The 68,782-nt window shown below is 39.1% G+C and overlaps 1 protein-coding gene and 1 pseudogene across 5 annotated transcripts; one reads left to right on the top strand and one right to left on the bottom strand.

Annotated features, from left to right (window-relative positions):
- Positions 1-8,106: 8,106 nt before the first annotated feature.
- LOC131397806 (zinc finger protein OZF-like) lies at positions 8,107-10,432 on the bottom strand (annotated as a pseudogene).
- Positions 10,433-14,415: 3,983 nt separating this feature from the next.
- LOC131397797 (zinc finger protein 850-like) lies at positions 14,416-56,611 on the top strand. 5 transcript variants are annotated; one of them, XM_058530880.1, is made up of 7 exons: positions 14,416-14,519; positions 15,923-15,982; positions 19,790-19,875; positions 28,524-28,603; positions 28,769-28,895; positions 29,155-29,250; positions 55,087-56,611. In XM_058530880.1, the coding sequence occupies exons 4-7, from the start codon at positions 28,598-28,600 to the stop codon at positions 56,277-56,279; spliced, it is 1,422 nt and encodes a 473-aa protein (XP_058386863.1). In that variant the 5' UTR covers positions 14,416-14,519; positions 15,923-15,982; positions 19,790-19,875; positions 28,524-28,597; the 3' UTR covers positions 56,280-56,611. The 5 variants fall into 5 exon arrangements, with proteins under 5 accessions (XP_058386863.1, XP_058386865.1, XP_058386862.1 ...); XM_058530879.1 differs by lacking the exon at positions 14,416-14,519 and adding an exon at positions 14,532-15,100; XM_058530881.1 differs by lacking the exons at positions 14,416-14,519; positions 19,790-19,875 and adding an exon at positions 14,532-15,100.
- Positions 56,612-68,782: the final 12,171 nt, after the last annotated feature.

Below are 68,782 nucleotides of genomic sequence, written 5' to 3'. Positions count from 1 at the left end.
TATATGTGGACTCTAGCAACAACAAAAACCCGTGAGCTCATAGACACAGAGAAGAGATTGGTGGTTGCCAGAGGCAGGGGGGAGGGAGTGGGTGAAATTGGTGAAGGGGGTCAAAAGCTATAAATTTCCAGTTATAAAATAAATGTCGTGGGATTTAATGTACAGCATGGTGACTATAGTTAATAATACTGTATTGAATATTTGACAGTTGCTAAGAGAGTAGTCCTTAAAAGTTCTCATCACAAGAAAAAAATTCTGTAACTGTTTATGGTGTTAGATGTTAACCAGACTTATTGTGGTGATTAGTTTTCAGTATGTACAAATATTGAATCATTACGTTGTACATCTGATACTAAAATGTTATATGTCAATTATACCTCAATGAAAAAGAAGCAACACAGGGGCCAGCCCCATGGCATGGTGGTTAAGTTTGGTGTGCTTCACTTTGAGTGCTTGGGTTCATGGATTTGGATACTGGGCGCGGACCTACACCACTCATCACCCATGCTGTGGCAGCGACCCACATACAAAATGGAGGAAGACTGGCACAGATGTTAGCTCAGGGCCAATCTTCCTCACCAAAAAAAAAAAAAAAGAGAGACCCCCAGCAAGCTAGCTCGCCCCTTTTGCCATGTTGGCAGTCTCCAACCCAGAAGAGGGCCTTTATCAGAACCTGACCGTGCTGGAACTCTGATCTTGGGCTTCCAGCCTCTGGAACTGTAAGCACTAAATTTCTGCTGTTTATAGGCCACCCAGTCTATGGTATTTTGTTATAGCAGCCTGAATGGACTAAGACAGATGTTAATAAGTGTTTTCAGTCTGTTATCATGATTAAAATCTCTTAAAGTTGAAATGATACTTCATTAAGTTTCAAAAAAAAGTCCAAGCCATATAGTATATGTTGTTTTTGTGTTTGCTAATCTCTCAGGCCTCACATATTATTCTTCATTATCAACACAAAATTGTCTGAAAAGGTGATCATATTTGCTATGTGACATTATTTTATTGATGGTTTTAATTACTAAGAGACTGATAAAGAATGGAACTAACATTTTTTCAACCAGTGGATGTCAGTGCACAACGCAGTGTATTGAAGGAACTAAAGGACATGGTGCACAACTTTCATATCTTGTGACCGTGGAGGTAGCACCGTCAGTTGTAAAGAACAGCAGATTCTCAAATGGCACGTGTTTCTCATCAAGCCAAGTTTTTACAGCAGCAAGAATAAATATTCCAGTACAGCCAGTTTCTAAAGACTTGACAAACAATATCTCTTCCTGCAATTTGCAGTCATCATTGAAATAACAAACATATGCCGTTAGAAGGCCTTATTGTCAGTAACTGGTTCATCTACCTGAATAGAGAATTTACTCACTTTAACTGGCCCATTCATTTAAATGGCTCTTCAGTATTAACTGACATCTCATTGATGCATCGTTGAATTGAATCATTGCTCAATAGCAGTGCTTTTAAAATACTGAAAAGATTATGATGTGTCACTATTGAAATTACAGTCTCTAATGTGGGTCGCATGGCAATCTCAGCAACTGTAGGAGTACTACCAATGTTTGCAATAATTTCTGCAATTTTATAAGATACAATAATTTCATCATAATTTGCATGTTCTTCTGAAATAAGAAAGTAACAGTGTTACATTGCTCAAAATTGTCTTAAACATTTTTTTTTTTTTTTTGGCGAGGAAGATCAGCCCTGAGCTAACATCCGTGCTAATCCTCCTCTTTTTCTGCTGAGGAAGACCGGCTCTGTGCTAACATCCATTGCCTAATCCTCCTCCTTTTTTTGCCCCAAAGCCCCCCAGTATATAGTTGTATGTTGTAGCTGCACATCCTTCTAGTTGCTGTATGTGGGACGCGGCCTCAGCATGGCCGGAGAAGCAGTGCGTCGGTGCGCGCCGGAGATCCGAACCCGGGCCGCCAGCAGCGGAGCGCGCGCACTTAACCGCTAAGCCACAGGGCAGGCCCCTGTCTTAAACTTTTAAAACATTCTGTGTTTTCCTACTTTATCAAGATGTTTCCTTTGTCAGTGATCCAGAAATCTTGATGGTTTCATAGCCTCGTTTGTAAAAGAACTATTACATATAAGAAACAGGCTGTCTTGAGTCAAATGGGCTTTCAATAAATCCATAAGCTAGATATTCAGATATGGTCTACATTATTCATTTTCATAATTTTCATAAACTTAATTAATAATGGGTTGAATTACTTTTGTAATGTCAACTATTTTCTATAATTCTCAAAGCACTGCAGGTCAGTCATAAAGAACATCCACATGGCAGCCAATGAGCACACACAGACCACCTCTCACGAGGTGACTTGAGATAGAGCCATCAAGCCAGAGAAGCTCTTCCAGTCACCGCCGTTCATCTGCTATGGTGTTGTAGCACTGATCTTGCAGACATTTTGTGTATCTTGCATGAAATGAACCTTAATGCTGTTCATGTGATACCCAAGAAAACCTGAAATTAAATACCAAGGAGTAAAACTTTGTCTAGTAGCGTTGAGCTTTGGAGGGCCACTAACCATTGTAACATCTATGATTTTTCCAACTCTTCCCCCAAACCAACATTCACCCTCTTGGGAGCAATGTCACCCTCGTTAAGTATGCCTGCACTAAAGCTAAAGACAAAAATAACTATTAAAAAACTATACTCTAGCTTAGTAATTTTTCCTCACAGGGGTATGTATGGGCCAGCAATTCTGAAAATACTTTGTATGTATACTAGGATTGAACAAATAAGTGAATATATCGTGGATAATGAGAACCAGATTTCTTGTCAGACAAAGAAGTTACAAATAAGGAAAGAGGTAAAGCTAGAATAAACCCTGTGACGTTAGTTTGGAAGCACCTCATGGTGATAGGTAGGTAGGTAGGTGGGTGAACATATTAGGTATGTGTGTTGGGGTGTGTTAGTATAATATATACATATATTTCCTAGTTCTGTCCACCAAGAGGGCCTAGAAGCAATGACACGCCATGTCTTAGTCTGTTTGGGCTGCTTAGACTGGGTAACTTATAAACAGAAATTTATTTCTCACAGAAATTTATTTCTGGAGGCTGGAAATCCAAGAGCAGGGGGCCAGCGTGGTCAGGTTCTGGTGAAGGCCCTCTTCTGAGTTGCAGGCTGCCAACTTCTCCCTGTGTCCTCACATGGTAGAAGGGATGAGCTGGCTCTCTGGGGTCTCTTTTATAAGGGCACTAATCCCAATCATGAGGGCTCTGCCCTCATGACCTAATCACCTCCTAATGTCATCACCTTGGGGGTTAGGATTTCAACATATGAATTTTGGGGGGACACAAACATTCAGACCATACCAACATCCATCACTGTAAAACTGGAAATATTTAAAAGCAATTTAATGAGAAAATTTCATGGTATGTGAGAGTTACCTAAGTCAATAAATTGCTCATTGAGAATGATTTTAAAAATTGATCAGATCATTTGTGTTCTTTAAAAGGTAAAATGAAAACTTGATTTTCAGATTTATTTTCTTTTGAAGTGAAAACATGGATGTTGGCTCCAATTAGATGCAGTGCTGAGTCTGCTAGCAACGAAATTCAAGATCTAATGAATTTAATGTAAGAAAGAATGCAAATGTGAATTTGAAAGCGTGGAATGGCTGAGTTGTGGGAGTCAAAAACAACTAAACTTCTTTAATCCAACAATGTGGTCTGAAATGGCAAAAATGTCTATCTTTTGAATCATATATAATTAACCTGTCTGCTTTACACCTCCACTTCCTATTAAGGAGACATCTCAAATTTAATGTGTCCAAAACAGAATTCTTGATTCCATACGTCTCCCCGTGCTCCTAAATGGCACAACCAACTTCTCAGTGGCTCAAGCAAAAAACCTAGGGGTCATCTTTGATAACTTTTTTTCTCTTCACCTACATCAGCAAGTCCTATTTTTATCCCCCAAATATCTCTCAAGCTGTCCATTTCTCTTCATTCCCCCTCTAACATTTCTAGTGTAGCCACTGTCGTCCCTATCTTGGATTACTGTAATAGCTTAATCGGTTTCTGATGTCACTCAGGCTCCACCCAATCCATTTTCTACAAATTGAAATCTTTTCAAAATGTAATTCATGCTTAAGACCCTTTAGTGGACCAATTTCCCCCCTATTCACTAAGCTCCAGCCACACCAGGCTCCTTTCCGTTCCTGGAACACCTCAAACTCTATCATTTTCAAAGTCTTTAGAGTCACTGTCCCTCCACTTGGAATTCTCTTCTGCATTGCTGGTTTCCTTACCATCCAGCCTCTAATGTTATCATCTTTCAGACACCTGCCCTAACAATTCCACTGAAAATATCTCCTAAGTTACTCTTTATCACCCATTTATTTCTTTCACAGTATTTATCACAACGTGAAGTTACCTCATTCCCTCCCTTTACTTTTTTCAATTATTTTTCTCTTCCCCACCAGAATGTAAACCTAATGTAGGCAGGGGCCATGTTTGCCTACCTTTAAACAGGAGCAGAGAGAGGCAGAATGCTTCAGACAACTTCCAGCTGTTTGCACCTGCATCTCTGTGCCTGAGGGACTTTTCATAGCTGTGACATCCTGCTCTGCCCATGAGAGGGCAGCAGGTCACAAATGAAGGAGAATTAACATCCCCTGGAGGTTGGTATATAAATATCTCAGCTCCCTCACTGCTGGGAGGGATGGGAAGAATTCTGTGGCAAGTGTTCTTTCAGAAAATCTTATCAGTCAGAATTGTTTGAGGAAAAAAATAGTCTGCAAGATAAGATTAAAGCCAAGATGAATAGGTTAGCATTTTACTCTATGGCTTAATGGAAGACCTAGAAAGTAGGATGATTTTCCTCATTTAAAACATTATAATAAAACACTAAATTTCTAAACTTTTACTTTTCAAATTTAAGAAAACAAATCAGGAAATGAATACCCAAAGTCAGTTTCTCTGAGAAATTGAATTCTTTCCACAAAGACAATGCATGTATCACTATTTAATGATAGGATAGTTACAAATGTGAGTCCACCCAATCTGTTGTAAAAAATGCTAGAAATGTTGAGAAAATAGACTATGCATAATATACCACGACATAGTAAAACAGCAAATTAAAATCGTTTCATTTATTACACTGCCACTCTGATTTCATTTTTAATAAATTAGTTAAGTAATTTAATTTTATACAATAAGCAGTTAGTTTTCAGAAATACTTTTTATTAGGAAAAAAATTTTTCCCCCATTAAAAAACAAAACTGCATATAATTGAATTTAACAGTTTTGAGTAACTTCTGAAAACTTCACCACTGTAAGAAGTGTTGATATTAGCTGCTAAGAGCTAAAACTTAAAAAAAAAATTGACACTGCAAAGAGTCGTATCAGTGAGAGGAAAGGGACAAAAGAAAAAAGAATAAATATGACAGATACAGAGAATAGGGATCAGAGATACAAACTAAAGAATTATAGATATTCCTCAGGAAGGATCCAGAGAAATTGCAACAGAAATAGTTGAGGAAAACTTTCATGAGCTGAAAAAAAATAACCCATGGATACAAATTTAAAAACATCAACACAGGCATGATAAATGCAAATATAATCAAAGGTAAATCCTAGAATTTTTCAGAAAAAAAAAACAACAAAGAAATGGTTTGGCGTAAAAATTGTGAATCTATACATGATACCTTAATTAGTTTCTGAGCATTTAAGTCATCAAATAAAAATCATATTATAATTTAAAATCTTTGGGGTCACTAAACAGATACATCTCACCACCCGAACTACCACCACCACATCCACTGCCGTGTAAGACCAGGTATGGAAAATCAGAATTGTGGCAGCCACAGCTCGTGTGTGAACACCAGTCCATCCATGTGTCCCTCTGCTGCCCTTTGATGTATGACTAGTTAGATAACGAACGTGTGGCCGCAGGCTCGCTGGTTTCCTGACGGTGGCCCTCTGTGGCCGTCATCGCCTGTCCCCAGTGCTGGGCTCAGTTCCTCCTGTGGCCACACCAGGGCAGGGCGGCGAGCGTCAGTGCACAGTGGTAAAATCCTCCTGAAACAGTCCAGTGAGGAGCGAGGAGGGAGGTGGTGCCTGACTAAAGAAGTTCCTGGAGGCCAGGAAACCGTCGCGTGGAGGCGGTGTCCTAGGAGGTCTGCTTTCTGTGACAGAACAGGAAGCTGCGTGTGTATCAGGACAAGCGCGCCGGTGGAGGCCAGGATTGCCTAATAAGGACGGTATTTACTTTTCCTTGACCCCATTCTGGGCCCTGCCACAGTCTGCTAAAATGCTTCCAACATTCATCACCTGTGTGGGGCCACAGTGTAGTAATTTCCTGCTGAGATGACAGGGGAAAGGGAACGAGGACACGGGGGGACTGGCTCCTGCAGGTGGGAAAATTCTAGCACAAGGAATCACTCTTACTGTTAATCACTCCACGTGTGCTTATCTGAGTGCCTTTGAAATACATATTCATCTATCTACTCCAGAAAGAAAGCCCAAACTGAGACCTCAAAATCAGAAAGCTCAATTTTTCTGCAGTGATCATTCATTCACTCATTCGTACCTACTGCATGCAAGGTATTGTCAACCACACAGAGGTGAACAAGATTCAGTCCATCCTTCACGGGCCTTATGATAGACTCTAGTAAATAAAACCAGACAAGTACAGAATGCTGTGGAGTTTATAACCAAGGAGAATCCCCTCCTGGTGTGTCTTCAAGGAAGGCACACCCCTCTGGCTACCTAGTAGGACTAACAGTGGAGAATCACAACACAGGCAAGTCCCTCCTCAAACAATAAATATTCCCAGCCCTGTTGACCTAGGTAGATCACCTCGTGAAAGGCCAGCGAGTTCAGCCTTTTTCCCCAACAGATTTAGCTTTCTAAAGATTTACTTTTATCCTCCATCTTTACTTATAGGTCAAATTTTTCTACTATTTAATTATTTCATCACGTTCTATTTAGTTAATGCTTTAATTGGCATTAATCACCACCATAAAATAATAATAAATACCATTAACTGGTGTAGACACTTCACTAGTACATTTCACTTTCTCATGCTATCTTTACAGAAGCACCCAGTGCAGGGATTATTCAGCTTTTGGACATCTAAGACCTTTGCTACCTTTCTTACGTGCACTGGCAGCGTTTCTCATATTGCTGCAAGGTAGCTAACTTTTCCTTCCTAAAATAACTGTTTTCATTCCTAGTAAGCTTCTTATGTATTCTCGCCTCTCTCTAATGGCACTATAGTTATGTCTTCTTTCCAGCATATCGAAAGCTACAAAGCTGTACAAGACTCTTGACCAGCACATCACCACTTAGTACATCTCATTGTAAGAAACAGCTCAGCAAATACTGGTCTTTGATGTAGGGAGAAAAGAGCAAATTATTTTTAAGATTTTCCAACCCTATATTCTACAGATACCCAGTTATGTTATGTTTCCAAAATTCTTTCAAAGCTTAGGGTTTATAGTGTTCAATAAACCTAATAGCTTATAAAAACTTCTAAAAATATATATATACCTTTAGTCTATATATTGGAAAAGGAGACCACTGTTACATTATTTCTATAGGTAATGTAAATCCACCTTTCTTTAACTATGAAAAATTTTAAAAACACAAAAAATAGTATGAAAAATGTGTATTATCACTATATAGAAGTAACTGATATTTTATATTTCTTTGTAGTTTTTAAATAACATACAGATATTTAGATGTGAAGCCAAAATCTCCTTCAACCATCATCCTGATCCCATTCTTCTCCCTCCTTCCTTGTCCCCAAGAGCAATCACCATCATGAATTTCATGTACAAACCTCCAATCCCTTTTTATACCTTCACATACATATCTATACTCATAACCAATATACAATATGTTGTTTTTATTCCAATTAAAGATATCATTATATTATGTGCATCATCTGCCCTCTGATTTTTTTTTTCACTCAACATCATGGTTTTGCGATCTCTCCCTATTAACACATATACAGTTTGTTGCAGTCAACTTCATTATTCCATCATATAAATATAACATATTTTATACAACCATTTCCCTAATGATAGGCATTTCCAGTTTTCCCCACCCCAGCATCTGGCTGCTAGAAATCACGCTAACAGTTTTTGGCTACCAGAAATCACACTGAAAAGAACATGATGGTACACATCTCCCTGTGTATATGTGTCAGAGTTTCTCTAAGGCATAATACTAAAAAAATAAATTTGGGGGTGCAACTTTAGGAAAATCTATCCATGTTTATTAAGTAATTTTCCTAAAGTTTTAGATATTTTTGATTTTTTCACATTGGATTTTTCTTTTTTTTAACGTAAGATCTAAGGCAGGAATCTCTTCCTCTCTTTCTCTACAGAGAAAGCCAATTGTCACCTAAAACACTGTCTAATTAGTCATCATTTCTTCACAGAATTGGACTGTATCTAGGCTTCATATTCCATTCCATTCATCTAATATCTATTAATGCCTAATATCACAAAGTTTTAATAATCACAACTCTATATCAAAACATTGTATCATCTGACACTATTTATTCCTTTTCAATCCTTAGACCTCTTCCTCATCTTATGGCGTTGGCTCTGGCCTTTAGGATTACCCTGACTTGTCATGGTGATATCAGGCATCCAGGTCCTGTCTCTGACATTATTTAATGGGAATGTTTCCAAAGATTTGGCATTAACTATGATGTTTACTGAAAATTTTGTTGGACACAGGCTTTTCATTACATTAATGTTTCTCCTTATAAGAATATTCTGATATCTCAGATATTGTGAGCTCCTGCTAAAGGTTTTCCTACATTCATATTGTTTTACCCCAGAATGAATTCTCTGATGTGTGGGTGTAAATTCCTACTGAAGGCTTTGCTATATTCAAGGCATTCACATGATCTTTAGAGAATATGAATTTTCTGATGCCTAGTGTGGTGTGATTTCTGACTGAATGCTTTCCCACATTTGCTACATTGATAAGGCCTCTCACCTGTATGTGTTCTCACATGTAGAGCAAGAGTTGAGAACTGAGAGAAAGCTTTCCCACACTGATTACATCCATAGGACTTCTCCCCTGTGTGACTTCTCATATGTACAGTAAGAGATGAGCTTTGAGAGAAGGCTTTCCCACATACCTTACATTCATAAGGCTTATCACCTGTATGAATTCTCACATGTACAATAAGTGATGTGATTTGAGAGAAGGCTTTTCCACATTTATTACATTCAAATGGTTTCTCTCCTGTATGAATGTTGTGATGTTTAATAAGATACTGCTTCTGGCTAAACGCTGTTCCACATTCATTACATTTAAAAGGCTTCTCTCCAATATGAATTTTCTCATGCTTTGTGAGATTTGATTTGCTGCTAAAGGTTTTCCCACATTCTTTACACATATAGGATTTTTCTCCGGTATGCATTTTCTCATGTTTAATGAGGCTTGACTTCTGAATAAAAGCTTTCTCACAGTCATTACATCCAAACAGTTTCTCTCTAGTATGACTTTTCTGATGGGTAATGAGATTTTCTTTCTGAATGAAGGATGTTCCACATTCCTTACATTTGTAGGATTTCTCTCCAAAGAGCAATGTGATGCTTAGTGAGGTATTGCTTCTGCCTGAAGTCTTTTCCACATTCATTACATTCAAAGGGTTTCTATCCCATATGAGTTTCCTCACGGTCAGTGATATTAGATTCGTGGCTGAAGGCTTTCCCACATTTCTTACATGAATAAGATTTCTTTCCAATATGAATTCTCTGGTGACTTATGAGGTTTGACATCTGAACGGAAGCTTTCTCACATTCATAAAGTTTAAATTTTCTCACATTCTCTGAGGTTTAGTTTCTGGCACAACAGTTCTCCAAATTTGTTACATTCATCAAATTTCTCCACAGTTTGAATTTTCATATTCAATTAGTATGAATAACTGACTGAAGGTTTTCCAACATTCCTTACAAGTAAAGGTTTCCTCTGCTGCATTATTTCTCTAGTAACTAATAAGATGGGGCTCGTGAATATAAGATTCCACATAGACAAAGTTCGTAGGGTTTCTCTCCACTGTGTAGTCTCAGGTATTTGATGAGGTTTACTTCTGAATCTCTTGTTTATACAGATTTCACTTAATGGGGGTTACTACAAGATAGGATGAGTTATAATATACTTATTATATTCATAGCATTTCTTTCTTACATAGATTCCTTCATCATATGTTATGTCTAAATTAAGTTTTCAACTCTTTCCCAGTGAGTCACACTGACACATGCCTCATCTTGAAGAAATAATGTCTGAACTCAGAGAATATGTGTTTCCAATTTACTCACATTCACTGCCTTTCTCCTCTGTCTGTTTTTTCTTGGGGACATATACAATTTGACTCTCAAGTATTTTAGTTGCCTCTACATCTGCTTATTAACTTCCAAGATTTCTTCTAAAATGAAGTACAAAGAATAATCATTACAAATTAATATGTGAAAATTGCTTAAAAGACTGTTTAGTATGTAGTAAGTATGCAAAAAACTATTATTGTAATCATCATCATCACTTAAAAATCTGTCTAGTATTATATTATTAATAAAATTTCAGATATTTGCTATTATGGGGTAGACTCTTCAGTTTCAGGCCTAAAGAATCCCCCAGTATGACAGAAATCCCAAGTGCTAATATCTACTGGCCCCTAATTTTGAGAAGGAAACTCTTACAGAGGAACTTTGGGTAGAAAGCTGACCTTTGATTAGTATGTATAGCTTTGAATGCTTTTAAATTAACCTTCCATAACTAAGAAATCAAGAAAATGAAGAGAACACAAAATGAGTAAGTATCAAATAGGATGAAAGAGTGAGTTCATAAAAAGAGTCTATTTAGATGAGTAGACAGAGGTTAGAACAACCAAAGGGATAAACACAGAGGACACAGTGTATTAAACATAGCAGACTGACACATGCATTTATTTTTGCTTCCTCCAGAAACTTCATTAAAGTTATGTAAATAGGAAGGTGGGACAATACAAATTCACAAGAAAAAAGAGAATTGCTATAGTTGATGAGATATGTCAACAAATTTTTCAAACATGCCAAGCAGATGGAAGACTGTCAACTGAGAGCACAACCAAGAAGCGCAAATAAAGGTGCCTGCAGAAAAGAATGCCAATGAAAATAAGCTATAAACCAAAGAATCAAAACGAAAATAAGCTATAAACCAATCACTACAGCACCTCATGGACTAAAGGAATCAAATGCCTCCAATGGTGGTGATGAAGCATGGAACTGAAAAAAGGATTTATAAGTAGTTTGAAACTCATTACCCTCACCCCCACTCAAGCCAAGTGATTGCCACCTGTGGTAGTTCTGAACTATGTCCACAAATTTTTTGATACTCTCCTCGGCCTCCCACTTTGAATGTGGGCCGGACTTAGTGACTCACTTCTAATGAACAGATTCTGGTAGAAGTGATGGGATGTGACCTCTGAGCCTAGGTCATAAATGGTACCATGATTTCCTGACTATGTTCTCTCCCCTTCCTGTATCACTTGCTCTGGGGGGAAGCTATTAAGCCAGTTGTTATGACACTCAGGCAGTCCTGTGGAGAGGCCCATATGACAAGGAACTGAAGCTTTCTAACAACAGCCAGCAAGCAACTACCAAAAGCCTTATGAGTGAGCCATCTATCTTGGCAGCAGATGCTCCAGTCCCAGTCATGGCTGGCCAGCAGCTAGACTGCAACCTCATGAGAGACCCTGAGGCAGAATCACCCAGCTAAGCTGCTTCCAGATTTGTGACCCTCAGAAATGTTGAGACAATAAATGTTTGTTGTTCAAAGCTGCGAAGTTGTGGGTGATTTGTTATGCAGAAATAGATAACTAATACTCTACCACACCACCCTGACAAATAATAGAATATTTATTCTCTAGAGAAATTGAATGAGAGAAGCTTCAGACACAAGGATATGAAGAAAAGCAGACGGCAGGAGAGGCAGCAAACTGAAATCAGGGGGATTAAATAAATGGTGGGATCTCATCACTGTTGGACCCCCAAAATTCTGGTAGTCAAGAAACGAGAAGAAGCTTCTCTGGAGAAATGGAACAACCCAGAAGAAAACCTATAACACTAACATTTGGCGGCTGACAAAGAAATGGCTGAAATCTTGACCAATATTTCTATAGTGAAGCTTACAAGTCGACAAGCCCTCACTACATATATAGATATGACAGTTATCTTTTTAGTGCATTACTAATAGAGCATGAATGGACAGCTATCAATCAACTAGGGAAAACATACTAATATGTAATTGTAATGTAAATGTAAACTTAGTAATATGAAAGACAGATGAAAGCAATAAAAAAAAAAACTTCTAAGGAAATGGATATGGGAAAGGAACAGAAACAGACAAGAAACCCTGCCCAAACCTCCCTACAATAGTGCAGAGAGATAAGAGAAGATATTACATCAGGGAAACAAATACCAGGGAGTATAAAACCTGCTCTTGGAAATTAAAAATAAGATAGCTATTATTAAAATTTTCATAGCAGATATGGGAAACTAAGTTGTGGAAATCACCCAGTTGTGGAAAAAAAATAAAGAGTAAAAAAATAAGGTAACAAAAGATGAGAAAGATAACAGATAAAATCAGGAGTTTCAACATCCAGCTCAAAGGAGTGCCAGAAAAAGAAAGAGAAGAAAACTGAATGGAGGGAAATTTCAGAGAACAAATATAAGATTTCTGAAAATATAGGTCATGCTTCTTCAAAATAAAGAAATCCCACAGGGCCCGGCCCCGTGGCCGAGGGGTTAAAGTTCCGCGCACTCCACTTTGGCAGCCTGGGTTTGCAGGCTTGGATTCTGGGCGTGGACCTACTCCACTCACCAGCCATGCTGTGGCAGTGTCCCACATATAAGGTAGAGGAAGACTGGCACAGATTTGAGCTCATGGCTAATTTTCCTCAAGCCAAAAAAAGAGAAGACTGGCAATGGATGTTAGCATAGGGTGAATCTTCCTCAGCAAAAAAGAAAAAGAAAAAGAAATCCACTGTAAAATGAACAAAGACTCATACCAAAGTGCACATCAGTGAAATTTCAGAAAACTAGTTATGAAGACAAGATCTTAAATGCTTCCAAAAATAAAGAATAACAAAACACAAATCAAATTGTCATCATACTTTAAGATGAAAACTGTAAGCTAGAAGACAATCGTATAATTCTCTCAAATTCTAAGGGAAAACTATATCCAACCTAAAATTCCAAACCTAGTGAAGCTATCATCCAAAAGAGGTAGAATAAAGACATTTTTAGACTTGTAAGGGCCCCAAATTTTTACTCCAAATTAACCTCTCTCAAGATGCTAATGGAGGATTTTTTTCCCTTTTTTTTTAACAAAAAATGGACTAAACCAAGAAAAAAAGAAGACATAAGCTCCAGGAAACCAGCAATCCAACACAATAAAGAGGTGAAGGAAATTCCCAAGATGATCATGTGCTGGTTATCGTTTTTCAGTCCCACAATGAACCTTCTGTCTACTTCTCTGTAATACTAGGACTGGGAGTCTGCAAACTACATTTCCCAGGCTCCTTTGCCAGTTGGCTCCCTTTTATTTATTCATTGATAAATCCAACATACTCATTAATTAACTCTACAGTGAAGAAACCTCATGGGCACCATTTAAACTAAGTAATAAAAGTTAACATCACCAGTAATGGAATATGACATTGTGTGTCTCCTGATAGGATAAACTGAGAAGAACATAGCATCACTTATGGGGTATTCCTCCCCAAAATGTACAAATGATGAAGAAACATCAGGTAAACCCAAATTGAAGAACATTATGGAAAATAACTAACCTGTACTCTTTGAAAATGTTAAGATCGTGAACAGGTGGAATAAACAGAAAACGAAGAGTAAGGTGGTAGATTTAAACCCAAATATTTTAGTAGTTTCATTAAATGTACAGAGGACAGTATGAGTATACTTGGGGGTCTGGGACAGATAAAACCAAACATCTCCTAACAATAAATTACTTTGCAGTCTTCCTTCTTGCTTTAAAAGCTTGTTGAATTTGCATTCTAATCCATAATAAACATGCCCATTTTAACATAAAAACCCGTTTATGTTGTTTATCATATAATAGTTTTTTTCTCCTGTCAACCGTCAAATAAAATTGATGCTCCAGAAAGATGCTCTCTTATCATTTTAATAATGCCTAACATAAGGCTCAGAGGTTAATGTCTGATACACAGACACAACCCTGGTCTCCCAAATAGGTAACCCATGTTCACATACACCCAACACCCAGGCACACCTGCGGCCACAGCTCAGCATCTTCGGATTCTGCCTGGCCTCCTCCTCACTTGAGGGCGACACACACACACACACACACACACACACACACACACACACGCTCCATCCGAGATCGTGATTCCTTCCCTGTCGCCTCCTCGACCTGGTGCAGAACGAGACAACCAGGTTCCACCTTCTCTCGCACCCTCAGCGCTGCGCGGACCGAGGCCTGGACTCACCGCTGGACCCAGATAAAAATGTCAGGTCGGTGTTTCATCCCCTCTGCATTCCGAGGGCGAGCAAAAACCCCCAGGAATCTCCCGGGCGCGGCCGGTTGGGTCACGGAGGCCAGCACCAGGCCTGGAGCTCACAAGAGCCAGTTCGCTTGCATTCTGGCCGGACTGGCTGCTTTTCTAGCCTGGACTACATTACCCATAGGCTTTGCGGCTCGAAGCTACTTCCGCCGCGAACTGGTCGTCTCGTCTTGTGCGTACCGGCGATAACCGAGCTGCCGGGGATGAGTGGGCCTGGCGCCTCTAGCCAGCCGACCGGCGTCATCTGCGAGCCGCTCCGCGTCGGGGCTTTGCGGTTCTGTTTGGTGCGGAGAAGCTGTAGATGAATGCAAGCCCAGTTTCTGCGCTGCGAGGGGTCAGGAGGCTTGTTGTCCGCCTCTGGACTACATTTCCCAGAGGCCTCTGCAGGCGACCCTACGTGCCGCGGGATTTCCGCCGCGTCTGTACCAGGTGGCGGGACCGTTGGCTCCGTGAAGTTAGGTGCTGTGGGGCCTCTGGGGTCCGGTGCAACTTGGCCAGTTTGGACTGTACCGGAACTAGGGAAGGACTAGGGTGAGGAGTCTGGATCCGGTCCTTTCGTCTCTGGAGCGAGCTAAAGAGAGGAGATCGTGTGTGTGTGTGTGTGTGAGTGAGAGAGAGAGAGGTTGTGATTGTTACTGTGTGTCTTCGTGGTGTGTGATTGTGACTGTATGTACTGAACTCTGGGTGATGGAGTGGGCTGCTGGTGTCCGTGTGTGTTCCCAGAATGGGTGATGGTGACTGCACGACTGTGCGCCATTGTGCATGGGGATGCACAGGGCCGGTGATTGTGCAGTTGGGACCGTGTGCCCGGGTGGTGAGTGTGTGGTTGTGTGAATGTGTCAGCGTTGTGTGTGTGGGAGTTGGAGGTCTGTGACTGTGTGGTGTTAGGCGCCTGTGGCTGTGCAGGTGCGACTAGTGTGACCTTGGTGAGTGTGTGTGGGAGATTGTGACTGGTTGTGGGGCAATGGGTATGTGGGTGTAGGGAGGCCTGTGGCTGTGCGATTGGGACCTTGTATGCCCCCTAGGTGTGTATGTGGGATTATATGTAACCGGGTGACCTGGTACAGCACTGTGTGTGCACATGGGGAGGGGGTGGGCGTTGTGATTGTGCAAGTATGACTTCACCACTCTGTACCCAGGAGACATCTGTGAGCTCATAATTGATTCTGGCCCTTTCCTGTAACTACATTTGGCTGGACTCTTCAGTCTTCCCTGATCTTCCTTTGCGTGTGTGTGTGTGTGTGTGTGTGTGTGTGTGTGAGTGGCCAGGGGCTGGAGGAAGTGTGTGTTCCAACCTGGTCAGTTGGGATTTCAAGAAAAGCCAAGTGTCTCATCAATTTCTTCTTTCCACAGTTCTGTCACTAAGAGGAAAAGGGAACAATGGTTATTGAACATCCGAAAGCCAAGATCAAGGTGCTGTGGGGTTTTTTCTTTCTTCCCTGAAATCTTTCTTGTTTTCCAGGGCATAACTTTTTTCCCTCCTCTGACAATTCCTGACTACCAAAAGCCCGTTCAAGAGACCTTGTCCTTGGTATTCCCCATTTTGAGACATAGTAGGGGCCTTGGGGTTAGACCCAAAGACCCAGTTTCCTGTCTCTCCCTTCCATCTTAGTGTTAATTTGGCAGTTTTTCCAGAGTGCCAAATCTCCCCTGAGATCTCTGCTGGCCTAGTGAGGCAAATACAAGAGCCTATATCCTAACAACCAAATTGTTGAAAATACGATTAGTGCGTATGTAGCATCACACGCCACAGTCCTGGTATTGAAAGCCGTGCAACTTATGGGATGGTGTTGGTTAGTCTCAGTCTAAGTAGGTGATGAGATCTTTCACTTTGCCAGTGTTTTTGGAGTAGGAAAGAGTTTTATACCAATAGGCCCAGGGATTTGCCAGGTAGTCTGTGAGTAAACACTTGGACCAGTTTCCGCATCTATTTTGAATTAAATGCTCAAATGGTCCTCACTGGGGTTCTCAACGTGGAATCCATGGACTCCATGGGAAGGAAGACTGTAATGATACTAAGGGTTACAAAAAAGGTAGAACCGTGGATGGATCTACAAGCAGAGACTATAACACCTTGGGACAACTTTTGAGATAATAAATCCAAAGTTAGTTTTCATAAAAAGGGAAATTTTAATTAAATCCTACTAAAATGTAGCATTTTATGCAGATACTTAAAACTATGCTTGAGGTAGAGCATATGCGTTTTCATTTTTATGACTAACATTAAGCAACAGTAAAATAAATAGAAATACTTACAAAATTATTATATTTAAATCTCCCCCGTATTTTTTCGGAAGAGAAGTATTTGTAAAAGGGCCAAAGGAATGTGAAGTCCTCAGAATGATGAAGCTTCAGAGCTCTCAATTTGCAGCTCAGTAGATCTCAAACCAATTCTTAGCTAGAGTCACACTCTTCAGAAGTTCCCTGGAGAGTCACGTGAAGGACAAAAGATGTCCTAAAAGGCAGATTGTGAATAATAGGGGAAAGCATTCTCAATCAGCAGAGTGAGGCTCCTTGACTTAGTGTCACATCCTTGAAGAAATCCCTCTGAATAGGATCTAGCCATTTTGTCCTCCACCTGGCAAGCAGGTGATGCCCACATCCATGAATACTTCCTTCCTCTGAAATGGCCAAGGCTTTCTTCCTCTCCAGAGGCCTGTGCTGCCACATTGCCCTGGTGGGAGTGGTGATGGGGAAGGGGCGAAGAGAGGGGAGTTACAGTGATCAAAACATTGTAGGTGGACAGCGTGTACCCAGAATGGCTTAGGTGCTGGTCGACATGCTAGACTTCATACAGCAATTAATTAGATTATAAAACATCCACAGTTGGGAATTCTAGCTAGACTTAATTTATTATTGGGAGCAAGGGGGCAGTTCCAGATAGTGGAGAGAAAGTGATAAGCCTTTGCCCAGGTGAGGGAGAGGAACTCAGAAGTTGGAAGCCGTGCATGTGACAGTTCAGCTGGTCCACATCTAGGCCACAGTCATCTCTCATTTGGTCTACCGCAGTAGCCTGTTACTGGTCTCTCTCCTTCCTTCATTGCCTGCCTAAAATTCCTTCTTAATGCAGCAGCCAAGGTGATTCTTCCAAAGTGTAAGTTAGATTGTGTCATTCTCTGACTTAAAACTTTCTATGGCTTCCCATCTCAAAATAAAAGCCAAAGTTTCTGCAGTGGCTTATATAGCCCTATGTGGTCTGGCTCTCTGTTACCTCTCTGACTTTATCTTCTATAATTTTTTTCGTAACTTAATTCTGCCCCCTCTGCATTTGAGCTTACTGATTCCCTGCCTGCAATTTTCTTACTCCCAGTGTCTGCATCACGTATTCTTTCACTTCTTCAAGACTTTTCTCACATGTCACCAAATTGGAAAAGCTTCCCTTGACTACCCCATATAAAAATAGCGTCTCAACCACCATACTCCTATCCCTCTTGTCCTATTTTATTTTTCTCTATAGCTCTTGTTACCATTTTTTTACTGAGATATAATTGATATTTAACATTATATTAGTTTCAGGTGTACAACATAATGATTCAATATATGTATATATTGTGAACTGATCACCTCAAGTCTAGTTAACATCCATTACCACAGATAGTTACAGATTTTTTTTTCTTGTGATGAGAACTTTTAAGATCTACTCTCTTAGCACCTTTCAAATATACAATACAGTATTAACTATAGTCACCATGCTGTACATTACATCCCCAGGACTTATTTATTTTAAAAACTGGAATTTTGTGCCTTTTGACTCCCTTCACTCATTTCACCTACCCTCCACCCCGCCCCCCCACCTCTGGCAACCACCAATCTATTCTCTGTATCTATGAGTTTGGTTGTTTTTTTTTTTTAGATTCCATATATAAGTGAAATCATACGGTATTTGTCTTTCTCTGTCTGAATTATTTTCCTTAGCATAATGCCTTCAGGGTCCATCCGTGTTGTTAGAAGTGGCAAGATTTCCTTTTCTATGGCTGTGTAGTAATCCATTGTATATATACACCACATTTTCTTTATCCGTTCATTCATTGATGGACTCTTAGGTTGTTTCCATGTCTTGGCTATTGTAAATAATGCTGCAGTGAACATGGATGGGGGTGCAGATATTTTTTTGAGTTAGTGTGTTTGTTTTCTTTGGATAAATACCCAGAAGTGGAATTGCTGGATCCTATGGTAGTTGTATTTTTAATTTTTTGAGGAACCTCCTTTCAGTTTTCCAGTGGCTGCACCAATGTACATTTCCACCAGCAGTGCACAAGGGTTCTCTTTTCTCCACATCTTTGCTAATGCTTATTATTTGTTGTCTTTTTGTTAATAGCCATTCTAATAAGTGTGAAGTGATATCCCATTGTGGTTTTGATTTGCATACCAATTTTTAAATGTATTTATATCCCATCTACAACAAAATCTAAAGTATATCTCTGTGGTGTCCCAAGGACGGTGAGGGGGTGGACAGGGAATTTAGTATTGTTTATTACTGTAGCACTGGCAGGATAGGCTATGCCGTGCTGCGTTAACAACTCCTAAATATCAGTATCTTAACATGGCACGTTTATTTCCCATTCATGTTACAGAACCATCATGGGCTGTGTCTATACTCTTGTCTTCCTTTCTGTCTAGTTTGTGTGGCCAGGTACTCAAGGCCTTGCGGTTTCTGGCATGGGTTGGGCAGCCCCTTCTTAGATTTGATAGTTCAAAATATAGCCAGGGAGAAGCCAAGAGATTCTATATCTTGAGGCTGGTGTATATTAGAAGCCTCTGGAAGTCTTTGCTTAGGAGCTGAACATGTGCAAGTATAGTGGGTGTCTAGCTTGAGGACTCCAGCTTTGACTTAGGCTGTAACTTGGGTAACTCTGCCTGGGGAAGCTTGGCTGCACCTGCAAAGGGGGAACTGTATGAGGCCATGTTATTGTTCCCATCTGAGGTCCAGATCAACATCTTAAGATAAGGGTAATGTCTGCCTCAATCCCTCCTGCAGAGGTGCCTGGGCCTCTCTCAGTGCTGGAGCATATCTGCCCTGAATCCCTCCTGCTGTTCTTGGGTTCCACGAGTTTAGGGAAGGGCTGGGATTTGTATACACCCCTTTTAGTTCCCATCAGAGACTGTATGTGTGTGTGTTGGGGTGGGGAAAGTAGGGGTAGGCAGCATAGCAAGGAAATTGGAAGGGGGATGTGGAGACCTTTTGGGCCTCTCTGGGAGTGATTTTTTCCTTCTCCACAGCTGCTTTCTTGGGATGCTATACTTTTCCAAGAGAGGAATCCAGAGAAATACAGCTCAGGTTTACAATTTTAAAAACCATGCTCCAGGTGAGTTATTTCTTCTCCTTTGAAATATAGTCTTTTATTTTTTTTTTTAACAACACACATTTTTCTTTTTTTAAAATATTTTGTTTATTGTGGTAACATTGGTTTATAACATTGTATACATTTCAGGTGTACATCATTATACTTCTATTTCTGCATGGATTACATCATGTTCTCATGTTCATCACCTAAATACTAATTACAATCCATCACCACACACATATGCCTAATCATCCCTTTTGCCCTCGTCTCTCCCTCCTTCCCCTCTGGTAACCACCAATCCAGTCTCTGTCTCTATGTGTTTGTTTGTTTTTATTATCTACTACTTAATGAGTGAGATCATATGGTATTTGACCTTCTCCCTCAGACTTATTTCACTTTGCATAATACCTTCAGTGTCCACCCATGTTGTCACAAATGGCTGGATTTCATCATTTCTTATGGCTGAGTAGTATTCCATTGTGTATAAATACCACATCTTTTTTATCCATTCGTCCCTAGATGGCCGCTTAGGTTGCTTCCAAGTCTTGGCTATTGTGAATAACGCTACAGTGAACACGGGGGTGCATGTATCTTTACGCATTGGTGTTTTCATGTTCTTTGGATAAATAACCAACAGTGGAATAGCTGGATCGTATGGTAGTTCTATCCTTAATTTTTTGAGGAATCTCCATACTGTTTTCCATCGTGGCTGCACCAGTTTGCACTCCCACCAGCAGTGTATGAGAGTTCCCTTCTCTCCACATCCTCTCCAACACATGTTGTTTCCTGTCTTGTTAATTATAGCCATTCTGACGGGCGTGAGGTGATATCTCATTGTAGTTTTGATTTGCGTTTCCCTGATAGTTAATGATGCTGAACATCTTTTCATGTGTCTGTTGGCCATCTGTATATCTTCTTTGGCGAAATGTCTGTTCATGTCTTTTGCCCATTTTTTAATTGGGTTGTTAGTTTTTTTGTTGTTGAGATGCATGTGTTCTTTATATATTTTGGAGATTAACCCCTCATCAGATGTATGGTTTGCAAATATCTTCTCCCAATTGTTAGGTTGTCTTTTCGTTTTGTTGATGGTTTCCTTTGCTGTGCAGAAGCTTTTTAGTTTGATGTAGTCCCATTTGTTTATTTTTTCTATTGTTTCTCTTTCGTGGTCAGACATGGTGCATGAAAATATGTTGCTAAGACCGATGTTGAAGAGCGTACTGCCTATGTTTTCTTCTAGAATTTTCATGGTTTCAGGTCTTACATTCAAGTCTTTAATCCATTTTGAGTTAATTTTTGTGTATGGTGTAAGGTAATGGTCTACTTTCAGTTTTTTGCATGTGGCTGTCCAGTTTTCCCAACACCATTTGTTTCCTTTCTGCATTGTATGTTCTTGGCTCCTTTGTCAAAGATTAGCTGTCCATAGATGTGTGGGTTTATTTCTGGGCTTTTGATTCTATTCCATTGATCTGTGTGCCTGTTTTTGTGCCAGTACCATGCTGTTTTGGTTACTGTAGGTTTGTGGTATGTTTTGAAATCAGGGAGTGTGATACCTCCAGCTTTGTTCTTTTTTCTCAGGATTCCTTTAGCTATTCCTGGTCTTTTGTTGTTCCATATAAATTTTAGGATTCTTTTTTCTATTTCTATGAAAAATATTGTTGGAACTTTGATAGGGATTGCATTGAATCTATAGATTGCTTTAGGAAGTATGGACATCTTAACTATGTTAATTCTTCCAATCCAAGAGCACGGAATATCTTTCCATTTCTTTGTGTCTTCTTCAATTTCTTTCAGCAATGTTTTATAGATTTCAGTGAACAGATCTTTCACCTCTTTGGTTAAGTTTATTCCTATGTATTTTATTCTTTTTGTTGCAATTGTAAATGGGATTGAATTCTTAATTTTTCTTTCTGCTACTTTGTTGTTAGTGTATAGACACGCCACTGATTTTTGTGTGTTGTTTTTGTATCCTGCAACTTTACCATATTTGTTATTACTTCTAAAAGTTTTCTGGTGGATTCTTTAGGGTTTTCTATATATAAAATCATGTCATCTGCAAATAGTGACAGTTTCACTTCTTCCTTTCCAATTTGGATCCCTTTTATTTCTTTTTCTCGCCTGATTGCTCTGGCTAGGACTTCTAGTACTATATTAAATAGAAGTGGTGAGAGTGGGCATCCTTGTCTGGTTCCTGTTCTTAGAGGGATAGCTTTCAGTTTTTCACCATTGAGGATGATATTAGCTATGGGTTTGTCATATATGGCCTTTATTATGTTGAGGTACTTTCCTTCTATATCCATTTTATTCAGTTTTTATCATAAAGGGATGCTGTATCTTGTCAAGTGCTTTCTCTGCGTCTATTCAGATGATCATGTGATTTTTATTCTTCATTTTATTAATGTGGTGTATCATGTTGATTGATTTGTGAATGTTGAACCATCCCTGCATCCCTGGACTAAATCCCACCTGATCACGATGTATAATCTTTTTAATGTATTGTTGTATGTGATTTGCTAGTATTTTGTTGAGGATTTTTGCATCAATGTTCATCAGTGATATTGGCCTGTAATTTTCTTTTTTTGTGTGTTGTCCCTGTCTGGTTTTGGTATCAGGGTAATTTTGGCTTCATAGAATGAGTTAGGGAGCTTCCCCCTCGCCTCAATTTTTTGGAAGAGTTTGAGAAGGATAGGTATTAAGTCTTCTTTGAATGTTTGGTAGAATTCACCAGGGAAGCCATCTGGTCCTGGACTTTTATTTTTGGGGAAGTTTTTGATTACTTACTAGTGATTGGTCTATTCAAATTCTCTATTTCTTGTTGATCCAGTTATGGAAGGTTGTATGATTCTAAGAATTTATCCATTTCTTTCAGATTGTCCAATTTGTTGGCATATAGCTTTTTATAGTATTCTCTTATAATCTTTTGTATTTCTGAGGTGTCCATTGTAATTTCTCCTCTTTCATTTCTGATTTTACTTACTTGAGCCAACTCTCTTTTTTTCTTCGTGAGTCTAGCTAAAGGTTTGTCAATTTTATTTATCTTTTCAAAGAACCAGCTCTTGGTTTTGTTAATTTTTTCTATTTTTTTTTAGTCTCTCTTTCATTTATTTCTGCTCTGATTTTTATTGTTTCTCTTCTTCTACTGATTTTGGGCTTTGTTTGTTCTTCTTTTTCCAGTTCCTTTAGGTGCATTCTTAGATTGTTTATTTGAGATTTTTCTTGTTTGTTGAGATAGGCCTGTATTGCTATAAACTTCCCTCTTAGAACTACTTTTGCTGTATCCCACAAATTCTGGCATGTAGTATTTTCATTTTCATTTGTCTCCAGGTATTTTTTGATTTCTCCTTTGATTTCTTCATTGACCCAATCATTGTTCAGTAGCATTTTGTTTAATCTCCACATATTTGTGGCTTTTCTGATTTGCTTCCTATAGTTGATTTCTACTTTCATACTGTTGTGGTCAGAAAAGATGGTTGGTATTATTTCAGTCTTCTTAAATTTATGGAGACTTGTTTTGTGGCCTAATATGTGATCAGTCCTGGAGAATGTTCCATATGCATTTGAAAAGAAGGTATATTCTTCAGTTTTTGGGTGGAATGTTCTGTATATATCTACTAGGTCCATCTGTTCTAATGTGTTATTTAAGGCCAATGTTTCCTTATTGATCTTGTGTTTGGATGATCTATGCATTGGTGTAAGTGGAGAGTTAAAGTCCCCTACTGTTATTGTGTTACTGTCTATTTCTCTTTTTATGTCTGTTAATAATTGCTTTATATATTTAGGTGCTCCTACGTTGCCTGCGTAGATATTTACAAATGTTATATCCTCTTGTTGGATTGTTCTCTTGATCATTATGTAGTGCCCTTCTTTGTCTGTTTTTACAGTTTTTGTTTAAAAGTCTATTTTGTCTGATATGAGTACTGCTTCCCCAGCTTTCTTTTCATTGCCATTTGCGTGGAGTATCTTCTTCCATCCCTTCACTTTCAGTTTGTGAGTGTCTTTAGGTCTGAAGTGTGTCTCTTGTATGCAGCATATATATGGGTCTTGTTGTTTTATCCAATCAGCCACCCTATGCCTTTTAATTGGAGCATTTAGTCCATTGACATTTAAAGTAGCTATTGATAAGTATGTACTTACTGCCATTTTTAACTTTTTTTTCTCAGTGTGTTAGTAGTCCTTCTCTGTTCCTTTCTTCTTCTCTTGCTCTCTTGTGGTTTGATGGCTTTCTTTAGTATTATGTTTGGGTTCCTTTCTCTTAATTTTCTGTGTATTTGTTATAGGTTTCTGGTTTGTGATTACCATGGGGTTCATATACAGTAACCTATGTATATAGCAATCTATATTAAGTTGATGGTCTCTTTAGTTTGACCTCTGTTTGAAAGCTCTACTCTTTAACTCCTCTCCTCCCACATTTTATGTTTTTGATATCACATCTAACCTCTTTTTTGTGCATTTGTATCCATTACCCTCTTATCATGGAAAAAGATAATTTTTCCTATTTGTGGTCTTCTCTTTTCTGCTTAAATAAGTCCCTTTAGCATTTCTTGTAGCACTGGTTTCTTGGTGACAAATTGCTTTAATTTTTGCTTGTCTGGAAAACTTTTTATCTCTCCTTCCATTTTGAATGATAACCTTGCCGGGTAGAGTATTCTTGGCTGCAGGTGTTTTCCTTTTAGCACTTTAAATATATTGTGCCACTCTCTTCTAGCCTGTAAGGTTTCTGCTGAGAAGTCAGCTGATAGCCTTATGGTGTTTCCTTTGTATGTAACTTGTCTTTCTCTTGAGGCTCTTAGGATTCTCTCTTTATCTTTAATTCTGGACATTTTAATTATGATGTGTCTTGGTGTGGGCCTCTTTGGGTTTATCTTGTTTGGTGCTCACTGTGCTTTGTGTACCTGGATGTCTATTTCCTTCCTTAGGTCAGGGACGTTTTCAGCTATTATTTCATCAAATAGATTCTCTGCCCTTTTGTCTCACTCTTGTCCTTCTGGGACACCTGTAACACTGATGTTAGTGTGCTTGATGTTGTCCCAGAGGTTCTTAGACTGTCCTCACTCTTTTTAATTCATTTTTCTTTTATCTGTTCTGCTTGGGTGATTTCTTCTGGTCTTTCATCCAGCTTGCAAATGCGTTCTTTGGGTGTCCTGTACTCTGCTTTTGAGTCCCTCTAGTGAATTTTTCGTTTCCAGTATTGTATTCTTCATTTCTGATTGGTTCTTTTTTTTTTTTTTGTGAGGAAGATCAGCTCTGAGCTAACATCCATGCTAATCCTCCTCTTTTTTGCTGAGGAAGGCTGGCTCTGAGCTAACATCTATTGCCAATCCTTCTCCTTTTTTTTTCCCCAAAGCCCCAGTAGATAGTTGTATGTCATAGTTGCACAGCCTTCTAGTTGCTGTATGTGGGACGTGGCCTCAGCATGGCCAGAGAAGCAGTGCGTCGGTGCGCGCCCAGGATCTGAACCTGGGCCACCAGTAGCAGAGCGTGCGCACTTAACCGCTAAGCCACGGGGCCGGCCCTGATTGGTTCTTTTTTATATCTTCCATTTCTTTGTTGACATTCTCACTGAGTTCATCCATTCTTCTCCCAAGATCAGTGAGCATCCCTGACACTTTGTTTGAACTCTCTGTCAGGTAGGTTGATCATTTCTGTTTAACTTAGTTCCTTTTCTGGGGTTTTGTTCTGTTCCCTTAATTGGAACGTATTCCTTTACCTTCTCATTTTGCCTCTTTCCTTGTGCTTGTGTCTGTGTATTAGGCAGGTCGGCTAAGTCTCCTGCTCTCAGAGAGGTGACCTTATATAAGTGATCCCTTATGAAGCCTGCAGTGTGCTTCCCTCAGTTCTGAATGTTCCAGGGGTGACCCCTCTGTGGGCTATGTGTGTCCTTCTGTTGTGGCATGGTTCCTCTTCCCATAGGTGCCCAGGGAGGCTGAGCTATGCCCCTGACCAGCTGTTGTAATGCTCAGCTGCTTGTAGTTGTCGTGGGCCCTTCAGTCTCTATTGGGTGTGGGGAGCCCCAGCACAGTTGGCTGCAAGTTCTAATAGCACATTCCTGTTGCAGTATTTATATTAAGAGAGTAGGCCCCCAGCGTGGCAGGTTGTTAGCCTCAGGGGCTTACAATTGCTATAAGCCTCCAGCCTTTAGGTCTCTTGTCAGCTCTCTGAGGATTGCAGCTGGTTGGGGCTGGCCTCAGGCACGGGAGTACCCAATTGTTTCAGGCTTTGGAAGGTGGTGCCAAGCCCCTATGTGGCTCTTTGAGAAGCACAAGTGTTCTGCAGCTGACAAGCCCCGCCGCCCACAGGTCCACACACACAGTCAACACAGTCCTGCCCCATGCGTGCCCTGACCTTCTGAAGTGGACCCAGTCTCTCCAAGGCGGGAGCCCCACACACTCCACCACCTCCCCACACTCTCTACCCGCTCTTTGCTCACGCCCTGCCCCACAGAGGTGGGCCCACTTGCCAGGCTGAAGAGAATCCAGGCAGCTTATTAGCAGGCCCACAAGTTGCCTGAGGGCTTGTTGTTGGGTGGAGCCAGTCCCTAGCGTGGGCTGCCTGCTCTGGCTGAGCTGGATTAAATCGGTGCTCTGGTGGGTGGGGAAGACCCTGGGCTAGCAGGCCCCAGGGAGAACTCCAATGGCGTCTGCCAGTGTCTGTGTCAGCACACCCACACCAGGCGACAACAATGGCCGCCGCCACTCTCCCAGTCCCTGGAGAGGTCTTACCCCTCACCAAGATGCACTCAGAGCCTATCAGGTGAGTCTCTTTTCACCAAAGCACTGTGCACCTTTCTTTCTGGTGATTTTAGGTTGTTTTCCGAAACAAGTAAGTTTGTGCGTGGGCCCTTTAAGAACTGGCTTTAATTTCTTTGTGAACCAGCTTTTCTGGGTGTACTCCGCAATGTTTTAGTCCCAAGCAAAGTCAGATATTATGCCACTCCTCTCGATTGTGCTGGGTCCAAAAAATGCCCACAGCGAGAGCGCTCCCCAGCTCAGGGCCCCGCTCCTCCAGGGAGGGCTGCGTACCTGTGGGCTGCTCCCGGGCGGCTGTGAGGCGCTGCAGCTTGTGGAGGTGGTGTTTTTTCTCTCCAGAAGGGAGTTTCTGCCTCTTCCACCTCAATTAGGATTGTCATTTGTTGCAGGAGTTCCTCTTATCCAGTTTTTAGTTCTCTCTCAGGGGTAATTGTTCCAAGAGTAGTTGTAAATTGGCTGTGTCCCCAGGAGGAGGTGAGTTCAGAGTCCACCTATGCCGCCATCTTGACTTCTCTCCTACAGTGTCTTTTTTTTAACTATTTTTTTTTTATCGAGGTATAATTGACATATAGTTTCAGGTATACAACATGATTAGATATTCGTATATATTGTAAAATGATCACCACAGTAAGTATAGTTAACATCCATCACATAGTTACAATTTTTTTTTCTTGTGACGAGAACTTTTAGGATCTACTCTTCTAGCAACTTTCAAATATGCAATACAGTATTATTAACTACAGTCACCATACTGTATATTATTTCCCCATGACTTATGTATTTTATTGAAATATAGTGTCTTGGTTTTTTTCATTTGCATGAACATTTATTTTCTGTATCTGGAAACTTTCTTGTCCAACTGAGCTCCATCCATGAACCCTCCCATTCTGTCAGGGAGTGAGTAATGATGCCCAGCAGCATGGTCTTGTCCCTTCGTGTCCCACTCTACCAGTGTTCACAGTTGTGTGCAGTGCTCTATGATGGAGCCTAAATACATTCCAGTGAGGGAAAGATTAGAGTCTCCCTTATCAGAATTACGGTTTAATGAAGAGGAAATGATTGTTGAGTGGCACAACTGATCTTCACAAGCCTGTTTATTTTTCCTTAATTTTTGAGTTCCCCCTTTAAAAACAGTATGAAGTATTTCATATTACAAAAGAATAATAGAAGACTGATGTCCCTAACAAGACCCTTTGCACCCTGCCCTCCCTCAAAGGGTAACCTGTGAAGAAAATTTTGTAGGCGTCATTCTCTTGCTTTTGATAATTGTTTTACTGTATATCTCTAAACAATATACTGTTAGGTTTTCTACAGTTTTGACTTTTTAACAAGTATGATTAGCCAGATGCATAAGTTTTTGAGAATTTGCATGAAAATTTGTAAATTTTAAAAGCTGTAGAGGAACTCAGAGATCTTGTTCAATCTAAATATCCAAAATAATGGAATGGTTATGCCTTGCCTTCCTAAGATGAAAGATACAGCCAGTTCAAAAAAGTTTCCTAAAGAACATTCATTATTAGGAAAAATACTTATGATTTTGTCTAACAGTGAAGATCCTTAGTATTTGATATATATCTTAATTATATCAAAGTCCTATTGTGTGTGATAGAGGTTTTGCTTGTTTATTTGTTAAATATTTTAGAAAGATTTTGTCTTCTTCCTTTAAGAAGTAAGGAAAAAAAAAGGGAAGGGAGGAGCTCATATTAAGAGTTTACTGTAAGTAGTAATTAGCATGTCATGTTCACTATAAAATTCTTTCAACTTTGCTGTATGTTTGAAAATTTCCACAATAAAAATATTGGTAAGTCATGGATGATCATTAAAATAAATAGTAATTTGCCAGGCTTACGTGTTGCTGTGTGTTTTTCTGCTCTATTTCATTTATTTGGGAAACTACAAGTAAATGTGTGTTTTATTCATTCCTAGCCCTAGCCATGGGATAATGGGAATGTCTCATTGTATGAAGGAGGTTGCCTGCAGCAACAGGAATATTCAAGAAGATGGAGGTACTTTGTTCCAGTCACACTGATTTTTTTACTCTGCCCCATCCTGGGCCTAGCCCATTTGCTCGGTGTATTTTCTCCATCCCTCAGTGTCTTTTTCCATCTCTTCTTTCATCTGAAAAACGTTTCGTTTAATTTCAACAGCGCTACGTGGTTTTGTCATTTCAGGGGTTGGTGGTGTTCAGGGATGTGGCTGTAGACTTCTCCCAGGAGGAGTGGGAGTGCCTGGACCCTTCTCAGAGGGGTTTATACAGAGATGTGATGATGGAGAACTACAGCAACCTGGTCTTACTTGGTAAGGATATCTATCCCGAAATAACTTGTAAGTTTTGGGTGCATCTGTCAGTTGTCGGGGTGGATTTCTACCGATTTCCTAGGGAATTATTTTGTGTTTTGTAGATGAGGAGAGGCAGCTTCTGTGGTACCTTTATCTTCTCCAGGCTTCAGACCTTACCACCTTCCTCTTGTCCTTCAGGTAGTTGCCTGTGTTTTGAGGACTGGGTTTGAATTCAGGAATAGCATGATTATGTCTTATTACTTTTTCTTATAAACAGGACTCTCTCTTCCTAAGCCTGATGTGATTTCCTTATTGGAGCAAGGGAAAGAGCCCTGGATGGTTTCGAGGAAGATGGCAGGAGGATGGTGCCCTGGTGAGTGAGGATTGAACAGATGGGGAAAGACACTGCAGTTAAGAACCCAGCTGGTGAGGGGGGCAGCACCTTAAAGGTACTGACTGAGGAATCTTGTCCTCGAAGGCCCATCTGAGGGTTGTGGAGAAAAGACCTAAGACACATGGAAAAATTGAAGACTCCCCCTTTTACGCCAACCTGTATTCTCCATGCTACTGATCTGTCAGAATTCCCTCCCATTTTAAAGCCCTTTTTCTTTAGGAGCCATCCTATTTCATATAACTTGGATCCACTTCTTTCCCTTTTAAATTTAAACTCACGTGTGTGTTTCTTTTAAATCTCTTAAAATGCATTTTTAAGCCCTACTGTTCATTTGTCCTACTGATGTTTGACTTATCTTTCTTTTTTTTTCTGACTAGTTTTGCTTTTTTTTTTTTTTTTTTTTAGTGAGGAAGATCAGCCCTGAGCTAACATCCCTGCTAATCCTCCTCTTTTTGCTGAGGAAGACTGGCTCTGAGCTAACATCTATTGCCAATCCTCCTCCTTTTTTTGTTCCCCAGTAGATAGTTGTATGTCATAGTTGCACAGCCTTCTAGTTGCTATATGTGGGACGTGGCCTCAGCGTGGCTGGAGAAGCAGTATGTTGGTGCGCACCCAGGATCCAAACCCGGGCCGCCAGTCGTGGAGCACGCGCAGTTAACTGCTAAGCCACGGGGCCAGCCCTGACTAGTTTTGCTTTGATGCAGTAATTCCATTCATTTATGGCTATGCATTCACTTTTTTTTTTTTTTTTTTATGAGGAAAATCAGCTCTGAGCTAACATCCATGCCAATCCTCCTCTTTTTGCTGAGGAGGACTGGCCCTGAGCTAACATCCGTGCCAATCTTCCTCCACTTTATGTGGGATGCCACCACACCATGGCCTGACAAGCAGTGCATCGGTGGGTGCCCGGCATCTGAACCCGGGCCGCCAGCAGCGGAGCACACGTACTTAACCGCTATGCCACGGGGCCGGCCCCTATGCATTCACTTTTAATCAACATTTATTGACTTAAAAAAATTCATGCAACCTTCTTTTCTTGGTGGATGGGAGTTAAAGAAGTATGTACGCTCTTAAGAGACAGTCTAAAACAGGGTCTTGAACATGTCCATAAATAACTTCCAGAGAGTAGAGTCAAGCATAAGACTTCTAATATAGCGCTTAGAAGAAAGAGCTGAAGACAGAAATATGGGAGAGAGTGCTGGGAGAAAAGGACATGCTTGTGTTTAGGAGGAAAGAGTACACAGAAATGATTCTGGATAAAAGAGGATAGTAAGTAAATTGTAGATTTATGTGTCAAGGAAAAGCAGGAGATCCATATTCAAACAAGTTGGTGACATTCTTTTTTCTTTGGTGAGGAAGATTAGCCCTGAGCTAACATCTGTTGCCAATCCTCTTCTTTTTACTGAGGAAAACTGTCCCTGAGCTAACATCTGTGCCAATCTTCCTCCACTTTATATGTGGGACACCGCCACAGTATGGCTTGATGAGCGGTGCATAGGTCAGCGCCCAGGATCTGAACCTGTGAACCCCAGGCCACTGAAGCAGAGCACGCAAACTTAACCACTATGCCACCGGGCCAGCCCCTGGTAACATTCTTAATGTGGGCAAAAATTGGGTTGTAAGTAGCATAGACTGAGGGATTTTTTGTTTGCAATATGAGAAAAGATAAGGCTTTTTATTTTTTTCAATGTGCTTTTAAGTAATGGAAATACCATCCATTTTTAAAAGTGTTCTAACTGTAGGATATAGATGATTTTATTTTAGTTTTTTTCACAGAATGTTACAAATGTGTTTTTAAAATTTTTTACTTAATTATGGAAATTTTCAAATATGCACGAGGTTAGTGGAATGGACATCCCATGAATCCATTTCCTAGCTTCAGCAATTATCAGCATGTTTCTGATCTTATTTCATCTATCCCCATTGACTTCTGCACCCCCACCCTGAAGTATTTTAAAGAAAGTCCCAGATAGCATACATTTACCTACTATTAAACATATAGGTTGCTTTTCACAGTTTCTTCTATTTAAAATGACTACTCTGATGCATCTTTATTTAGATGGGTATTTTCATATTTGATTCTCAGATGTGAGAGTCCTTGGCCAAAAAGTTTAATCCTCTGAAGGCTCCTGATATTCTAGCACAGAAGTGCATGATCCAGTGAAGCCAACTTATCCAACTCAATTCTGACAAGTATTAATAGTTGGTTAGTTATTGAAAAGTAGTAGTTGAAAAGGTTGAAGCAGGGCCGGCCCCATGGCTTAGCGGTTAAGTGCGCGCGCTCTACTGCTGGCGGCCCGGGTTCGGATCCCGGGCGTGCACCAACGCACCTCTTCTCCGGCCATGCTGAGGCCGCGTCCCACATACAGCAACTAGAAGGATGTGCAACTATGACATACAACTATCTACTGGGGCTTTGGGGGAAAAAGATAAATAAATAAAATTATAAAAAAAAAAAAAAAAGAAACGGTTGAAGTGAAAAAGTATGATATGCCATAACCATTTTATTTTAACTGAAAACATTTAATTATAGATTTTTTACCCATTTTCTGCTGTCAGGACCAGGTGTTTTCTTTAAAAACAGGTTCCCTATTTGGAGTTCTGCCTTTTCTTTCACACGTACTAAACCCATGAGGCGTGAATTGTAATTTAAGCTTTCAGTTTTTTACGTGAAGGGACAGCATAAACATTCTTGCAATCCAGTGTGAACAGAGAATCCTCTAGAGCTGTGTTGTCCTATATGGTAGCCACTGGCTACATGTGGCTATTTAAATCTAACTTTAAAGTAATTAAAATTAAGTCAAATAAATTCAGTTCTTCAGCTGCACTAGCCATATTTCATGTGCTCAATAGTCACATGTGGCTACTGGCTACCATATTGGGCAGTGCAGATGCAGAACATTTCCATCATTTCAAAAAGTTCTGTTGCATTCCTGTCATTGTAGACCGTTCCTCTCCTATGCCCAAGTTTTTCAATGTTGATTTATCTCCATATAATTCAGTTTTAGTGATTGACCTGAATGAAGTCTTCCCAGAACATTCTACTTAATTTTTTGTGTTTTAAAAACCTCTTTTTATTATGTAAGTCATGATATATAAAAAGGAATATATGTAAAATTTAAAGCATAACAACAAAAAAACCTGTGACTCTCCCATACAACTTAAGAACTAGAATACTTTATAGTGGCATTGCACCTAACTTGTGCTCGTTTTTTATTGTATTTTTCTGCCTCCCCAGTGTCCCCATAGCACCTAACCTGACTTTTTGTGTTTATTCTTCCTTTGATCTTTTTATATGATTTAATAATTTTATCATATATGTTAGTATCCCTAAGCAATGTATTTAGCTTTTTGTTATTGAACATTACGAAAATGATTTCATACTATATGGAGCATACTTTGATCTGATTTTTTTTCACTTGGTATTATATTTATAGGATTCATCCATGTCTCTGCATGTAGCTATGGTTCATTAATTTGCATTGTAATATATTTTCCCATTATGTGAATATATCACAATTTATATATCTGTTCCCTGGTTCAATGTAATTTGGGTTGTTTTGAACTAAATTGCTGTCAGTGTTCTTGAAAATCTCTATTGGTGCTCATGTAGTGGAATTTCTAGTTCATAGGGTATGTAAATGTTCAACTTTTCAGGATAATGCCAAATTATTTTTGAAAAGTAGTTGCACCAATTTGCTCTTCTAACACCAGAGTTTTCTTTGATGCATTTCCTCATTTGCACTTAGAACTTATAATCACACTTTAAAATTTGTGCCAATATAGTTGTCCAGAGTTAGCCAAACTCAAGGTTAAGGGCACAGTTCTCCAGACTGCCAAATTTGCCCAAGACTTCTGACACCAGCTGAAAGTTCACGGGGTCCACAGGGTCACCCTCATTTCAGATCACCTGGCTACAGATTTGGGTATCTTCGTGGACTCCCTCAAATTTGATAATTCACCAGAACAACTCACAGAACTCAAGAAAACACTTATACTTATGATTAGTTTTATTATAGCATAAGAATAGCAGCAAAAGGATTAGAACCAACCAATGGAAGAGACACAGAAGGCGGAATCTGGGAGAGTTCCAAATGAGAAGCTTCCATGTCCTCAATGATGTGTTGCCTTCCTGCCATGGATGTGTGACAATATGCATGGAGTATTGCCAACCCAGGATGTTCACTTGAGCTTCAGTGTCCAAAGTTTTTATTTAGGCTTCATTATGTAGGAATGATTGATTGAGTTATTGTCCATGTGGTTGAAGTCACCCTCCAGCTCCCTCTCCTTCTGTGGAGCCTAATTCCACCTAGCCCAAAGACCCAACCCTCTAATCATATACTTCATCTTTCTGGCACGGGCAGCCCCCCATTGGAAGTCACTGAGTTAGCATAAACTGTCAGGTGTGGTCCAAGGGGCCCACTGTGAGTCACGACAACATTCCTATCACTTGGAAAATTGCAAGGCTTTAGAGGTTACCTCCCAGGAGCCAGGACAAAGGCCAGACTTCTCTTTAGGGAAAGTTAATTCTTCACTACACACTAGTGAATGTAAAATTCTACATTTTCCTAGTTTTTATTAGGTTGAACATTTTTTGAAAAGTATATTTGCTATTTGTCCTTCCTTTTTTTTTCCTTTGTGAGGAACATTAGCCCTGAGCTAACATCTGTTGCCAATCCTCCTCTTTTTGCTGAGGAAGATTGGCCCTGGGCTAACATCTGTGCCCATCTTCCTCTACTTTATATGGGATGCTGCCACAGCATGGCTTGACAAGCAGTGCGTCAGTCTGCACCTGGGATCCGAACCCTGGGCCGCCGAGGTGGGGTGCACAAACTCAACCACTATGCCACCGGGCCGGCCCCTGTACTTCCTTTTTATGTGAAATTTTGCCATGTTTTCCACTAAGTTGTTTAGGTTTATTTTCTTAATAATTAATTTGTTGGAGTTATTTGTTTACTTAAAATTGTCGTAAAATATGAATAACCAAATTTATTACCATTTTAACCTTTTTTGAATGTAAATTCAGTGGCATTTAAGTACATTCACAAGTTGTGCAACCGTCACCATATTCCTTTCCAGAACTTTTTCATCTTCCCAAAATGAAACTGTGTACTCATTAAATAATAACTCCCAATTCCTCTCCCCCCAGGTCCTGGCAACCACCATTCTACTTTCTGTCTCAGAATTTCACTGCTCTAGGTATCTCATATGAGTTGAATCATACAATGTTTGTCCTTTTGTGTATGCTTATTTCACTTAGCACGATGTCCTCAAGGTTCATCCATGTTGTAGCATGTGTCAGAATTTCCTTTTTAAGGCTGATTAATATTTCATTGTATGCATTTACCACATTTTGTTTATCCATTCATCCAGTGATGGACACCTGGGTTGCTTCCATCTTTTGGCTATTGTGAATAATGCTGCTAGGAACGTGGGTGTACAAATGTCTGTTTGAGTTCCTGCTTTCAAGTTTTTGGGTATATACCTAGAGGTGGAATTGCTGGATCATATAGTAATTGTATGTTTGATTTTTTGAGGAACTGCCATACTGTTTTCCACAGTGGCTGCAGCATTTTACATTTCCACCAGCAATGCACAAGGGTTCTGATTTCTCCACATCCTCGTCAACACTTGTTATTGTCTTTTTTTTTTTTTAATAATAGCCATCTTAATGGGTGTGAGGTGGTATGTCATTGTGGTTTGCATTTCCCTAATGGTTAGTGATGTTGAGCATCTTTTCACGTGTTTATTAGCTAGTTGTGTATCTTCTTTGGAGAAATGTCTGTTCTCATCCTTTGCCCATTTTAAATTTGGATTCTTTGTTTTTCTGTTGTTCAGTTGTGGGAGTTCTTTATATATTCTGGATATATAATCCCTTATTAGATATGTGATTTGCAAATATTTTCTCCCATTCTGTGGGTACCCTTTTCACTCTATTGATGGTGCATCTTAGTCCATTTGGGTTGCTGTAACAAAACACCACAGACTGAGTAGCTTATAAACAACAGCATTTGTTTTTTACATTTCTGGAGGCTAGAAGTCCAGGATCAAGGTGCCAGCATGGTTGGGCGAGGGTCCTCTTCCTGTTTCATAGCTGGTGCCTTCTCACTGTGTCCTCACATGGTGAAAGGGCTAGGGATCTCTCTGGAGCCTCTCTTATAAGGCACTAATCCCATTCACGAGGGCTCCAGCCTCATGACCTCAGCACCTCCCAAAGTCTCCACCTCTAATACCATCACTTCAGGCATTAGGATTTCAACATGAATTTTGGGGGGACACAAACATTTGACTGTAGCATGGTGTCCTTTTATGCACAAAACATTTTAAATTTTGATGAAGTCCAATTTATCTATTTTTTCTTTTGTTTCTTAACTTTTGGTGTCTTATCTAAGAAATCATTGCCAAATCCAATGTCATAAAGCTTTTCCTCTATGCTTTCTTCTAAGAGTTTTATAGTTTTAGCTCTTGATTTCTTGATCTGTTGATTTCTAGTTTCATTTCATTGTGATTGGAAAAGATACTTTGTATAATTTCAGTGTTTTCAAATTTATTAAGGGCCAGCCCCGTGGCTTAGTGGTTAAGTGCACGCGCTCTGCTGCTGGCGGCCAGGGTTCGGATCCCGGGCGTGCACTGACCACCACTTGTCGGGCCATGCTGAGGCTGCGTCCCACATACAGCAACTAGAAGGATGTGCAACTACGACGTACAACTATCCACTGGGGCTTTGGGGAAAAAAAAATATAAATAAAATTATTAAAAAAAAAAAATTTATAAGTCTTGTTTTGTGGTTTAACATATGGTCTATTCTGGAGAATGTTCCATGTGCATTTAAGAAGAATGAGCATTCTGCTGCTGTTGGGTAGAATGTTCTGTATATGTCTGTTATGTCCAATTGGTTTGTACTGTTGTATAAGTCCTCTATTTCTTTGTTGATTTCCTGTCTGGCATTTGTATCCATTATTGAAAGTAGAGTATTGGAGTCTTTTGCCATTATTTTAGAGCTGTTTCTCCCTTCAGTCGGTCAATGTTTACTTCATATATTTTGGAGCTCTGATATTAATGCATATATGTTTATAATTATTATATCTTCATGATGAATTGGCTTTTTATCCATAAAAAAACTCTCCTTTGTCTCTAGTAACACTGTTTTTGTTGTTGTTGTAGGCCCATTTTTCTGATATTAGTATATCCATTCCAGCTTACTTATGGTTAGTTTGTGTGGTATATTTTTATCTATTCTTTAACTTTCAGCCTATTTGTATCTTTGAATCTGAACCATGTTTTTTTGGAGACAGCATATAGTTGGGTCTTGTTTTCTTATCCAGTGTGACAGTGTCTATGTTTTGATTGGAGTGTTGAATCCTTTCATGCTGAATGTTATTAATATGGTTGGATTCATGTCTGCCATTTGGCTGTTTCATATGTCTTATGACTTTTTTGTTTCTCTCTTCCTTCTTTACTGACTTCTTTTATGTTTAGATATTTTCTAGAGTACCATTTAAATTCCTTTGTTGATTTTTTAACTTTATAGTGGTTGCTCTAGGGACTATAAAATGTATGTTAATTTATCACAATCTGCTTCAGATTAATGCTAATTTAATTCCCATAAAATACAGAAACTTTGCTCCAATATGGTTCCATTTCCTTCCCCCATCCTTTGTGCTATTGTCAGATATATTACATCTATATATGCTACAAATGCAACAATAAATCATTATAATTATTGCTTTATATAACTTTATGCCCTTTAAAGAGGCTAAGAGAAGGAGAAAAAAATATATAGCGCTTTTGTATGTTATCCTACATATTTACCATTTCTGGTACTCTTCACTTCTTTTTGTGGATTCAGGTTACTCTCTGTTGTCATTTCCTTGCTCCTAATATAGCCTCATCCTCCCCCACCCCTTGTCATATATATTACATCTTGTACATTATAGACCCAATGATACAGTTTTATAATTATTGCTTTATGCAGCTGTCTTTTAAATTAGTTAAGAAAAGAGGAAAATTTATGTACTTATACTGACCTACATGGTTACCTTACCAGTGTTCTTTGTTTCTTCATATAGATTCAAGTTACCATTTGGTGTCACTTCCTTTCAGCCTGAAGAACTAACTTTAGTATTTCTTGTAAGGCAGGCCTACTAGCAACACATTCTCTCAATCTTTGTTTATCTGGAAATGTTTTTATTTCACTTCTATTTTTGAAGGATAGTTTTGCTGGATGTAGGATTCTTGGCTGACATTTATTCTCTTTCAGCACTTTTAGTATTTCATTCGACTGTTTCTGGCTTCCATTGTATCTGATGAGAAATCAGCTGTTAATTTTATTGTATTTCACTGTACATGTTGAGTTGTTTTTCTCCTGTTGCTGTCAAGGTTTTCTCTTTACTTTGTCTTTCAACAGTTTGGCTGTGATGTGACTTAGTGTGGGTCTGTTTGAGTTTATCCTACTTGGAATTCATTGAGCTTGCATCTGTAGATTGTTTTTCATCAAATTTGATATGTTTCCTCATATATTATTTCTGCTCTTTTCTCTCTTCTTTTTCTGGGACTCACATTGTATGTATGTTGCTACACTTGGTTGTGTCTCACAGGTCTCTGAGGCTCTCTTCATTTTTCTTCATCCTTTTTTCTTTCTGTTTTTCAGATTGAACGGTCTCTATTGCTCTATCTTCAAGTTCACTGAATTTTTTTCTTCCAACTCACATCCACTATTGATCCCCTCTAGTGAATTTTTCATTTCAGTTAGTGAACTTTTCACCTCCAGGATTTCAGTTTGGTTTGTTTTTATAATTTTTCTTTATTGATATTCTCTAATTAATGAGTCATTGTCCCTTATTTCTTAAATATGATTTTCTTTAGTTCTTTGAACCTATTTATAATAACTGCTTTGAAGTCTTTTTCTGGGCTTCCTGAGAGAGAGTTTCTATTGACTGTTTTTCCCTCCCATGAATGGGTCACACTTACTGTTTCTTTGCATATTTCATGATTTTTGTTGAAAACTGGACATTTCAGATAACATAGTATAGCAACTCTGATCCCTCTAGGAGTTGTTATTGTTGTTTTTATTTTTTTATTTTTAAATTTATTTGTTTAGTGACTTGTCTGGACTAATTCTGTAGTCTGTTTTCCTACAGGGTGTGGCCACTGATGTCTCTGCTCAGTTGTTTTTTTTTTTAATTCTTATTTTTATTTTTCAGCCTAGTGCAAAGTTTTTACCTACTGATTTACTTAATTTAGTCGCCATGGTATAATTTTTGTTTTCTATTTGATCATAAGTAAATTTGGCAACATATTTTTTCTGGGAATTTGTCTATTTCATAAAAAATTTCGATATTATTGGCATCAAGTTGTTATATACTTTAGTTATATCTTTAAAATCTGTAGTTTCTACGGATCTGTAGTTTCTATGATTATATTTTCTCTTTTTGAACTAATATGAGTATTTGTACCTTTTCTTTTTCTTTATCTTTCTCACCAGAGGTTTGCCAGTTTCATTAGTCTTTTTTTTTTTTTTTTAGTTTTATTTATTTATTTTCCCCCCAAAGCCCCAGTAGATAGTTGTATGTCATAGTTGCACATCCTTCTAGTTGCTGTACGTGGGACGTGACCTCAGCACGGCCGGAGAAGCGGTGCATCAGTGCACGCCCGGGATCCAAACCTGGGCCGCCAGCAGCGGAGCGCGTGCACTTAACCACTAAGCCACGGGACCGGCCCTCATTAGTCTTTTTAAAAGGACTAACTAGGCTTGTTGGCCCTCTATTTCTTCCTGAAGATATCTTTATTCACACTTTACATAAGATTGATAACTTATCAATTGTTCATATTAATCTATCTATATGTATATATTTAAATATATATAATTTCTTTTCACTTATTTAGGAGTAGAATGGGGGAAATAAAGACAGTTATGGGGAAACTAAGCCTTCTAGCAAGCCACTCTTGAGTCTGCCATTAGCAGGAACATGAGTATGTATATGAGTATGAGGGAATGATTGGGCAATAGGCAAAAAGCAAAGAAAAAAGTCTCTTGGGAAGAAATCAATTCAACCCTCAAAAATTTTTCACAGATAAAGTTCCAAGGAAAGTGAGTGCTTCATAAGAAAAAATTTTAACGTGTAAAAGGAGACAAGGTACCTGTCTTTTACTCTAAATGCCATACTTCCTGAAATTCTACTATGATGTATCTACACCTTTGGGTTAACAAGAGTCCTCTGTTTACCACTTACCTTATAGTTAGCATATTCCAATGGACCCCTGCCAGTATTTGCCCATCAGATAGAAACTAAAAGCTAAAAAGAATGTGAATATTTATTGCCAGCTAGGGAAAAGACACTCTCTTACACTGCTGGTAAAAATGAAACTAGTACACTAAAGTTGAAAATGTGCCTACCCTTTGAATGGGTAATCTCACTTATAGGAATCTATTCTATAGAAATAGTAGTAGCTAATGATATATGTACAGAAGTATAACATTTCTTGGAATAGCAGTAACAATCTAAATGTGCATCAATAGGGAAACTATTAAATTATGTATATCCACACAATATTATGCAGCTGATTAAAGGAAATGAGTAAATCTATAAATAGTAACTTTAAAACTATCCTTGATCTGTTGTTACATGGGGATAAAAGTTGCAGACCAATATGTATAGGACAATTCTATTTTTGTAAAAAGACAAAAATACACACACATTTAGACATACTTCATGCATGAATGTGTGAATAAATATTTTGCTATGCATAAACTTGAGGAAAAGTGGGGAAAGAAGCACTCCAGTCAGCAGTGTGTATGCCTCTGGGGGTAGGAAATCATGTGTTCCTAATAAATATTTGCAAATGTTAAGTCTTCCTGGAAATAGGTTATTCAGTGTGCTGAAAATATAGCTGAGACCTTAGAGGATAAGGGTGATGTGGCACTTAAAAAAATAACAGTAGGGGGCCAGCCTGGTGGTGTAGTGGTTAAGATGGCATGCTCTGCTTTGGTGGCCTGGGGTTTGCGGGTTTGGATCCCAGGCGTGGACCTACACACTACTCATCAAGCCACGCTGTGGCAGTGTCCCACATACAAAATGGAGGAAGATTGGCACAGATGTTAGCTCAGGGACAATCTTCCTCACCGAAAAATAAAAAAGTAACAGTGGCAAAAAACTCAGACATAAGTAAAAAATATGTAGTTACTTTATATTTACTAGTGGTGTCAAGACTTTAATTTCTTTAAGCATTCTTAAACATAACAATTTTCTTCTCTTTCAAGTAATTCTAATATCTGAAGTCTTTCAGTTCTGTTTCTGCCATTTTTTTCATGTGGTACCTTGTCTCCTTTATGCATTAAAATTTTTTCTTATGAAGCACTCACTTGCCTTGGAACTTTATCTGTCAGAAAATTTTGAGGGTTGAATTGATTTCCTCCAGTGAGATTTTTTGTTTGTTTTTCCCTGTTGCCCAAGACAACCACTTTTATTTTATTTTTTTAGATTTAATCATTCAATGAAGGTTTATTGAGAGCCTTGTACATGCCAGACTCTTTGCAAGGATCTACAGATTATTTTCTGAACTACTTTTAAATAAATTATCCACTTTAGCTTTTTCACACCATACAGGTAGGGTGAATTAAAACCACAAACCTGGGTGGAGGTCAAATTGTGCTTATCGGTTATCAGGAGAGATGTCATCTTCACCACCCTGGGATTTATATCTTGTTCCCTCATCCGCTGAGGACAGAGCCCTTTGGAGTTCCAGCTCTATGCAGGGTTTCCTGTTAGCTTGGTCGATCCCTAGGCTTTATCTTCTGTCTCTGTACCCTGTGCAGTCATCAGAGTACTAGCTTGAGGGCCCGCAGCAGAAGTCTCACAAGTTTTGACATGAAGAACTTTTATCATCATCAGTTATCATAAGAATTTTCAAATTTCTGTGATATTGTTTTTGACCTCATGGAGCTTTTATAAGTGTGTCTCTTTCTTTTTTTTAATTTCCAAATATTTTTTATAGTCTTTTTATTATTGAGTGCTACCTTGATTGCACTCTATCAATACTTACATGATCATGAGACCAGTTTCGGGAAATGTATTAAGATGTCCTTCACGAACTGGTGACAGTTCATGAATTGTCACTTATTTAGAGGGATTCACATGTACTTGTACCTTCTGTTAATTGTTGCATGTAAAATTCTGTATATGTTCAAAATATCTAGCTTATCAATGATGTAATGTTGAGATCCTCTACATCCTTCTTTGTTTTCTGTGTGTTTGACTTACTAATTGCTGAAAGAGGTGTACTGAAATCTCCCACAATCAAGGTGAAGCTTTAGACTTGTATTCTCTCAGTTTTTGCTTTGCGTATTTAGAGATTATTTCGTTGGATGCTTACAAGTTTAGAATTATTATTTCTTTCTGGTGAATTGAATATTTTGTCATTATGTAGTGATCCTCTTTATTCCACATAATGCTTTCATCTCGAAGTCTCCTTTTTCCAATGCTAATACCCTAGTTTTCTATTCATGAATTTTTGCCTGATTTACATATTCTTATTTTTCACTTTAATTTTGTGTCTTCATGTATTTAGTTGTTTTTTTCTTTTAATAGGGTTGGGCTTTCTCTTCAACCATTTCATTTATTATAATTACTGATGTATTTGAACTTATGAAACATCTTATTTTGTCCTATTTGTCCCACTTTTTCAGTTTTTATTTTTTGTTTTATTTTGCATTGTTTTGGATTGATTTGGATTTGGAGTTTAAAAAATAAAATTTATTCCAGTGTTTATTTTTACTCCACTGATGTGGAAGTTGAAAGCACAGACTCTGGAGCCAGACTGTCTGGATTCAAATTCTGGTTCTGCTATTTTTTTTTCAATTTACAATGCATTTTGTATCCTTTCCATGGCAATACGTTTAAATATGTCTATTATTTATTTTTTATTGAGGTATAATTGACATACACAAATATATCAGTTTCAGGTGTATAACATAATGATTTGATATTTGTATGTACTGTGGAATGATCACCACAGTAAGTCTAGTTAACATCCATCACCAAACATAGAGAATTTTTTTTTTCTTGTGATGAGAACTTTTAAGATTTACTCTCTTAGCAACTTTCAAATATGCAATACAGTGTTGTTAACTATAGGCACCATGCTGTACATTCTATCCCCATGACTACTTATTTATTTTATAACTGGAAGTTTGTACCTTTTGACACCCTTTACCCATTTCACCCACCCCCCAACTCCCACCTCTGGCAACCACCAATATGTTCTTTGTAGGATCTATGAGCTTGATTTGTTTTTTTTTTTTTTAGATTCCACATATAAGTGAGATCATATAGTATTTGTCTTTCTCTGACTTATTTCACTTAGCATAATGCCCTCAGGGTCCATCCATGTTGTCACAAATGGCAAGGTTTGCTTTTTGATGGCTGAATAATATTCCTCTGTGTGTGTGTGTGCGTGTGTGTGTGTGTGTGTGTGTGTGTACATTTTCTTTATCCATTCATCCATCGATGGACAGGTTGTTTCCATGTCTTGGCTATTGTAAATTATTCACTGCAATGAACATGGGGCTACAGATTTCTTTTCAAGTTAGTGTTTTTGTTTTCTTCTGATAAATACCCAGAAGTGGAATTACTGGATCAGATGGTTGTTCTGTTTTTAATTTTTTGAGGAACCTCCATACTGGTTTCTGTAGTGGCTGCACCAATTTACATTCCCACCAACTGTGCCCAAGGGTTCCCTTTTCTCCACATCCTCGCCAACACTTGTTATTTCTTGACTTTTTTATAACAGCCATTCTAACAGGTGTGAGGTGATCTCCCTTAGTGGTTTTGATTTGCATTTTCCTGATGATAAGTGAGGTTGAGCATCTTTTCCTGTGTCTGTTGGTCATCTGTATGTCTTCTTTGAAAAAAAATGTCTATTCAGATCCTTTGCCCATTTTTTAATCAGATTGTTTTTGCTATTGAGTTATATGGTTCTTTATATATTTTGGATATTGACCTCTTATTAGATATGTGATTTGCAAATATTTTCTCCCATTCAGTAGGTTGCCTTTTCATTTTGCTGATGGTTTCCTTTGCTGTGCAGAAGCTTTTTAGTTTGATGTAGTCCCACTTGTTTTTTTTGCTTTCGTTGCCTTCACATTTTGTGTCATTGGCTCTGCCATTTAATAGCTGTGTGACTTTTGGCAATTCACTTAAGCTCTCTGGGCCTCTGCTTTCTCATTTGTAAATATAGATGATAGTGGTACCTACTCATAGAATTCTTATGAGGATTAAATGAGTTCCTACATATGTAAAGCAGGTAGAATAGTGCCTGCACATGGCAAGCACAGTGTGTTAGTTATTATTCTGTTCTTTTAGTTCTTATCCTTGTATTTCATTGTACCTAATTAACTTAAAGTCTAAATCAGTATCTGTATCATCTTCTCAAGCAATACAAAGATTCTGAAATGTTTTAATTCCAATCCCCCATCTTCTGGCTCATATACTATTGTTAGTCAGAATTTTAGCCTTATTAGGTAAATATTATTATTGTTTCATTACACACACTTCACTGTTTACATATTCCAATTTCTTACTTTATACTTTCTTTTTAGTTATTCTTTCTGGGATCTTTTTCATTTTTTTCTATAGTACATCCTTAGAAGTTTCTTTCTGTTCATGATAAACTAACTCTCAATTCTATCCATCTGAAAATGATCGAAGGTAAAGAGAAAATGTCTTTATTTTATCTTTGATCTGAGAATGTCTTTAGAACATTTTTTCACTTTAGAAAAAAATGAAAATGATCCCAAAGAGAAAAAAAATTAATCAGTTTTGAATAAATTTTGGCTATTGCATCTTTGAATATGATTTCATCCTTGTTCTTTTCTGGAGGACCAATAAGGTCTTTGTCTTTTCTTAATGACTCGTAACCTCACTTTCATATTCCAGTCTCTTTTTCTCTATGTATTGCATGATATAAAATTGCTTCAGAGCAGTCATCTAGTCCCCGATTCTCTCATGAGCTGTAGCTGTTTTGCTGTTTAACCGTTCCATTGAAGTTTTGTTGTTGTTGATTCCTTTCCCTCTCTTTTTCTCCTTGTAATTTATATGTTGAAGAAACATCTGTCCTGTTAACATGTACCTCCTCCCCTTTATTCCCTTTGTTTCCTGTAAGCAAGCTGTCTCGGTATTGTGCGTTTCATCAGGAAGCATATAATGTCCAGTTGTTTCTCTTTTTGTGATGTTAGCAGCCATTCTTGATTTCATCCTCTAAAAAATACCAAAGAATTTTTAAATTATCATTATGAACGCATAGATTTAAAAAGTTTTTGGTGTTTCCTCAGTTATTATAGTACAGTTGTTATTCTTAAATTCATGCTCAAATTGTCCCATCTTTGACCAGTGGGAGCCTCTTCAGATTGGTTCCTGAGTCTTTTTGATGTGACCCTAGGAGTCTTTGATAGCTGCTTTGCTTTTCTAATGTGCCACTTTGCTCCAGGCACGTAATATACATTTTCTGCCCTGTCTCGGACATGCTCCAAGGAGCCCTGATTCTTTGGAGTGAGAAATGGTATTTAGAAACAGCAGTCTAGTTGTTAGCCTGCTCATGCTGCTGGATTGGTCATTGTTTCTAAGACTTCAAAGGATAGAATATGGAAGTATTTGAAAAAAACCATGTCATGACTGCATTTTAATATTTCCAGTTCATCCATTGACTTTTAAATTTCAATTATTTCATTTTTTTATTTTTAGAAGTTTCATTTGAATCTTTAAAAAATTTTTGCCTCGTCATTTTGCTAATCAGTTGTTACTTTCTCAATTTTTTAAAAAAATGAACTTTTAGTTTTAGATTTACAGAAAACCTGTGAAGATAGTACAGCAATTTCCCATATACCCCACACTGTTACCCCTGTTATTAATATCTTTCGTGTGTACATTTTTCACAATTAACGAACAAAAGTTGATGCATTATTATTAATGAAAGCCCCTACTTTGCTCGGGTTTCCTTAGTTTTTACCTAATGTCCTTTTTTTCCTGTTCTGGGACCCCATCCAGGATACCACATACATCTAGGTGTCATGTCTCCTTTGGATTCTCTTGGCTGTGACAGTTTCTCAGACTTTCTTTCTTTGTGATGACCTTGACAGTTTTGAGGAGTACTGGTTGGGTATTTTATCGATTGTCCCTTTTTACTGAGTATCTGAAGTGGCTGGTGGTGTCAAACTTTTGTTTGTTATTTCTGCTAATGCTCATACACGGTGGTTTATTTCTGATAGTCTTTGGTTACTTTTGATTGGAATTTCTATGTGGCTGAATTTGATGAGGGGAAGTCTTGAAGGATCTGGGTTGGAAGCATTCCTCTAGAAGATTATTTATTTGTTTCTACCAGAGACCAGGTAGAATTAATTAATTCTTTAATTAATTTCTCAGCTGGAGGTGTACCTGACAGGTAGTGTAAATTCAAAGCCCAATCCTATGTGAGGACAGATCTTAATTATTAAGTCTCAGGTGAGACTTTTTTTTGATGGTGGTGGGGAAATCTAGAACCATGGCAGAGGAAAGCAAATTTACTTGTCAGCTCCCTTATCTGGCAGGAGACACTTTTTCTAGCTCACTGTTTAATCCTGGGTGTGGCTTCTTTGAAGGTCTGGGTTTATGCTGCTGTCTCAGGTTTAGGGCTTCACCTTGCATGGTTTTGAGTCTTAACCTTCTGTTCCCTCACATGGATATTAACCCACAAAGCTCTTGGTTTCCATTGTTGGGATTTCCTGCCAAGATAGTTTCAGTTTCTGGGTTTGCTTGCCACTCCAGTTTCAGTTTTCTTTTCTGTGTTTTGTATGTTTATATTGTTTTTGCCCTTAGGGATTTCCATTACTTTTTTGAAAGCTCAACACTAAGTTTAAAGATATGTTTGTTTTGATATATCCAGCTTTTAGGGGTTTTGCAACCCAGACTACTTTTCATAACAGATATAGTGTACCGTATAGCTAGAAGCACAGATTCTAATGGGAGAGATGAATAAGAATGTTAGTACCAGTGATGTTTGCAAAATACTAGAAACAATCTAAATGTCCATCAACAGCCAAATAGATCAATAAATCACCCAATTTCTATTGTATGCTGCATAAAACCAAACTGTCATGAAGTGAATGAACTATAGCTAATACAGCAGGTTGACCATAAAAAACAGTTACAGAAAACTGGTAGTACGATGCTATTTATATAATGTTCAAATTTTGTTAAACTGCACAGTATTTTAAATAAGGATTCACATATATATAGTAAAACAATAATAAAAAGAAGGGGAATGAGAAATACAAAGTTCAAAATACTGGTTACCTGTAGGGTACAGGAAAGTGAGAACGATTTGCTTTAGAAGGATATACAGGGAGCATCAATAATATTTGTAATGTTTTCTTTTTTAAGCTTAGTGCTAGATACATGGTGTTCATCATTCTTCATACCTTTTTAAAATATATATATATACAAATGCACAAAAACACTCTTGTTTATATGTATTTCTTAACAAAAAATACTTTCTGACTATTAGTGAAGCTAAAAGTAGGAATAAGGTGACCAATTAGGATGCTGTAAAGTAATTCACACGAGATAATGATAGATTAGACTACCGGGTCAGCAAACTGTGTATGGCCTGTGAGCCAGCTGCCTGTTTTTGTAAATAAATTATGGGAACATAGCTACATCTATTCATTTATGTATTGTCTATGGCTGCTTTTGTGCTACAGTGGCCGAGTTGAGTAGTTGCAGTAGAGACTGTATGGCTTGCAAGCCTAAATTATTTACTACCTGGCTCTTTAAGAAAAAATTTGCTGCCACCTATTATGTTAACAGTAGAAATATTGAGAAAATGCTTAGATTTAGGTTACTTTTTAAAGGTTGAGCCAACACGATCAATAGTAGTTGGATATGTGAGTCTCTGGCAGAGTAGAGAGGGTACAGCTGGGAATCATCAGCATATGGATAGTTTATTAAGCCATAGGACTGAATGAGATCACTTGATAACTGAGTGAAATACTGAGAGGAGAAGAGGGTCAGGGGCTGTGCTCTGAGACGTTCTTCTACTTAGAAGTCAGGAAAGCAGGGTGGTAAAGTAGGTTGACCAACGTCCTGGTTTGCCCGAGACTGGAGTTTTCCAGGATGTAGGACTTTTCAGTGCTAAAACTAGGACAGTCCCAGGCAAACCAAGATAGTTGGTCACCCTCGATGGTATTGTAAAGAGGCTAAGAAAGACTGGTGAGTAGAATGGGAAAATGACCAAGGAAGGCATGGGTGTACCAGTAAATTAGCTGTCACATGCTGCTGGCAGAATGGTAACTGACCACTAGATTTAACAAAAGGGAGGGTTTTGGTGATCTTAGAAAGAGTGGTTTTTTCAGTAGAGTTAGGAAACAAAAATCATTCCTGATTGAAATGCCTTTGAAAAAAAGTGGAAGAGAATTCTGGGAAAATGGTGGGAGTGGATATGTAATGTTTTTGCTTTCCTTGAATCTTCCCCATCTCCCACCAAACAAAACAAACAAACCAAATAGGAAAGCAACTAAGAGAGCAAAATACAAGTCCACAGGTAACATCTACATCAAAGCTAAGTGACAAGTCATCCCCTTGAACCCTAAAAGAGGCTTAATTGGGAATAAACTGACAGCCCCCAGATCCTTTTGGTGTCTGCAGCTTTTGTGGGATGAAGTAGAACCAAAGTCTGGAGTGTCTGACAGCTCTAAGAAGAAGAGAACCCTAAAATCACAAATTTACTCACTGGAAAGTGGAGCAGGCCAGCCTGAGAGCAGCAGCTGAAACTGGAAGGCATACTCATGTAGGCAGGTGAATGCAAGGTAAGTCCAGCACAGCTGAAGGTCTCAGAGCAGGCTGGGCCCCATCAGCTCTTGAAACCAAACCACAGATGCCTGTAGTAGGACAATATGTACTACAGAGGAGACATTTCTGGGAGTAGAATCCAAATTTAACAACAAGACAGGGACAATAGGGGCAAAGGGAGAAGGCGGTCTAGATAATGTAGAGGAGGGAGCAGAGGATGCAGATTTCAAGAAGTATTTAAGACCACAGTTTTTATCACTTCATAGAAAACCATAGCAAGGGAGCTTTAATGCTGAGAAGCTATAAAAGCTACCCTGGCCCAACCCTTCCTCCTAAATGCAGAATAACATTCATCTCAATTACAAATGAGTAAGAGTATTAAAATGGAATACTGAGAAGTGTTCAGTTACCATATGATCTAGCAATACCATTTCTGGGGGTATACCCAAAAGAGTTGAAAGCAGGGACCTGAACAGAAATTTGTACACACTTGTTCATAGGAGCATTATTCACAGTAGCTAAAACATGGGAGTAACCTGGTTACATGTCTATCAACAGATGAACAGATAAACAAAATGTGGTATAAACATAAAATGAAATATTATTCAGCCTTAAAAAAGAAGGAAATTTTGACACATACTACATGGATGAACCTTGAGGACATTATGCTAAGTGAAATAAGCCAGTCACAAAAAGACAGACTGTATGATTTCGTTTTCTAACGTATCTGGAGTAGTCAAACTCATAGAGACAGAAAGCAGAATGGTGGTTGCCAGGGGATGGGAGTAGAGAGAAATGGGAAGTTGTGTGTTTAATGGGTATAAAGTTTCAGTTTTGCAAGATGAAAAAGTTCTGGAGATTGTTTACACAACAATGTGTTAATATACTTAACACTACTGAACTATACACTTAAAAATGGTTAAGATGGTAAATTTTGTTATGTATATTTTATCACAACTTAAAAAAAAAAGGTTGATGGGCAAAAAAAAGTGTCAGTTAACACAAATGGAGGCAAGAAGGTGGAAACAGAGAAATGAAAAACACAGGACACACATAGAAAAGAAATAATAAAATAGTTGACCTGAATCCAAACATTAGTAATTACATTAAATGCAGATGGCTAAATACACCAATTAAAAAACTGGGATTGTCCAAATGGATAAAAATACGTGATTGAACTATATACTGTCTATAAGAAACTCACTTCAAATATAGGTAGATTAAAAGTAAAAGGATAGAAAAAGATATACCACGCAAACACTAATAAAAAGAAAACTGAAGTGGTTATACTAATAGAAAACAGATTTAAAAGCAAAGAAAATTACCAGGGATAAAGAGGAACATTACATAATGATGAAAGGGTCAGTTCACTGAGAAGACATAATAATCCTTAATATGTATGTACCTAACAACATAGCTTCAAAATACATGCAACAAAAACTTACAGAACTGAAAGGAGAATAGGTATATCCACAATTTTAAATAGAGACTTCAACATGCCTCTTCAGTAATTGATAGAACTAATAGACAGAAAATCAGCAAGTATATGGAAGAACTAAACAATACAGTCATGCAAATGGATATACTCAATATTTATAGTATACTTTACCCAACAATATTAGAATACACACTCTTCTCAAGTGTGCATGAAACATTCACCAAAATAGACTATCTTGGATCATAAAGCAAACTTTAAACTGAAAAGAATTTAAATCATACATCTTATGTTCCTTGACCATAATGGGATTAAATGAGAAATCAATAACAGAAAGATAAGAGGAACACCTCCAAACACATGGAAATGAAACAACACACTTCTAAATAACCTATGAGTCAAACTATGAGTCAGAGAGGAAGACTTGAACAGACACTTCATCAAAGAGGATATATGGATGGCAAATAAACAATGAAAAGATGTTCAACATTGTTAGCCATTGAGAAAATGCACGTTAAAACCATGATAAGATACTCCTACACACCTATTAGAATTGCTAAAATAAAATATACTGCCAATACCGAGTGTTGACCAGGATATTGAGCAACTGGAACTCTCATACATTGCTAGAGGGAATGCAAAAGGCCTAGTCACTTTGGAAAAGAGTTTGGCAATTTCTTATGAAGTTAAACGTACATGACCCAGCAATCCTACTGAGTACCCTAGAGAAATGGAAACTTATGTTCACACAAAAAGTTATACATGGATGTTTGTAGTAGCTCTGTTCATGATTGCCCAAAACTGAAAACAGCACAAATATTCTTCAACAAGTGAATGGCATATCCACACAACGGAATACTATTCAGCAATAAAAAGGAATGAATTATAAGTATATGAAGCAACTTGCATGGATCTCAAGGGTATAATGCTGAATGGAAAAAAATGTCTAAAGGTTACTATATAATTCCATTTATATAACAATGTGGAAATGAGAAAAATATATAGAGATAGAGAACAGATCAGTGTTTGCCAAGGATTAGGGACATGGGGAGGGGGTGAGTATAAAGGGATAGCCTGAGGGAGTTTTGGGAGGGGTGATGGAACTATTCTGTATCATTACTGTGGTTACATGAATCTCTACGTGTATTAAAATCTTAGAACTGTACCCACGAAAGCTTTACTGTATGTTAATTTAAAATTTTTTTGTGTGTGTGAGGAAGATCAGCCCTGAGCTAACATCCACCAATCCTCCTCTTTTTTTTTTTTTTGCTGAGGAAGGCTGGCCCTGGGCTAACATCCGAGCCCATCTTCCTCCACTTTATATGGGACGCTGCCACAGCATGGCCTGACGAGCGGTGCATTGGTGTGCGCCTGGGATCCGAACCCAGGCCACCAGCAGCAGAGCGTGCGCACTTAACTGCTACGCCATGGGGCCAGCCCCTAAAATTTTTAAAAAGTTAAATAAGAGCAATAGGAAAAGATTGTAGTTTAACCTTGTACAAAATTGCTTTAAGATAAAAGAGAATAAGGAATAAAACAACATTCCTATAAACAATGAAAGGCACACCAGCAAGTCATATCTACACACTGTGTCATAATGTTTCAAAACTAGCTAAAAAATTTCAGAAAATGGCAGACATTCTGAAAGAACAATACAACAGTATTACAAGAACTCAGAGAGAAAATTTGAAAAGAACTCAGGAAAGAATTAGAAATAAAATAAAAAACCATTTCAGAAGAGAAGACCAAACTAGAAGGAAAACAAAAATGAAAACCTGCAAGAAATGATGCCTTAGGAGTAATAGGAGATGGAAAGGAGAAAAAAATTTCAAAATCAAGGATAAATGAACAAGAGAAAAAGGATTAGAGAGAAAATGATAGATATACAAGATAGGCAATGAAGATCTTCATTAAGACTTGCAATAATTGTGCAGTGAACAGAACAATTGCCAAGAATGATTCAAGATAACTAAAATTAAGAAAAAGATTTAAAGTGTGTTTTGAGAGAGTACACCATGTGCCCAGTAAAATCATACCTTTGGCATCTAAGCATAAAGACCAGTCACTTGAAAGGAAAATCAGATTGTCATCTGACCTTTCTACAGCAAAGCTTTATTCCAGAAGACAATGTATATTTTTCTATTTAAGTTATACAAAGACATAAATTTTGAGCTAAGAATTTTACATCTAGCCAAATTGTTATATACATGGAGAAGCTTAGGGAATATTATTTCCCTAACCCCTTCCTGAGGGATCAACCAGAAAATGAGCTTCAGAAAACTAAAATAGAGAGACATCAACCTAAGGACTGAGTGAGCATTAAATATATAATAACCTGTATATCTAATACCAAGTGGTGGTATTAAGGAGGAGAGTATAGTATTATTACTTAGATATGGTAAATATGTGGATATAATTCTCCAAGAAGTAGGGTGAGAATGTGGGGAGTATATGAAAAATACAATAAGCTTGAAAATTACCTTATAGATATTAACAGGGAGTAATTCTTTTAAATCAGAGGCTAGGTGGGGGAGAAGAGGTTAGTAGTTATTTTCAGTATTTCTCATGTTAGGAAACCAGTAGATAATAGCAAAATAAAAAGAGGACAACAGTTATTATGTAAATTTATTAGGATAAATACCATTGGATCAAAAATGTAAACTTGACCAAATATGGAAAGATAAAGAATAAGTAAAAATGGTATATGTAGTGAAAGACTGTAAATAAAAGATATGGATGTGTGCATGTTCAAGTGTTTATGTATCATAAATCAAAATGAGAGAACTAAGGCCAAGCTCTGATTATATAAAATATGCTGCTATTTCTTGAAAACAGGAGGGATACTGTAGTTTTTTTAAAAGTCTTTTTAGTTGTTACCTACAAGAGAGGGGAAAGGAGTAGGATGAAGAGGACTTCTTTCACTATACTTTGTTTTGTAGGTTTGAGTTGGGAACTATATAAATGTTACACAATTGTAAAACAAAATTAACTTGCAAAAAATCCCTGAAACCAAAGGAGAAGTGAAACAACTTAATCTAAATGTGTATCCGGTGGTTACATATCCTACGAACAAAAGAAACTACAAAAAAAAACCCACCATACATTGTTTTTAGTAACCATATTAGTGGTAGCAGTGTTGATATTGTTATTCTGAGAATGTTGTGTGCGTAGTGTGGAATAAAATAAATGAGCAATTTGGTGGAAGTCTTTTAAAATCAAGATTTTCAGTATGGAAGAAAGGAAAGGTAAGATTGAGAACATTAAGCAAAAAACCTGTAGTCCTGAATATGTATTGGGAGGATTACTTTGAACTCAGGCTGTATTTTGTCTTTAACTATATGTCTTATAGCTTAACGATAATCATCAACAGAGCAGGAGTCTGAAATGCTGGTCTGTCTGAATCCTGTGTTCTCACTAAATCTCATTACTACTCTTTCTTTTACTTTGAACCATTTCTCAGCTTTTACTGTCAAATCATTTTTTGCTAGAGACTTTGTCTGAGTTCCCTTCTGTATTGTTTCAAGGACAACCTTTATAGCATCTACACCAAATGATAGTTTCATCAGATCCACAAAACGTACCATACTGTAGTCACAGCAGTATTTGTGTTGTAATCATTCTATACTCAACTCAGCATCTTAGAATATTCTATCTGTTCCATTACCTAGATTGCCATTCTCCATTATTTCCTTCAGCTTACACCCAGTATACCCTTTGTTATAGAGTTCCCAGTGCTCCAGGCTACCAAGACTCATTCTACCAAATCGTTGGTGATCCTAGTCTCCCAACATTCTCAAGTCCCTTTGCTTAACATTACATAGCCCTTTTATTATGCTTCAAACCTATTGTAATGCCTGGAAAAAATAATACTTAATATAAAAATATAGTGGTTTTAGTGAGAAAGAAGTGGAAGGGAGGTCCTGAGAAAGGCCTTGGAGGAACAAAATAGATTGTGTATTGGAAGGAAGCCTGGGTAATACTGCAAATTCAAGGGAAGATTAAAAGAAAAGGTACCTCACTATAGTGGTTGAAATAGGGAAGCAAAAAAAAAAGGTTGTGACTATACGTAAATGATTGCCGTGATCATTGGTACAGGTATATGTTAAAGGGCGAAACAATTGGATGGATGGGTAGTTAGGTAGATATAATAACATTTTTCCATTTGCATCATTTAATAATCTAGCTTGGGTTATGATTTTGTTTTAGTCTCTGAGGGAAGTGATGAAGTAAAGAGCATGTATTATCTTTTCGGTGATGTGAGAGAGATTAAAATCAGGGACAGATGTTTCTATTCTAACTATTCTATAATTATAAGCACAAATGATTGTTATAGTTTTAAATACCTTTCCTAGTTCTATATCTGTATAATATTTCCCATTATCCCTATAATAATTCTCTTTCATTAATGCAGTGATTCATTCATTAAACAACTATCTATGGAATACCTTTTATGCGTAAGATTTGGTTATTCTTTGTTGAGTGAAACAGGCATTGTTCCTGCCCCTTAAGAGCTTTAACAGTAAGAAAATAAAAGATTACATAGGAATAAATCATTGTATACTTCTAAAATACAGAAAATTGCAATGATAGAGAAAATACTATGAGATAGAGAATGAAGAAGTGAATTTAGATAGGGTTGGCTAGCTCAGCCTTTCTAAGGAAGTGTCTTATAGTATGATATGAAGCCAGCCATGCAAAGAGCCAAGTGTAGAGAATTTCTAACAAATTAAACAGTCGGTGGAACATTTTGAAAAGGTAAAGGACTTGGCTTATTTCAGATGCTCAGAGATGATGAATATTTGGTACATAATGAACAGTGGGGAGAAGTGGGTCAAGAAGATGTTGGATAGGATTTTGATTGAGATGTGTCAAAGAAAAGATAAGATTATGGAGGATCTCATAAACTGGTAAGGAGTTTGGATTTTATCCTAAGTGCAGTTGGAAACCATTGAAAAATTCTAGGTGGGATTCTTAAATTTTGTGCAATATCAGAATTGGCTGGTTGAACGTATTCAAAATAGGAAACCCAAGACCTATTGGTGTAAATTCTTTTTTTTTTTTTTTGAAGTTTTAAATTTTTTTTTTAATTTAATTAATTAATTTATTTTTCCCCCAAAGCCCCAGTAGATAGTTGTATGTCATAGCTACACATCCTTCTAGTTGCTGTATGTGGGACACGGCCTCAGCACGGCTGGAGAAGTGGTGCGTCGGTGCACGCCCGGGATCCGAACCCGGGCCGCCAGCAGCGGAGCACGGGCACTTAACCGCTAAGCCACGGGGCCGGCCCTGTAAATTCTTATTTACTTAATTGACATCCAAGTTTTTAATAGACTATGTGATTCTAGTCTACATCTGAATTTAGGAGCTACTGACTTAACCTGTTTTCCTAACAGCCTCCTTCATCTTTCTTAAGTGTTTATGCTCTTGACCTCTTTTTCAAATTGAAGGCCAAGTTTACTTCTTATGGACGTTATTTTCAGTTTTTCCCCAATTTCTACCACAGAACTTTTATTTCACCCCAAAGAGGAAACACCATGTGTTTACTTTCTGGTTATCTTTCAGACTTGGAGTTCAGATGTAAGACCAAGGAATTGTGTCTGCAAAAAGAAATCTATGAAGTAACATCATCCCAATGGATGATAATGGAAAAAAGTCAGAGCCTTGTGGGCTCCAGTATCAGAGAGGACTGGGAATGCAAAGGCCAGTTTGAGAGGCAAGAGATAAATCAAGAGGGATATTTGGGGCAAGCATTAATGACTTATGAAAAAATGCCAACTTTGAGCCTGCAGACATCTCTTACTCTACATCAGCGAATTTATTCTGGAGAGAAACTCCATGAATTCAAAGAATGTGGGAAGGCCTTTATTTATGGCTCAAGACTTATGCAACAGCGAGGAATTTATATAGGTGAGAAACCATATAAATGTAAGGAATGTGGGAAGGTCTTTAGTCATTTTTCCTATCTTACTGAACATCAGAGAATTCATACTGGTGAGAAGCACTATGAATGCAAGGAATGTGGAAAAGCTTTTATTCGTGGCTCACATCTTATTCAACATCAGAGAATTCATACAGATGAGAAACCCTATGAATGTCAGGAATGTGGGAGGGCCTTTAGACAATCTGCACACCTTACTCGACATCAGAGGATTCATACTGGTGACAAGCCTTATAACTGTAAGGAATGTGGGAAATCTTTTATTTGTGGCTCAGAACTCACTCGACATCAGAGAATCCATACTGGTGAGAAGCCCTATGGTTGTAAGGAATGTGGGAAGGCCTTTAGACTGCGTTCACAACTTGGTCAACATCAGCGACTTCATACTGGTGAGAAACCTTATCACTGTAGGGAATGTGGGAAGGCCTTTCTTCGTGGCTCACAGCTTACTGAACACCAGAGAACTCATCCTGGTATGAAACACTATGAATGTAAAGAATGTGGGAAGGCCTTTATTTGTGGTTCCCAACTTTTTCAACATCACCAAATTCATACTGGTGAGAAATCCTATGAATGTGCACAATGTGGGAAGGCCTTTGTTTGTGCCTCACAACTTACTCAACATCAGCGAATTCATACTGCCAAGAAACCCTATAAATGTAAGGAATGTGGGAAAGCCTTTATCCGTGGCTCAGAACTGACCCGACATCATAGCATCCATACTGGTGAGAAACCCTATGAATGTAAGGAATGTGGGAAGGCCTTTAGACAGCTGGCACACCTTACTCAACATCAGAGAGTTCATAATCTGACATAATTACTGTAGGAAACCCTTTGTTTGCTGTTCCTTTGTCACAGATCATCAGGTTTCATGGTAGAGTAAAATACAGTGGATGTGGCATTTCCTTTTACCTAACATTCAGAATCAGGAAATTTAATACTGAAAAAAATTGACAATGAATGTAGAAAAGTTTTCTATCATGATTCAAACCTTGAAATTCTACAGATTCACACTAGAGAATGTAGTGAACGAGGAAAGGCTACCATTTGCTGTTTATGTGACATTAGGCACTTTAACTTCTCTATGCTTAAATTTACTAATTGGTAAACTGTTGATAGTGTCTATTTGTAATAAAGAGTCTGACTCCAGTTGTGATGTCTGACTTCTTTTTAAGCCTCACTTCTCTGTCCACTTTGGCCCCACGTCTGGAAAGGCTGATGAGAGGGCCTCGTGTACACCTCGTGTTCACCTTTGGAGCCAGTGGGAAATTTAAACTTTGCAAATTCCAGCCCGCATCCAGTCCCGCCCTGTATAAAAGCCAGCCTTTTCTCACTGCCTTGCTCAGGCCACTCCGTACCTGCTTGTGCAGGCCCTGCTCTGCCCAGGAGTCCCTTTTGTGAGTAATAACCTTCAAAATCTCTTGGTGTGTAGAGTGTCATCAGCCTCAACATTCGACGTAAAATTGAGAGGGATGTCAATCCCAACTCCGTGCAGTGACCGCAGATTAATTTGTGTAGCTGGCAGGACAGTCTCTAGGCTGTGACCACCACTACTCGCAGATCTTTCTCCTCTTGCTCTTAGCTTACTCACTGGGTACACCCTACTCTAAATGGTGTGCGAGATGGCTCTGCTGCCTGCTGGCAAGGTTGTGCTTTGAGTTGTGCTGCTCTGTGCTGCATTTGCTGAGTGCTGCAGAGCCTCCATTATAGATTTAATCAACCTAAGTCAGAAGTTCTTATAATTGGTGTTTAGGGATGGGCTTACGAGATTGCAGCCCTCCTTAAAGTGGCCCTGGGTTGTATGTCTTAGCCTGGATACATCTGTGTGTGTCTTGGTTCCACCGTACGCTGTGACTGATGCTAGGCTCAGGGGAATGACTCTTAGCTTGTGACTGCTGGTTATATGTCTCAATCAGGCATTGGCTCCTTTTCTATACAAATGGTCAGGGAAAGACTGATACCCTGTACAATATACACACCCATCAGCTGGTTGCTTGCGAAAGAACAGTCATTAGTGAGTGAAAAAGCAGTCATGTGGTTTGCTGAGGTCTCTACTCTTAAGAGCAGATGGCTGACTAAGACCTTTGAATATTTCTGCTGCTGCTGCCCATGACTCAGTCACAGCAAAGATCTTGATCCTCAGGGTTATTTGAAAAAACACCTATGGTGTCTTGTGGCACAGACACTTTTTCTAGATCCTACTACTGAAGTAAGTCCCCGTTTCAGAGTTTCCAGGGCTGTCTTCTACCACTGCAGAACCCTCACCAGAAGACCTGGTAAGGTAACACTGTCATCTGGGCTTCTCGTCCCAATAAGACCCCCAAGGAGCTCCAGGTTCTTCTATGACAAACTTGACAGAGCATCCAATCTCCTCCTTGCCCAAACCTAGGTCTCTAAGGTGTAGGACCTACTGCCCCATTCCCTAACCTGAGTCAATGGCAACCTCTCTAGCTTGACAGGGACAGAGCATGCCCGGGGACCCCAGCTACCACCTGCAGACAAGCGACCCTGTGCAACTATGGTGGCCCACTGGTCACCACACAATGTCTAACCTTTTATATAACCTTTATTGATACCAGTTTCGAAATCATGGTGATCTCCAGAAACCTCACTAAATTTAAAGGAGGAACTCACTGTATTCTTTGGGACATTATTGGACATAAAATTAAAGGCAAACAAGTCCATGTTACCTTGACCATTGGCACAATAACTGCCTAATTTTCTGGTGGTCATATCTTACACCCCCTTTGGATTTTCCATTATGGGGATAGATGCTCTAACTAGTTGTGTGGTCCATTAGAATAAAATTAAAACTCTGGCCCTTAGTGTTGGCCTCACCAAATGGAACTTTGTGGATCTCCCCCAACCCATTAAAATTGTTAATATGGCCCAATATAAATTGAAACAGGGCCTTAGAAGGGGTAATTATCCTCACTAGTTCTCCATTTTATGGCCCAATTTGGCCTATCTTAAACCTGGAAAGAATGAATGGTGCCTTACAGAGGATTACTACACTGTTAATGCCATGGTCCCACCCATTAAAATAGGATTTAACACAATTGAAATGACCGAAAGGGTACAAGCTTTCAGTTGTAAGTTCTGGGGATCTAATGTACAGCACGGTGACTAATAGTTAATAATACTGTGTTGTATACTTGAAATTTGCTAAGAAAGTAAATCTTAAGCATTCTCACCACACACATGCAAACACACACACAGAGAAGGGTAACTGTGAGGTGATGGATGTGTTAATTAACCTGGTTGTGGGAATCATTTCACAATGTGTATAGTCATGCACTGCATAATGACGATTTGGTCAACGACAGACCGCATATACGACAGTGGTTCCGTAATATTAGTACCATATAGCCTAAGTGTATAACAGGCTATAACAGCTAGGTTTGTGTAAGTACACTCTGTGATGTTTGCACAACAACGAAATCGCCTAACGATGCATTTCTCAGAACATATCCCTGTTGTTAAGCTACGCATGACTGTATATCAAATCATCACGTTGTACATTTTAAATATATACAACTTTTTCTGTCAATTATACCTTAATAAAGCTGGGGTAGGGGGAAGAAATGACCAACACCATTCAATCTTTCACTACCAAATACTTTGCTATTATAGTTTAGTTAATATGTTCTATTTAGTACCTATTTCAACAAGCTCTCAGTTCTCATTCAGCTTTCAAGGGACACAATACATTTTTACTCAGTTGCCCATGGGGTACCTAAGTAGCCTGGCTATTGCACGTAACCTCTGCTGAGAAGACCTCAGTTGGATCCAGGTGTCTCTGTGTTCCCAGGTATGGCACTACATTGATGACATTATCAAGTTAAGATATTCACTAGACACACAGGACATACAAACATTTGTCACTGCACTTACTGAGAGGGGATGGCTGTTGCTCCACATGAGGTTCAGGGACATGACACCTCAGTTAAATTCTTAGGCTTCATCTGGTCTGCTGAGGGCAGCTCCATTCCTGATGTAGTTAAAAGGCAACTTCTAACTTTATCAGCCCCAACCACTCAAGCAAGCCCAACACCTCTTAAGTCTCTGGGTTCTGGAGGCAACATATTCCTGTTTACAGGTATTACTAAAGCTTATTGATGCCTTCACCTGCAAACCACTGTGAATGGGAGCCCTTTACAAGAGAAGGCCCTAGAGTCGGTCCAGATGACCATATAACATTGCTGCTTTTCCTGCCTCCTGGAGATTCCTTCATGGTGGAAGCTCTGGCAACCACTTGTTATGCTTTTTGGAGTTTGTGGACCACCCACAATGGCTATAAGTTGTCCATGGGCTTCTGGTGCAAAAAGCTGCCCACTTTAGCCCCATGTTACATGCCATTAGAGCTATAACTGCTGGCTGCATTCTGGGCCCTCCTAGAAATGGAGGCTCTTACAGGACCTGACCCTGTGACTCTCCCCCCCTGCTGCCCATTATGCTCTGGGTCGTAGAAACATTACCCTGCAAACTTCACATGGCCACTGAGATCTCCGTGCTGAAATGGAAGTGGTACCTACATGATAGTGCCAAACCTGGGCTCTCTGGCATATCCCACCTGCAGGAGGAAGTGACCTTCTCTGTCCTCAGTCCTTTGCCAGATGACACCATGCTGGAGGAGGTCATCCCTCTCCCAGACTCCTTGGTTACCTGGGAAGCCCCTTGGGACCAACTGAGTGAACAGCCAGTGGAGTTCGTATATTTTATGGATGGTAGCACCACCATCTCACATGATGGAGCTTGTTGAGGGCTGTTGTTTTTTATCCCTTAATCAAGACATGCCTGATAAAAGATGGGACCTAAGGGTCAGCACAATTGGCTGTACTCCAGGCAGTTGTCTTGGCATTGGAGTATGTCCTGGCCAACAGTCCGAGCCCATTGCAAATAGTCTAGCCATTTAATCCAGCCAGTGGCAACAACAATTTCTCATTCAAGGCCTCCCCCTTTGGCATAATAAAGAACTTTGGGTGATTCCTTGCCTCTTAGACATCAAGTATACAAATTAAGGTCACGTGCGTCTGCCTACATCAAGGCTGAGATTGCTTAGGCCCAAATAATGCCCAAGCTGATAAATAAGCACAAATTGTAGAGACTCAGGCCAAGACTTCCTCAGATGACACTCCAGATCCCATTTTCCTATTATTTCTGGTCCAGCGGGCCCATGAAATACCAGAGCATCGAGGAGCTTCTGCCCTTAGTACTTGGGATGAATGCACAAGTTCTGTTCTGTCACAGCCAATGTGACAAGCCAGTGCAGTCTGTGGGAAGACCTGTCATTGGCAATGTAATTGTTGAGGTGCCATCCCACAGGCGTCCTGCTCCTACAGTTGCTGGCAAATTGATTTTATCAGGCCATTGCCCTCCTCTGCTGGTGCCACTCATTATGCCTTGTCCATGGTGCACACCTCCACTGGCATCTTACATGCCCACCCCACCAGACATGTGACTGCAGAAGCTCCCATACATGGCCTCACTAAGACACTTCATTCCCTTTGGAGTTCCAGACATTTTTGACTAAGGCATTCACTTGACTTCTCAAAATACATAACCTTGGCCTCTTGAACAAGGCATTCAATGTAACTTGCACCTTCCCTCAGCCCAAGGCACCACACTAGCCTGCTTTAACAAACCTTACTGAAATTACAAAATCAGTGTGACCTTCTAAATGAGTCTCCTTCCTGCCACTGGCCCTCATTAAGTTCTTGGCCCCTGAGGCCCTCTACTCTGTATCAAAATGTACTGATAACATCTCAATTGCCTCTCCTTGCCCTCTGTGGTGACACTTCACAAATCAGGGTTTTTGAAGATCACACTGAACTAGAAATTTCTCACTTTCCTCTTCTATCCCTTTTGAGTCCTGTCCCCATCCCAATCTCAATGGAAGTCAGACCAAGGACAGATTGTTAATTATAATCCATTCACTATTGAAAGCCCGTCTGGCTATCTGCTAGAGCATTCGGGCACCCTGATGATGATGATTTGCTTAAGCCACAAGCTTTGCCAAAATTTTAAAGCTATAAAGGATATTTAATTGATAATATGAAGATGATCTCACTCAGGAGAGATCATGGCCCCAGGACCCATACCCACAATAGTGTGGAGAGCAGAGAGAGGCCAACGAAGACTAATACTGGTCAATTACCTGGCCATATTGCTGCCTCTCCAGCTGATCTTAAAGAAACCTTCATGATAGCACATCCCATCCTCTGTCAATCTATATTGCTGGCCACATGTCTAGACCTAAACCTCAAATACTTTCCTGGTTCTCCTTTTAAAATACTAACTTCAGCTATTCAGGATGGCTTCTTCTGATCAAAATGCTTACTGGAAATATTAATCTTGGTTGTCATGTAAAATTCTGTCTAATATTTTAGCCCCCAAGGGTTATTAGTATTATTGCCCTGAAAACCCCCTCACTTCTTTTTTTTTTTAAATTTTTTGTTTATTGCAGTAACATTGGTTTATAACATTGTATAAATTTCAGGTGTACATCATTATACTTCTATTTCTGCATAGATTACATCATGTTCACCACCCAAATACTAATTACAACCCATCACCACACACTTGTGCCGAATTATCCCTTTCGTCCTCCTCCCTCCCTCCTTCCCCTCTGGTAACCACCAATCCAATCTCTGTCTCTATGTAAAAACCCCCTCACTTCTGTTCTCATTTATTCTTCTGCCTCAGGCTTCTCTTAATTTGACTTGCACTGTCTCCATTTGGGGGCAAAATATAACCTGTCTCTAAACAAACCACAGTGCCAATCTTATTCCCACACAAGAGTGCTGTATTCTTGCCAATCACCCTTATTCAACTGACTACATTGGGAGTCACTGGTGCTGCCTTAGGAGCCCACAACATTATACCAGAAAATAAAATAACTGATGCCAATCAGGAAATGTCCAAGATAATAACCAAATATATCATTAAAACTTAACAGCCCTCAAAGCCCTAAATGAAGGGCAACGCTCTCTGGCAGCCATGGTTGCAGATAATCATCTTGTGTTAGGCTATCTACTGGCCAGCCAAATAGACATTTGTTCCCTTAAAGGTACTTTTTGCTGTATAGGGATAAACAAACAGGCCTCCCCATCCAGGAAGTAGTCACACAGACTATTCTAGGTGAGAAAGAGAAGAGATGTTAGATCCCCACTCTCATCCTCCCCTGTATCTGGACTCATGAGTCCAAAGGTGCTCACATCCTACCAGGGGAACTTTTCGCCATTGACTGGGATGTGGGCAGTCTCTCCTTTACCAGGAGCAAGCATAGCATGTTTCATCCATCATCCAGCATAATGAATACAAATCTTTTGGCTTGGATCCTCTTGTGGCTCAAGAAAATTTTCTATTCTATATGTTGATATCCATCCCATGAGGCTAACTGAGACAAAACAGCAGGGTCACCTTAAGGAAAATATTGACCTAGAAACCTCGAATTGATGGTCATTATCTTCAAAGTCCTTGTAAACAAAAATCCATGCCCTGTACCTGGGGGGTAAATGAAGGAGTAGGTTACTGTCTTCCACCCCTCGTGTTTAATACCGATAGACCTTTCTTCTGGAAGGCTTGCACGCAAGAGAGACAAAAGCACTTTTATAGACAAACTTTTTTATATAATTTAACCAGAGAGACACATTATGTTTAAAAATTGGTTATCACAAAATTCTGAATTATTAAAATATCTTAAAATGGGTTTATATAATCTCCCATCCCTTATTGTTTAATAGCCACCTTAATTTTCCATCTATTTGAGTTGTCAGAAATTGGTCAAAGGAGATGGAAGGCCCTTGCAGGGTTCCCTACAGAGACTGAAGTGTTAATAACTGTAAAAAAAGGGTATACAATTGAAGGAAGGAAGTAGACAGTCTGATGAAACATACAGCACAAATGAGAAGTGCCCTTAATGGAAATCTGCATTGAGACCTCAGACACTTGCTTGAGATGTGTAGTCCAGGCTGGGGTTATCTTGTCCCCTCCCAAAAGCCACTTAATCTTGTCCTTTAATTGTCCATTAAAATGCTCAATCATCTCTGCAGCTTGGGGGCGATATGGAGAATGGAGGGTCCATTGTATGCCCCACGATTGGGCCCACTGATTTGTAGCTTGGGCCAAAAATCATGGGCCATTATCGAATGCAATATGTCCAGGAAATCCAAACGAAGCAAATGTAGTCTTCTAGGGCCTGGATAGTGTGGCCCATGCCAGTGGAATGCACGGAGATGGCTAGCCCAAACCCAGAGAAAAAGTGTCAGCAGCTGCAGTCAGGATCCAGCAAAACCCTCTGGATGGGTTGAGAGACCCAATTTGATTTACTGCCAAGAATATCCTGGTCCGCTGGCTGGGAAATCTATCCCTGGGCAGCGTTTAGCTTTGGGCAGGGTCTGGCAGGCAGTGCAGTTTTTCCATGCAGTTTTGGCATCTTCTGATGACTGTGGCAGGCCGTGAGTATAGGCCCAGTCTAGGATGGTGTCCAAATTTCCGTCCTCTCTTGGATCCAGGAGGCAATCAGTTGCACATCTGCTTGCTCTGGGATGGAGGACAGTTTAGTCTCTGTATTTAGTTGACAAGCAGTTTTCTCTTTATATTCCCCGTTGTCAGCATAGGGGCCTCTCTGTGAGCATCCACATGAGTTTTATATATTAGTTCATGCCTTGTCAGTGGCCTGATCAAGCGACAGGCTATTATTACCTATAACCCATGAGTCAGGTAATTTTTCAGTCCTCCATATGTCTCTCCATAGTGGCCCTAACTGCAGCAATTCCCATCAGGGTATGAGAGCAAAGGCTAGCTGAGCTGCACACAGACATTACATCAATAATGCATTCAGCAGTGGGGCCATACAGTGGAGGTTTGTAGGAACCTGAAGTGACCCACGCATCGTCAGGCTTGGGCAAAGGTCGGGGTGGTGGTGGCCTCAGACCCCCAATCAGAAAGTATGATCTGTTCTCCCCTCATCTTGGTGCTGGGAATGCCAGGGGTCACAGTAACCTGTGCACCAGTATCTCAGACAAGGCCTCTGAAGTGCAATTTTCTTCTTATCTCCCTATTGAACTCTAACTTTGGCAGAGGGCCTCTGGTGCCTCCTGGGGACTGAGGGACATTGGCCTAATCCCTAGTCTTGTTTATTGTTGAAAGCTGAGAGATATGGGAAAAAGATCAAGTCCCAGGCCCACAAGGAGGGGCAGAGGGAACAGAACGCTTGCCAGTCACAGAGACCACCTGTTAGGATTTAGTCACAAGTTTTCTGGGTCAGGGAGAGGTTGGAGAGAGCTGGTGGAGAGGTCAGCTGGCCAGGGCAGACAGTTCAGGCTGGGACTCCTAGGGGCAGTGCAGGGCAGGCCAGTTCCAGTGAAGTCCAGGCTTCCCTGGGAAGGGCGGGGTGGTTCCCCAGAAAGCTGCATCTGCTGCTGTTTATGTTCTGTTATCCTGGCAGGGACTGCTGTCAAGGCACTCTGCAGGAGGGGGTTTGTAGTAATGTGTCTCATACAGTACCACCTTCCCTTACTAGTTTTAGCATGATTACCTCTGAAAGGGCTCTAACTAAATCTCTAGGGTCTCTTTGGGGCTTTTGGGCAAAGCAAACCTGAAGGGTTCTACATTTTTTTCTTCTGAATTTTCAACAGCTTGTTTCACCAAGTGTGTTTACTGGTGCCAGGGACCTGCCTAAAATTACTCAGCTCATGGGAGCCCACTGACTGTCTCTGGGCCCATTGTTGGAAGGCCACAAACAGTGGCTAGGGAATTGCTTCCCTAGGCTTTCTCTGAACCCCTCTGTTGAATCTCTAATCTAACCCATTGGCCAATCTCATCAGGGCAGTCAGGGGCTAAAGAGAAGGACCTGAGGTCCACCTCAGAACAGAAAAGCTTATATAAACAATCTGCTAGCATCTTTCAAGAATGCCCCCTGGCTTCCACTAGCACTCCCCCAGACCCATTGGCATGGCTGGTGAAGTGCCTCATGGACTCTGCTAGCACCTCCCAAAGCTACCCTGCAGGATTCTTAAGGCCTTTTGCTCTTCCAGAATGCCATTGTGCTTAATTGACTACCCTGTATGCTACACCAATCTGTTAGGGGCTCCCCTGAGCTGGGAGAGAGAGATCTGAGCTGCCAGATGTCGGAGTAGCCAATTAAAGCAACAAGCCAAAAATAAAAGAGTTAAGCCTTTAATCACATCACGATAGTATAAGCAAGAGATTACAACTGGAGAAGACACCGGCTCCCCCATTTCATTGTCCCTTATGAAATGTACCAGTGAAGGGTCACGTGGATGAGTGCAGATGTGGGGGTCATCTCACATTCAGGGAGTCCTGAACAAAAGGCTCTGGCACTTTTATGGACCCTAGGATCAGAGGGAGGACAAGGGGCAAGGGCTAGGAGTGGAAAACTACTGGGTACTGAGTCAGAGTGGGGAAAGTGTCTTCAAGATTCCCTCACTTTCCCCTGATAAGGCGGTTTCAGCAGACACCTGAAGAAGACCTCTATTCAAGGTCTCAGATAAGGAGACAGGAAAGAAGGCACCAGGGCTAGGCATGCAAATATGTGAAGAACCTGACTTTCCAGGGGGACCTGAGTCCTTGACTGCAACTCCCTTCAGACACTGCAAAGCACTGGCTATGCACCCAGTCTGGTGTGAGGAGGGCAGCTTTCCCTCAGAGGCCTGCCAGATAAAGCCTTTTGAATTGCCTATAGTTAGGCCTAAAAAATGACACAGATTTTTAACCAGGAGCTACACTCCTCAGGTATTTCTCCTGTTACTACCAGAAAAGGGGGTTCTTCTACTCGTTGCAAGACAAGCCAACAGTCAAGAGGCAAATTGGTAGGAGAAAAAGGGTTTTTATTACAGCTTGCTAGCAATGTGGAAGATGGGGGGACTAACATCCAAAAGAACCATCTTACAGAACAAAGACTACAGGCCAGTTATATAGGGGCTGGTCTTCAGGTAAGGCAGACATCTGGTCTCTGGGAGGGGCAGACATCTGGTCTTAGTTCCCAATCATCTTTTGTTTTACTGGATATGCATCAGAGACTGGAAGAATACCCTATACCCTGATTTAGTTTAAAGATAAGAACAAGATCTTTACTATGTGTAGTAAAGATTACATGAGTGGCACCAACACTCCTTGTGGTATTGATTCATAGGAGCTTTTAATATATTCCAGATACTAATCTTTTGTTGGTTGTATGATGTATGTTGTAATTATGTTTTCTAGTTTATGACTTGTTTTTAACGTTTTTGTGAAGTCTTTTGGTAAACAAAATTTCTTAATTTTGATGTAGTGGCATTTTCAATTATTTGTTTTGTGTTTTGTGCTTTTAATGTCTTATGAAAATTTTCCCTACCAAAGTTATTCATGGCATTTACTTACTTTTTTTTTCCCCTGGTCATTGACCCAATAGGTCTGTCTTTTCTTTATGGATCTTGGAATTTTATCACCATTTTACACACTGATGTTGCTGTTTATTACTTCCTGCATCTCCCAGCTACAATCTGGGAGCATTTTTCTTCTGTCTATTAAAGAACATCCTTTAGAGTTTCCTTTAGTATTGGTCCACTGATGACAAATTCTCTCAGTATATTTATATGAAAATACCATTGTTTCACCTTAATTTCTGAAGGATTTTCACTGGATATTGAACTCTAAGTAGGCAGTTATTTTCTGTTAGCACTTTGAAGATATTATTACCTTATCTTCTGACTTCTGTTATGTTGAGGAGTCAGCAGTCAGTTATGTTTGTTTCGTTGAAGGCAATATATCCTTTCTTCTCTGAGTGTTTTTAAGATTTTGTTTTGTTTTTTGGCATAGGTGTGTTTTTGTTTTTTCCAGTTTGCGATTTGTAGTGCTTCTTGAATCTGTGGCTTAATGTTTTTTTATTGGTTTTGGAAAATTAATAGCTACTTTCTTTTCAGATATTACATCTGCCTATTGTCCCAGTCCTCCTTATGGGACTTCAAATGCATATGTAATAGACAGTCTCACCATATCTCATTTGTCTCTTTATGGTCTTTTCTATATTGCCCATCCTTTTGTCTCTTTGTGCCTCAGTGTAGATAGTTTTTTCCAAACTATATTCTTGTTAGTTAATTCTCTCTTCAGTTGTGTCTAATATGCTATAAAGTAATCCATTAAGTTATTAATTTCAGTTATTTTTCAGCTTTATATTCTGTTTGGTTCATTTTTATAGTTTCAATTTATTTGCAAGTATTCTAAATTTTTTTATTTTATGTTCTTGAAAATAATAAGCACAGGTAATTTTAAATCTTTGTCTGATAGCTTCCATTATCTTGTGGGCTTGTTTATATTATGTGTTCTTTCTCTTGGTTTTTAAACATGTTATGTTTTCTCCTCATATGTCCAGTTATTTTTAATTGAGTGCTAGGCATTGTATATTAAAAATTGCAGGGATCATTTTGAAGCATGGTGATGTTAACTCCCTCCAGAGGATTTATATTTGCTCTAGTAGGCAGCTATGCTAGGGCACTAGCAATGGCAGATTATCTTAATCTAAATAGCGATTGAGATGATTTGAAGCTGGGATTTAGTCATTCTATGGGCTGATCTATGCCTGGTTTACCATTACTTCTACACAGTAGATCTTTTAGGTCTCAACCAAAGCCTATAGGATTTAACAGATATCTCTCCTCCTTCATAGGTCTTAAAATACAATTTTTGTGCTATAAAGGCCATGATTCTGTTGAAAACCATGCTCACTTTTGTACCCTCTCTGTTGCACATGGTGACTTGGTATCTGCATCTATAGAAACAGAGGCTCAAACACCATCTCATCATTCTGGATTTGCTTCATCTCCCAAATCTTAGGAATACAATTCTTCACTACTTTGTTAACCCTCCAGTGTCTTCAAATAGATTTTTCAAAATAGTCAGCATTTTAGTCATTTTCAATGAATTACTCTTTTGAATTACTTAGTCCACCATTATAAGAAATTGCATATAATATTAATGAGTTTACTTTTCAAAATCTATTTACTATATCAGTTTTGTTCCCAACATAACCTGATAATCACTCAAGTGGTTACCATAATCTAGTGGTGAGCCATCCATAACTGTAGGGACCTTTAATCATTTTGGTAATTTAAAGCATAATGAAAACCATTATTTTACTAGTGACTTTAGACATTTCATTAATGATAAGCAATCCAAAAGTTGGAGGAGGGTGTGGTTTAAGAAAAAATTGTAGGATGGGAAGGGGTGTATTTGCTCATTCAAAATATATTTATTGTAATCTACTATTGTGATATATTGTTTTAGGCACTAGGGCTACTTCAGTGGAAAAAAAATAGG

The sequence above is a fragment of the Diceros bicornis genome, chromosome 34, assembly GCF_020826845.1.
Source record: "Diceros bicornis minor isolate mBicDic1 chromosome 34, mDicBic1.mat.cur, whole genome shotgun sequence".
Classification (NCBI taxonomy): domain Eukaryota; kingdom Metazoa; phylum Chordata; class Mammalia; order Perissodactyla; family Rhinocerotidae; genus Diceros; species Diceros bicornis.
The sequence above is the reverse complement of the archived record's forward strand: the minus strand, read 5'-3'. Positions and strand labels throughout refer to the sequence as shown.

Bases quoted from the DNA above. Each gene is read 5' to 3' on its own strand.
- LOC131397797 (XM_058530882.1), top strand. The intron at 28,896-29,154 runs GTAAGGATATCT...TCTTATAAACAG, and splicing joins CAGCAACCTGGTCTTACTTG to GACTCTCTCTTCCTAAGCCT. The intron at 29,251-55,086 runs GTGAGTGAGGAT...GTTATCTTTCAG, and splicing joins GGCAGGAGGATGGTGCCCTG to ACTTGGAGTTCAGATGTAAG.